This window comes from Oncorhynchus nerka, linkage group LG5, assembly GCF_034236695.1.
Source record: "Oncorhynchus nerka isolate Pitt River linkage group LG5, Oner_Uvic_2.0, whole genome shotgun sequence".
NCBI lineage: Eukaryota > Metazoa > Chordata > Actinopteri > Salmoniformes > Salmonidae > Oncorhynchus > Oncorhynchus nerka.
In genome coordinates, this window is record NC_088400.1 from 39,025,301 (window position 1) to 39,097,389 (window position 72,089).

General features: G+C 43.6%; 1 protein-coding gene across 1 annotated transcript; it reads right to left on the reverse strand.

Moving 5' to 3' along the window:
* Nucleotides 1-38,325: 38,325 nt before the first annotated feature.
* Nucleotides 38,326-39,438, reverse strand: LOC135571692 (uncharacterized). Its single transcript, XM_065018189.1, has one exon. It carries the CDS (start codon nt 39,436-39,438, stop codon nt 38,326-38,328), a length of 1,113 nt encoding a protein of 370 aa, XP_064874261.1.
* Between the last annotated feature and the right edge of the window lie 32,651 nt (nt 39,439-72,089).

The following is a 72,089-nucleotide window of genomic DNA, read 5'->3' on the forward strand; positions in this document are numbered from 1 at the left end:
GAGGACAAGTACATTAGTGTCTAGATTGAGAAAGACGCATTACAAGTCCTCAACTGGCAGCTTCATTAAATAGTTCCCACAAAACACCAGTCTCAACGTCAACAGTGAAGAGACGACTCCGGGATGCTGTCCTTCTAGACAGAGTTCCTCTGTCCAGTGTCTGTTCTTTTGCCCATCTTAATCTTTTCTTTTTATTGGCCAGTCTGAGATATTAATTTTTCTTTGCAACTCTGCCTAGAAGGCCAGCATCCCGGAGTCGCCTCTTCACTGTTGACGTTGAGACTGGTGTTTTGCTGGTACTATTTAATGAAGCTGCCAGTTGAGGACCTGTGAGGCATCTGATATTCCATAAAAATCTGCCGTTTCCAGCTACAATAGCCATTTACAACATTAACAATGTCTACACTGTATTTCTGATCAATTTGATGTTATTTTAACGGACAAAAAAGTGTGCCTTTCTTTCAAAAACAAGGACATTTCTAAGTGACCCCAAACTTTTGAACGGTGGTGTATATGTAAACCATAATGTATGTGCACTATAATCCAACAGTGCATTGTGAGGTAAGGGTACATATTGATGGATGACTCCAGGTTATATATCCCTATTGAGGCAAAATGCTGAGTGGACTGAATTAATCTGGTGCTATAGACTCATCCATCACTGGTCTTCAGAGGGGGATGGAGGGGACCATCAAGGCCTTTATTTTAATGGAACTCCCACTGAACACATGGAGAGTGTAAGTTTGTTCTGATCCCACCTAAACCTTTTATCAAACAAATACAAAGCAAACATGGCAAATCTGTTTTTTGGTGGTGTCAACATTGAGTGTAGCCTGTTTGTAATTTGTATCTACAGTATGTATACCAAATAAACATTTCATACATACTTTGTGAGTGGCAGTTATCTCAGTAGCTGAATTGCTACAGATGTCTGCTCTTTATTTGATCACTCTTTTGTTGCTGAGAATTTTTCTGCGCCGCAGGAAATCCAGATGAGCTTCGTGATTTACATGAATTCACTGAAAACCCACACTAACAAACAGTTGTATTGACAGTATTCCACTTTTCTTGTAGCCTCATTTTGACCAGCTAATAGCCTAACCGCAGATCAAGCAACATTACGGACTAAAAGTTCAAATCCTGTTGCTGCAGGATAATTTTTCTGCCACAATACTGTTCAAATTACGATCTTCTTCTACAATCTGTAGAACACTTAAGAATTAAGGTCCAATGAAATGAGCATTAAGAAAGGCCTTTCATTGTCATCTGTCTGGATGACTGAGCCGGTGGCAGTGACGTGAAGTGGCCGGTGACAAGCGTTTCACCGTTCCCGAGTACTGCCGTCCCCACGCCAGGTCTGAGTAGCGTGGCCTGCCTCGCCAACATGGTACGGTAGCGGTGCCCCGCACCATATGGCATGGCATGCGGTTCAGTCCCCAGGATTGATTGGATCAGAGTGGAGATAGAGAACGTGAGGGATCCTAATTGGGGTGTTTTCTCGACCAGATGCGCAATAAATTCGCTGTAGGACGAGATTATCATCAGGATCAGACAGTAAGGAAGGGAAGGCGAGCAGACTTCTGGAGGGAGGCTTGAACTCTCTATCTTGGGGCAGAGGAACGAGAGGAGCGAGCGCCTCAGCAACAGATTCACAGGCCTGTCTGTACGTACGTGTGTTTGGGGGTATGCGAGACAATTATTGGCAACGTGTGGAGATTCTCTGCCAAGCTCAGTGTAATAGTGTATTGTACTAGTTACTATAGTGTATTATAGCAGCACTGTAGCTAAAGCAGAAAAAGATATACAGTAGTAGCATGTGGCAGTCACAGCCGCAGTAACAGCCACTCCCAACCTCTGATAGGAACCTAGGTATATCATCAATCCATATGGGACTTTTTGGAATCTTCATGTGTAGCACACAGACATGTGGAATATAGAATAAAGATGTAGCCTTGTCGGATGTACCCCTCTGGAGCAGGGCCCTGGGTGAATTAGCATAGCCTCTGATCTGGGGACAGCTCTGCATGGAGTGTGGGATTAGACTGGGGGGGGGGGGGGCGTTAAGGGGATGAGTGTGACAGTGACAGCCTCTGATCCAGGACCAGCCTATAATAACTGATTGGATTAGACCATGTTCCATACAGTTTATGGCTTCGAGTCCCACCGCCAACCGCCTAGCTCCTGCGTTAAAACCTACGTTGTGGTTGAAACAACCCCTCGCTGTGCTGCGCCGTGCGTCTCCTAAAAACACGACCCACCAAGAACATCCTGCTGTCTGAGAGATGCTGTGCTGGGGGGCCTCCTGTGCTTTGACTGCTGTTGCTGCTGGGGGGCCTCCTGTGCTTTGACTGCTGCTGCGGGGCCTCTATGTTAAATACACCTCATAATATGTAATAGATGTCATGGGAAAGAGATCACAAGCTGGAGTATCAGGTGTAATGCAAACAGTAGCATACCTACAGTATTTCCCAAGGGCACACACTGGTTGAATCAATGTTTTTCCCACGCCATTTCAATGACGTGAAACCAACGTGGAACAAATGTTGAATTGACATCTCTTCCCAGTGGGTTGATGTGCTGTACAGTATGTTGGGAATATTCACTCACTTGGTGAAAATTCTATTCTTTTTTTATGGTTATCCTGAGCGTTTTACCCATACAATTCTTCAGACAGGCTGCGTAAATGTCTATACACATTATGAATGTATTAATGTTCGATTATTATAGGAATTTTTTAAAGTGCTGTTTAATCAGAGAAAACAACAATTAGACAACCAACTCATGCTCCCATAAAGCCACAGGGTCTCGATAGAGTAGACTATTTGAGTGAAATATGCAGCCCATAATATTCATATCAGAGCCTTGTCTGGGGAAATTGACTCGGCAACCTTTCGCTGGGATTCGTAATTAATGATCCATAAATAATTCAGTCCTTTAAAAGCAATTATCAGGCTGAGAGTGTGATGGAAAATACTCACTACTTTAAATGGAGTCTGAAAATTAGGATAAACTATTTACTCCGGAAGCGAGCACGGTACAGTGCCGAGCCGAGACACGTGGCCTCAAACAATAGCTGATTGACGAAGAAGCTCTAAATCAGAGTTTAGATCAAGATTAGCTGTCTTCATCTTAGTATGGACCTTGCAGTGAAATGTCGTAAAGGAGAGCGTCAGAGTAACTGTAGGATGTTTATGCCCAGATACTTTCAAACAACCTTTATCTAAGGTTCTAAATAGGCTTTATTTAAATTAATTCTGAAGGGGAAAAGACTGCGTTTATCTCCTTTTCTGTCCCCGAGTCTACACTTTGCTTCCTGTGCACTTAGCAAATGAATAAATGACAGAACGGGTAAGAGAGAGAAAAGAGAAAACGAGGAGAGAAATTCCATCTGTCCACAACATTCAAATGAGGCTGCTCCACGGGCTGCGTCTGGCTGTACCTTTCACAACTCTAAAGGTGAAACTCTCTCTCTCCCTCCCAGAGTTATGCCTCGACACCACCAGGGATGTGTCATTGGGAATTGTTTTTACTTCTACCACCTAGAGGGAGGGAGTGAGGAGAGAGCGAGAAAGTGGGGAGACAGAGAGAGAATGGTGGGGGAGAGAGGGGAGATAGAACTGATAACACAATAATACTTCATTCTGTGCGCCCACCTGTACAGTGGGATGAAGCCATGACTGCTGGTGCTGGGGCTGGTGGGAAGAGAACAAGAACAGACTGTGTTGTTTATGAAGCCAAATCAGGGAGAAAATAATACCCAGCAGCAGATGCCCCATTGACGTGGCTGGCGTACCCAGTCTGTAATATTGATAGAGGTCACAGGTCAAGTGGATGTGACAATTCCAGCTCAGCTGCTTCCTGTCAGAAGGAATTTAATTTCCTGGTCCCCGGCAGATGTTGGAAATGTCGGAACGTGGCGTGTGGTGGGGGACAGAATTCCACAGTTAATTTGAATATTCCCATGACTCCAAATGGCCAATAAGGATAAGATTTTTTTTCCAGTTATTAGTTTTGTCCTGACAAAATGCTATTAGGATGTAATACAATTAAATGAGGGCAGGCATTGAAGTGCTGTGCAATGTCTATTTCTAAGTTTCTGATGGGGTATGCCTTTCTAGATATTTTACATTCAAGTATGTTTGTGAATCTCAGTTTCCAAGAGGATGAAAATATGCCCTATCATTTTGTGTCCTTCCGCGTTTTACAGAGCTTTATCCCCACCAACAACAGTCCTGTGTGTATTTGGAAGACTTTAATAACTTTGGACTAACAGCAGGATCCACCTTGCTGGAAGGGAGTGTTCTTGTGGCTGTTCAAGCCCATAGCATCTCAATCAATGATTTACAGCAGGACACTATGGAGCCAGTCAACCAGTCCAACGCTCCCATCCATCCATCAGAGCATTGAGCATTCCAGAAATCAATTAAGCAATCAGGGAGAAACAAAGCTCCCTTTTCGGAGATCCACTCTGTTCCAGAACCACTAGAATATGGAATATTACTCCCTGAGCCAGGCAGGAGTCAGGATGTTCAGACAGTACACACATCTGTTCATCTGTTCACAAATGGCATTTATATTTGCATACACATTTGTGTGAACTCTTTCCCACCTACACACACACACACACACACACACACACACACACACACACACACACACACACACACACACACACACACACACACACACACACACACACACACACACAGATGAACAGACTCCCCCTAACAATTACACATACACACACCCTCCGTCCCTCTCTTCTGCTGTACCCCAGGTGACCTCAGCGTGCGGGGCCAGAGCGATACAGAACGGTCCAGCAGGGCATTGTGTTTCTGCTCTCCACCACATCACTCTGGCTGTGTTTATTCAGAAGGCACTCAGTCGTGACGCAGGCACCTGCTTGGAGTACAAAGAGGCCCTGTTTGAGTTTAATGATTCCTAATGTATGATTATCCAGGTGCCAAAGAACATAATCGGAACTAAAAACATTACCTCTCCATAAGTACAGGGCTCATCCATGCAGAAAGCTGCAGTGTAGTACTGGTTAGTAGGCTCCCCATTCGCCAACAGAAGCAGAGGTCAAAAACTATACTGGCCAAAAAGTGGAGAGAGCAACAGTACACTAAAGATCAACACAGTACAAAACTTGTGTTAATAAAGATTCAAGCAGGTGTGATGAACAAGAAGCTGAAAAAACGACATCCAGCCTTGAACATTCATCAAGTATGCACATACATTACAGACAGTCATTCATGGATTGCAGTGTTCGTGTTTTGTTTAGACTTGAAAAGCATTTCAAGACTTTGGCATGCACTTGACATGGGTTTGGTCTTCTACATTATTTTAATAGAGAAAGAAAATCCAAAGAAAATCTCTCTCCCTCTCTCTCCATTTATACACAGATACATACAGTACCAGTCAAAAGTTTGGACCACCTATTTTTACTATTTTCTACATTGTAGAATAGTAGTGAAGACATCAAAACTATGAAATAACACATATGGGATCATGTAGTAACCCAAAAAAGTGTTAAACAAATCAAAATCTATGTTTTATTTGAGATTCTTCAAAGTAGCCACCCTTTGCCTTGATGACAGCTTTCAACACTCTTGGCACACCTGGAATGCGTTTCAACTAACAGCTGTGCCTTGTTAATGCGCTTGAGCCAATCAGTTGTGTTGTGACAAGGTAGGGGTGGTATACAGAAGATCGCACTATTTGGTAAAAGACCATGTTCAAACAGAAACGACAGTCCATCATTACTTTAAAACATGAAGGTCAGTCAATGTGGAAAAATTCAAGAACTTTGAAAACCATCCAGCGCTGTGATGAAACTGGCTCTCATAAGGACCGCCACAGGAAATGAAGACCCAGAGTTACCTCTGCTCCAGTGGATAAGTTCATTAGAGTTACCAGCCTCAGATTGCAGCCCAAATAAATGCTTCACAGAGTTCAAGTAACAGACTCATTTCAACCTCAACTGTCAGAGGACACTGTGTGAATCAAACCTTCATGGTTGAATTGCTGCAAAGAAACCACTACTAAATGACACCAATAAGAAGAAGAGACTTGTTTGGGCCAAGAAACACGAGCAATGGACATGAAACCAGTGGAAATCCGTCCTTTGGTCTGAGTCCAAATGTGAGATTTTTGGTTCCAACGATTGTGTCTTTGTGAGACGCAAAGTAGGTAAACGGATGATCTACTGTACTCATGTGTGGTTCCCACCGTGAAGCATGGAGGAGGAGGTGTGATGTTGTTGGGGTACTTTACTGGTGACACTGTCTGATTTATTTAGAATTCAAGGCAAACTTAACCGGCATGGTTACCAAAACATTCTGCAAAACACACCTCCAGACTGTATAAGGGCTATTTGACCAAGAAGGAGAGTGATGGAGTGCTGCATCAGATGAGCTGGCCTCCACAATCACCCAACCTCAACCAAGTTGAGATGGTTTGGGATGAGTTGGACCGCAGAGTGAAGGGAAAGCAGCCAACAAATGCTCAGCATATGTGGGAACTCCTTCAAGACTGTTGGAAAAGCATTCCAGGTGAAGCTGTTTGACAGCTTTGCGCATTTTGGGCATTTTCTCAAAGGGTGGCTACTTTGACGAATCTCAAATATAAAATATTTGTGTTAGTTCATAGTTTTGCTGTCTTCACTACTATTCTGCAATGTAGAAAATAGTAAAAAAAAATTAAAAAGTACTTCACTTTTGACTGGTACTATATAATTATGTGTACTCTTTGCATCAGTATGGCATCAGCGCCTGTTCTCTTTGTATAGCTGTCAGATGGGTGTTGCTCTCTGAACTCAACATATAACTCATTACTTTGTGTGTGTGTGTGTGTGTGTGTGGGTGGGGAGGACCAACACTGCTACAACAGACTGGGGCTCCAGCATCAAAAGGCACAAGTCTGAAGGAAGGACAGAGGAGGTTTTGGACAGCTTGCCTTAAAGCTAGTTTCCTTAAAAGAAACAATAACAAAGCGTCCATCCCGTCTGTGTTTTGGTATAAAAAAGCTGAGGGATGGGCCTGGAAAAATGTAACCACTCTCAAATTCATATACAGAGCTATCAGGACTGACCACCCATGACATCACGATAGTTTTAACCATGTTTTGAGGTTTTACAGTGTGTTTACATTTATATTGTTTACAAACATTGGAATAAAACAAACTTACATTTTGGGTTTTGACTGGGTACAACAGTTGAACTAAGCTCATGAGAAATGTGTATGTTATATTTTTCAAGAATCAATGAGTATATACAGTGGGGCAAAAAAGTATTTAGTCGGCCACCAATTGTGCAAGTTCTCCCACTTAAAAAGATGAGAGAGGCCTGTAATTTTCAACATAGGTACACTTCAACTATGACAGACAAAATGGGGGAAAAAATCCAGAAAATCACATTGTAGGGTTTGTAATGAATTTATTTGCAAATTATGGTGGAAAATAAGTATTTGGTCAATAACAAAAGTTTATCTCAATACTTTGTTATATACCCTTTGTTGGCAATGACAGAGGTCAAATGTTTTCTGTAAGTCTTCACAAGGTTTTCACACACTGTTGCTGGTATTTTGGCCCATTCCTCCATGCAGATCTCCTCTAAGTCAGTGATGTTTTGGGGCTGTTGCTGGGCAACACGGACTTTCAACTCCCTCCAAAGATTTTCTATGGGGTTGAGATCTGGAGACTGGCTAGGCCACTCCAGGACCTTGAAATGCTTCTTACGAAGCCACTCCTTCATTGCCCAGGCGGTGTGTTTGGGATCATTGTCATGCTGAAAGACCCAGCCACGTTTCATCTTCAATGCCCTTGCTGATGGAAGGAGGTTTTCACTCTCAAAATCTCACGATACATGGCCCCATTCATTCTTTCCTTTACAGTCGTCCTGGTCCCTTTGCAGAAAAACAGCCCCAAAGCATGATGTTTCCACCCCCATGCTTCACAGTAGGTATGGTGTACTTTGGATGCAACTCAGTATTCTTTGTCCTCCAAACACGACGAGTTGAGTTTTTACCAAAAAGTTCTATTTTGGTTTCATCTGACCATATGACATTCTCCCAATCTTCTTCTGGATCATCCAAATGCTCTCTAGCAAACTTCAGACGGGCCTGGACATGTACTGGCTTAAGCAGGGGGACACGTCTGGCACTGCAGGATTTGAGTCCCTGGCGGCGTAGTGTGTTACTGATGGTAGGCTTTGTTACTTTGGTCCCAGCTCTCTGCAGGTCATTCACTAGGTCCCCCCGTGTGGTTCTGGGATTTTTGCTCACCGTTCTTGTGATCATTTTGACCCCACGGGGTGAGATCTTGCGTGGAGCCCCAGATCGAGGGAGATTATCAGAAGTCTTGTATGTCTTCCATTTCCTAATAATTGCTCCCACAGTTGATTTCTTCAAACCAAGCTGCTTACCTATTGCAGATTCAGTTTTCCCAGCCTGGTGCAGGTCTACAATTTTGTTTCTGGTGTCCTTTGACAGCTCTTTGGTCTTGGCCATAGTGGAGTTTGGAGTGTGACTGTTTGAGGTTGTGGACAGGTGTCTTTTATACTGATAACAAGTTCAAACAGGTGCCATTAATAGAGGTAATGAGTGGAGGACAGAGGAGCCTCTTTACAGGTCTGTGAGAGCCAGAAATCTTGCTTGTTTGTAGGTGACCAAATACTTATTTTCCACCATAATTTGCAAATAAATTCATAAAAAATCCTACAATGTGATTTTCTGGATTTTTTTCTTCTCATTTTGTCTGTCATAGTTGAAGTGTACCTTTGATGAAAATTACAGGCCTCTCTCATCTTTTTAAGTGGGAGAACTTGCACAATTGGTGGCTGACTAAATACTTTTTTGCCCCACTGTATCATTAATTGAATAGTCCAGAAATGGATGTAGCAACTAACGATTAGAGCTTTAAGTGGGTTACATGTGATCAATAAAACGAAGCCTTGTACTACGAAACAGAGGGGTTACTACGAAGGTCAATGTCTCGGTAAATGTCTATGGCAACACATAATTCAGAACTAACACGCTCAGGGGAGGCTCTCATGGACCAATGAAATCGGATTCCCTCCCTCTTGCAAAGATTGTGTGGTCACCCCCTTCATTTTGACTTATTCAATATTTGATTCATCTTTGTCTGTCTTCTTCAAAACAGTAATATTAAAATACCTATCGCATTGCGCATTTAGTAACGTCAGGATGCATTTGAAAGTGTACGCTCAGTAAAACGTTTGCCTGACTTTAGAACATGATTTAATCATAGGTGGGGGGGGGGGGGGGGGTTTCTGTGCATTGATAAGCTCACCAAAGATGACATTAACGATATGGGGGTTTTTTTAAGAAAAAAAAAGAACATAACTTCTAAAAGCCTGTTTCACAGCATAGCCTGCTGAATTTGCAACTTTTCTTTCATGTTGATTTCAGGCCCCAAAGGGAAAATGTGGCCCTGACTCGCCCACGGATTGATGGTTCAGCATCGTCTCAATGAAGAGTTTGGCGTTTGACTAGCCATGTGCGACATGCACACACAGTTCCAGCATGCTAGAGTTAGCAGCAGCTGCATGATCAATATCAATGGATGAAGCCTGAGCTGGAATGTGAAGCTAACTGAAGCTAGCTCGCTTTAGTAAAGCCTGAGTAGGTATAGCTTCAATTGTAGTATTCCCCTCCTCTGTTGTGGTGTTAAGCTCAAGGTGATGTCATAAAGCCAATGCTGACGTTGAAACATTTCTAGTGGAGAGGCTGGATGAGTACATCCGGATGGAATTGTATTCCTTATATGATGAACATTTCAGGTATTACAAGTCATTCAATATTACCTGTGGGTACAAAGAATCCTTTTCAGGTCAGAGTCTGTTTGAGTGACGTTCGTGCCATACCTGAGCATCACAACAGTACAATTCTGATTGGTTGAAAAACTCCAGCTCATTACATCAACAAGCAGAGGTATACCCATCATTATTCTGCTCCACTGTCAGTGCCCAGACCCCTAGAGGTCTTAAGTGAATTATATTTAATGCATTAATGAGAAGGTGTCATTCATCCTCCAACCTCAGCTCTTTTGTAAAGCTCAGAGCCCCGAAAACAGGTTGGTTGATTCAATTATGTACACTGTTTGTTCTAAAGGGAACACAATTATTCACACCACTTCTCCACTGCCTATTAGTGTTCCTGAACTAACTTGTGGTCGATCAGTCAGTCAGCCAGAGCTCCAGCTCATCCTGCTACTGCTGCCAGTCTAATCTAAAGGGAACGAGAGAGACACCGCTAATGGAATTTTATATCAGTCAGAAACAAACAAGGGGAAAGAGGTGTGTGTGTGGTGGTGGGAGGGAGGGGGGGGGGGGGGTAATGCATTGTGTGTGTGTGTGGACGTGTTAAGTGTGGATGTTTACACTGTTACAGCTCTATGCAAAGGCACATCTCGTGCTAATAGGTTTTTCTAAATGCTATTTTCAGTCAAATTTAATGGGAATAAAATGACAATGTGTTCATTTTATGCTTTCAGATAATAATTTTTCCAGTAGGCAAGCATCAAAACTCAATTTCTGCTGTTGATAACCATGTCAGAGGAAACCTGAACCCATCAGGTGGTAGAAATTTCAAAGCCACAGTCAACAGAAGACATTCAAATTTCACTAGTATACCCTGGTAAGTGTACATTTGTTTGATTATTTTTTGTATCAATTCCCTGTACTTTAAAAAGTTGCCGCAGGCAATTTAAGGAGGTTGGCTTTACTCCGTGTTTCTCCGTTAGCTCTAGGCTGGAACCCACATCACACATTCAGATTGACACTCCTGTCTGCCTCCCCCGAAGAATACTGTCACACACACACACACACACGGGAGACGGCGAGAGAGAGCGATTTAAATGTGATTTACACCATTGCACTCTGCAAATTGTATCGTGTGAAAAGCTTGAGCCCTTAAGCCAAGTCGATTATATTTCACCAGCTTTGGCTGTCAATCTTTCCACTGTTTACCAACAGGGCTGATTAGTAAATACTCAGAGCTGCCATTCCCCCCCACACGATTCCCCACTCGTCCCAAACCTCCAAATCAATTTCCTTCTGGAAACACAATCCATGGCCTCTCGCCGTGGTGTTATTTGGCTTTGTGGAGACACCCCTAGAGTCCACTCATCCCATCTTTCTCCGCACTCATCCTGTCTTCCTCTTCATCCTTCCCCCTCTTCCCAGGTCACCCCATTGCGCTGGGGGAGTGATAAGGTGTTCCATGTCAATCAGGCCTGTCTGATTAAGATCAAGCTGCGTGGTCCCTCTGCTCCATTCTGTTTACCTGTATCTCTCCTGTGTTTCCTCCTCCTTCACAACAGCCCTGGTGGATGTGTGTTCTGACGCTGTTGACATCACTGCTTTGGTATTTGGAGAGTGTTGCCATCTGGGTAAGATGCATCAAGCCCATTGGGTGAACCATTTACCTATGATGAATTGCGGTTTGATCCTCTTGAACACAACCACTGTGTAGAGTGACACACACACAGCGTTTGATTTGATTTTAGCTGTCGGTGATGGACTCGCAGGAGGTATGTTTGTAAATTAATTTGATCAAGCTATGTAGTCTATTGATTCCTTCTTATTTGATAAATTAAATGAAAATGCCTTGTTGTTTCCCTGCAATTTTGTGAAGTTGGCTTTAGCTAGCCAGCTAGATATAAGTTCCCAAACTCCCAACCCCATAACTTGCTAACAAGCCATTTCAGGCAATCAATCAAGTTAGAGTAGCTAGCTTGTCTAAATATCTTAGATGGCAGCCTCCTGGCAAGGTTTCTAAACTTTCAAAAACAATAAATTACTCAATTGTAAGGGTTTTCTGGTGAAAGAGAAGCGGACCAAAAAGCAGCATGGTGGTTATTCATGTTCTTTAATTTATAAAGAAACTACACATGAGATAACTAACAAAAACAACAAACGTGAGAAAACCTAAAACAGTCCTATCTGGTGCAAACACAGAGACAGGAACAATCACCCACAAACACACAGTGAAACCCAGGCTACCTAAGTATGATTCTCAATCAGAGACAACTAATGACACCTGCCTCTGATTGAGAACCATACTAGGCCGAAAACATAGAAATACCCAAAACCTAAAAAAAAAAAACATAGACTGCCCACCCAACTCACGCCCTGACCATACTAACTAAATACAAAACACAGGAAATAAAGGTCAGAACGTGACATAAATATACTGAATAAAACTCGTACTCCTTTCAATCTTTTATCCAGATTTGAACAGGGATGCAGAGAAGCATATTTCATTTATTTTATAAAGAACCACCAGTCAGGAGGATACAGACAGCTCAAAAGGTATGCTTAGATGTGCAGAAGAATACTTGGTTGAAATGACAATGTTATCAAGTGCTTGTCAAATTGTGAATGAGAGACTGATGAAGTGTGTGCGGCCCGCACAAGGAACAAAGCAGAACTCATGCCTTTCATGAAACTTTTTTTCAAATCATCAATAGAGTCGCATCATGCAGCCTTAGAATGTATTACAAATCTAAAGATATAGCCCAGATGTTTGTATCACAACTAAAGTTGCATAAATTACTCTAAATGAAGCATATAGGAGGTCCTGTTTCTTTGTTAACCTCTCAACATAGAATAGCCGTATGTGTGCTCTCCCTCAGAAATCGTTTGGTCTAGCATAAGGACAACTCCGAGCATGCTATACTATTTTTCTGAAATAGACTACATTTTCTTCATATCATGTTTCTTTAGACCTGTCTAAAATAAATAATGGTGTAGGCTATATTACATTGACTTATTAGACTTTTTTAAATGTAGATGTTCCAAATGTCTGCATCAGTGGCTTGTAGGCTGTGTGGAAGCCAGGAGATGTTAAACATGTTTATGTTAATTAACGGTTAATTACCGTCAGACTGGCAGTTATTTGCTTGACAATCACCGGCTGCCAATGTCATGACCACCACAGCCCTAGTTAGTGCAGTATATTGAGAAGTGTGACTAACAACAGTCAAAATGACAACTGAACAGAAATAGAGGTATGCTTAGATATCCTGTGCAGAAAAAATACATTTAAAACATTTTTTTTTTTTTTTTTTTTTACATAATGCCATAATGATTATTGCTCTAGATTGCAGGGGGAAAAAGCTGTTTCGGGTGTTTGAAAAATGTAGCCTCCCTTCGGACCACTCAGCCTCCATCCTCAAGTTGATCTTGGTAACAGTATTTTAAACCTCTGTTTGTTTGTGATCTCTGCTTCAACTCTGGCCTTTCACATTGCATCCACTACTACCTACCTGGCATTCAATGCAACACATGTATCTCTCCAACTAATAACATGAGAGGGAGTTTGTGTAGCCAACACCACAGTATACATTCATCACAATCATTTTCACCACAAATGTCCTCCCTCATATGGACCGCCGACCAGTTAAACATGCTTGGACAACATGCTCAAATTGTAGGCATTATTGAAACAGGAGGCACATCGTTGACTTCCTAATAAGTAGAATTCCAATCCAGTCCCAGCTGTCTCTCCCCAACCCAACGGCTCCAAACTCTGAGCTCTGGTGCTTGTAGTTTGTTGACAGAGAGAGCGATGCCCCTCTGTTGTGGGATACTGTTGCCGTGTCGTGGTGGTGAGAGGAAGTGAACAGTGTTAATAGAGAAGTATTGTTAATAAGTATTGTTGTTGTCCTGACAAAGCCCTGCACATGGCTCTCTGGCTCTCTGCTGGCCTAGCTGGCCATGCTGCAAGGCATTCAGGGAAGGGGCATCTGCGGCCAGATCACTCCACGCACGGCGGGCCGCGGGGCAGTGACACAGGCAGAGACTGCAGGCTGGCGCTGAGCTTTCCAACTGAGGGACAGACTGCTCTGGAACCCCAGATGACTACCCAGTGGTGGGGAATAGTACCCAATTATCATACTTGAGTAAAGGTAAAGATACCTCAATAGAAAATGACTCAAGTTTTTTTTTTTTTTACCTTTATTTTACTAGGCAAGTCAGTTAAGAACAAATTCTTATTTTCAATGACGGCCTAGGAACAGTGGGTTACCTGCCTATTCAGGGGCAGAACAACAGATTTGTACCTTGTCAGCTCGGGGATTCGAACTTGCAACCTTTCAGGTTACTAGTCCAACGCTCTAACCACTAGGCTACCCTGCCGCCCCCAAGTAAAAGTGTGACACACAATAAAATACTACTTGCTAATATATACTTAAGTATCAAAAGTCAAATTATATATTAAGCAAACCAGACAGCCCGGTTTTCTTGTTTTGAAATGTACGGATAGCCAGGGGCACACTCCAACACTCAGACATCCTTTACAAACAAAGCATTTGTGTTTAGTGAGTCTGTCAGATCAGAGGCAGTAGGGATGACCAGGGGTGTTCTCTTGATAAGTGAGAATTGGACCATTTTCCTGTCCTGCTAAGCATTCGAAATGTAACAAGTACTTTTGGGGTTCATGGAAAATGTATGGAGTAAAAATAGATACTTTTCTTTTGGAATGTAGTGAAGTAAAAGTTGTCAAAAATGTAAATAGTAAGGTACAGATACCCCCAAAAATGACTTAAGTAGTACTTTAAAGTACTTAAAGTACTTTGCATCACTGTGAGTACCCCACTGTGGAATTGATCACCACCACCCCTCTCCGGCTGGCTAGCGTTTCGCTGGCTTTCTCTCTCCGCTGAGTTCTCATTGTCTTTCTCACTTCGTTGTTTGTATATTTTGTCTATGGTTCTGCCTTCTCTGTTGTCTAACTAATACATATTTCCTTTTTCTCTTTCAGTATCACATTCCTCTTCCCAATTCTTTATATCTCGCGTATCCTTTTTCTAAAGATATCACCATCTTTTCTCTCTCTGTCTACTCTGGCCGTCTCTTTCCTCTCGGTATCCCCCTGGCCGCCTCTTCCCTCTTGGTCTCCCCCTGGCCGTCTCTTCCCTCTCGGTCTCCCCCTGGTCGTCTCTCGGTCTCCCCCTGGCCGCCTCTTCCCTCTCGGTCTCCCCCTGACCGTCTCTTCCCTCTCGGTCTCCCCCTGGTCGTCTCTCGGTCTCCCCCTGGCCGTCTCTTCCCTCTCGGTCTCCCCCTGGCCGTCTTTTCCCTCTCGGTCTCCCCCTGGCCGTCTCTTCCCTCTCGGTCTCCCCCTGACCGTCTCTTCCGTCTCGGTCTCCCCCTGGCCGTCTCTTCTCTCTCTGTCTCTCGGTCTCTCCCTGGCCGTCTCTTCTCTCTCTGTCTCTCGGTATCCCTCTGGCCGTCTCTTCCCTCTCAGTCTCACCCTGGCCGTTTCCTCCCTCTCTGTCTCTCGGTCTCCCCCTGGCCGTCTCTTCTCTCTCGGTCTCCCCCTGGCCGTCTCTTCCCTCTCGGTCTCCCCCTGACCGTCTCTTCTCTCTCTGTCTCTCAGTCTCCCCCTGGCCGTCTCTTCTCTCTCTGTCTCTCGGTCTCCCCCTGGCCGTCTCGTCCCTCTCTGTCTCTCGGTCTCCCCTTGGCCGTCTCTTCCCTCTCGGTCTCCCCCTGGCCGTCTCTTCCCTCTCTGTCTCTCAGTCTCCCCCTGGCCGAATCTTCCCTCTCAGTCTCCCCCTGGCCGTCTCTTCCCTCTCTGTCTCTCGGTCTCCCCCTGGCTGTCTCTTCCCACTCTGTCTCTCAGTCTCCCCTGGCCATCTCTTCCCTCTCTGTCTCTCGGTCTCCCCCTGGCAGTCTCTTCTCTCTCTGTCTCTCGGTCTCCCCCTGGCCGTCTCTTCTCTCTCGGTCTCCCCCTGGCCGTCTCTTCCCTCTCTGTCTCTCGGGCTCCCCCTGGCCGTCTCTTCCCTCTCTGTCTCTCGGTCTCCCCCTGGCAGTCTCTTCTCTCTCTGTCTCTCGGTCTCCCCCTGGCCGTCTCTTCTCTCTCGGTCTCCTCCTGGCCGTCTCTTCCCTCTCTGTCTCTCGGGCTCCCCTTGGCCGTCTCTTCCCTCTCTGTCTCTCAGTCTCCCCCTGGCCGTCTCTTCTCTCTCTGTCTCTCAGTCTCCCCCTGGCCGTCTCTTCTCTCTCTGTCTCTCGGTCTCCCCCTGGCAATCTCTTCCCTCTCGGTCTCCCCCTGGCCGTCTCTTCCCACTCTGTCTCTCAGTCTCCCCTGGCCATCTCTTCCCTCTCTGTCTCTCAGTCTCCCCCTGGCCGTCTCTTCTCTCTCTGTCTCTCGGTCTCCCCCTGGCAATCTCTTCCCTCTCGGTCTCCCCCTGGCCGTCTCTTCCCACTCTGTCTCTCAGTCTCCCCTGGCCATCTCTTCCCTCTCTGTTTCTCGGTCTCCCCCTGGCCGTCTCTTCTCTCTCTGTCTCTCGGTCTCCCCCTGGCCGTCTCTTCTCTCTCGGTCTCCCCCTGGCCGTCTCTTCCCTCTCTGTCTCTCGGGCTCCCCCTGGCCGTCTCTTCCCTCTCTGTCTCTCAGTCTCCCCCTGGCCGTTTCTTCTCTCTCTGTCTCTCCATCTCCAGAAGTGTGTTTATTCTGGTGTGATTGATGCAGGAGGGTTATGAAACTAGATCAGAACTTTCTATGTGATGTGTGTGTTTCTGCATGCAAAGCTCCACCGTGTCTAGTTGTCCTGTTCCTTGTGGTTGTCCAGCACGCTCTCTATCTCTGTCCACGACAACCGTCCCAGAGTCTGTCACCCTCCGCTTTGGCCACAGCCACAGTCTGGACACCCATCTGCGCTGCCATCGCCATGGTTACAGACATAATCCGCCACCGGACAACCAACTGAAAGCAAGGAGGCTTTTAGAATTTGACATGAAATCACCACACACTGTTTTCCACAACACACACACAACAACAACTCATATCTTTGGGAGTTCCTCTCTAGGGGAGGGATAATAACATGCTGTATCTCTGTTGTGGCAGGAAATAACATCAACTGTGGCAGTTTATAGCAGTTTTATCGTCATGGTGACTCTGAGCCCCACCTGTCAGTTTTGGCAGAGGCCCTAACATGACAGCTTTCCGTCTGCCATCTGATTCACACACAAACATACACATTTTTAAGGCCAGAAATTGGACAAAGAGTTTTCACACCAATCCAAACGTCCAGTGACACAAATGTTCAACGACACAGTCCATGACTCATTTAAACATTCCTTTTTCTATACCTTTCCAAAAATTCATGAATTATGTTAACGAGATATTGCAATGCATTCACTTTATTGCTGACAATAGTACATTTCATAACCAGGCGACGTTATGGTTCTGGGTTTATTCCTGGCCGTCAATAATAATGACAAATCATCCCCGTAGCGACGACTGTAGCAGAGATGTGAAGATGTTAGAGACGGCTTCTTATCTTTGCTTGCTGTGTTAATCCCACAACATGTCAAGCAGAACATTACTACATCACAGGTCCCGTGCTGAAGCAGAGCTGTTTGTTTTGAGCTCTATCAGGATTACCAAGGTAATTATCATGTGTAAACTCTGTAGCATGTGGCGTAGTAATGCTCAGAGAAGTTATTAATTTAATAGGAGTCTATTGACGCACCTGTGTGTCAATCTAAGTAAGAGATATTCACAGCATCCGCCGATGTCGGCCTTCCGCATCTGCAGTGGAGGTTGGCCAAGCTAGAGCCGTGTTTGTCAGACCAGGAGACATCCCATCTGCAGTGGAGGTTGGCCAAGCTAGAGCCGTGTTTGTCAGACCAGGAGACAACCCATCTGCAGTGGAGGTTGGCCAAGCTAGAGCCGTGTTTGTCAGACCAGGAGACATCCCATCTGCAATGGAGGTAGGCCAAGCTAGAGCCGTGTTTGTCAGACCAGGAGACCATCCCATCTGCCGTGGAGGTTGGCCAAGCTAGAGCCGTGTTTGTCAGACCAGGAGACATCCCATCTGCAGTGGAGGTTGGCCAAGCTAGATCCGTGTTTGTCAGACCAGGAGACATCCCATCTGCAGTGGAGATGGGCCAAGCTAGAGCCGTGTTTGTCAGACCAGGAGACCTCCCATCTGCAGTGGAGGTTGGCCAAGCTAGAGCCGTGTTTGTCAGACCAGGAGACATCCCATCTGCAGTGGAGATGGGCCAAGCTAGAGCCGTGTTTGTCAGACCAGGAGACATTCCATCTGCAGTGGAGGTTGGCCAAGCTAGAGCCGTGTTTGTCAGACCAGGAGACAACCCATCTGCAGTGGAGGTTGGCCAAGCTAGAGCCGTGTTTGTCAGACCAGGAGACATCCCATCTGCAGTGGAGATGGGCCAAGCTAGAGCCGTGTTTGTCAGACCAGGAGACCTCCCATCTGCAGTGGAGGTTGGCCAAGCTAGAGCCGTGTTTGTCAGACCAGGAGACATCCCATCTGCAGTGGAGGTTGGCCAAGCTAGAGCCGTGTTTGTCAGACCATGAAACATCCCAAAATATGTATCTTCTTACGAAAACGTCTGTAGCGTCTGAACAACTCTGTGGAGAGATGAGACTAACGAACTCGATGGTGTTTTCCGTTTTTGCACTACCCTCACAACTGTCACGGGACTCGTCAGAGGGTAACCAATACAAATGAATGGGCGTATGGAGGTAGTTTTGTGCCCACAAAAATAAAGGGTTAAATATGTGTCCAAAAAAACAAAGATATTTACTGAATTTTCTTATATCTCCTAGATATAGGACATACACTTCAAAACCTTATTCCTTATGTTTTATTTTTATAGCTAAAGGGTCCCAAAAATGAAAATCAAAGAGCTAAATGATCCCTGGAATTAACATCTTAGAACAATTCCTTACGTTAGCTCCTCCCAACAGCTTAGACTGATGGAAGTTCTATCGTCAGACTCCTGGGGCCTCATTTATCAAGGTACTTGCGCACAAAACAAAAAAACACAGTAAACCTTGTATAAGCCAGTTTTCCCACAAAGGTTGGTATTTATCCATTTTGAACATGATGGAATTGCACGCAAAAATACATATTTTGGGGGGACAAGGGAGGTGATTGATGAGCAGATATTATAATAATGGTAGGCTAATAAAAACATTAAAACGTTAAAATGATAAAACGGATGCATTTGCCTTTGGTAAGAAGATCGTATATGGAGTTGGTCACCCCTTTGCTGCAATAACAGTCTCCACTCATCTAGGAAGGCTTTCCACTAGATGTTGGAACATCGCTGTGGGGACTCTCTTCCATTCAGCCACAGGAGGATTAGTGAGGTTGGGGGCTGATGTTGGACGATTAGGCCTGGCTCGCAGTCGGTGTTGCAATTCATCCCAAAGGTGTTCGAAGGGGTTGAGGTCGGGGCTCTGTGCAGGCCAGTCAAGTTCTTCCACACAGATCTCAACAAACTATTTCTGTATGGACCTTGCTTGGTGCATGGGGGCTTTGTCATGCTGAAACCGCAAAGGGCCTTCCCCAAACAAAGTTGGAAGCACAGAATCATCTAGAATGTAATTGCATGCTGTAGCTTCTCAATTTCTCTTCATTGGAATTAAAGGGCCTAGGCCAAACCATGAAAAACAACCCCAGACCATTAGTCATCCTCCACCAAACTTTACAGTTGGCACTATGCATTCGGGTAGGTAGTGTTCTCCTGGCATCCGCCAAACCCAGATTCATCTGTTCTCGACACCTGACACCTGTCAGCAACAGATGTGGCTGAAATAGCCAAATGCACTAATTTGAAGGGGTATCCACATTCTTTTGGCCATGTAGTGGGCCTAAATCATAATCATTTTGCAGGGCATGTCCTTTTCTGACATGACTGGTTTATTGCCACTATATAACAAATGTCCGGCTACCATTTGTCCATCGCTCATCTAATAGTCAACTATGCTCAAAAGTAAATATGGGTAGGCTACAGTATTGCTGAAAGATAGGACCGAGACATAATAGCCTGTGTAGGGAGATTTTTTTACAAGCATTTCACTACCATTTATAGAGTGTTGAAGGTTTTCAAGAGCACACTGGTCTCCATCACTGGGAAATTGAAAAAAATATGGAAATACCCAGACTCTGCCTAGAGCTGGCCGTCCAACCAAACTGAGCAACTGGGCAAGAAGGACCTTGGTCAGGGAGGGGACCAAGAACCTAATGACCACACTGACAGTACTACAGATTTCCTTAGCTGAGATGGACAACCGTCTCCACAGCACTTCACCATTCTGGGCTTTATGGGAGAGTCGTCAGATGGAAGCCACTCCTGAGGAAAAGCAACATCACAGCACACCTGGAGTTTGCAAAACGTCACTTGAAAGACTGAAAGCATAGGGCAAAATATTCTGTGGTCTGATGAGACAAAAATTGTACTCTTTGGCCTGAATGCAAAGCGCTATGTCTGGAGAAAATCAGGCGCAGCTCATCACCCGTCCCCACTGTGAAGCAAAGTGGTGGCAGTATCATGCTATGGGGATGCTTTTCATCGGCAGGGACTGGAAGACTGGTAAGGGTAGAGGGGGAAAAATGAATGTAGTCAAATACAGGCAAATCCTTGATGAGAACCTGCTTCAGAGTGCAAACAACCTCAGACGGTGGTAGAAGTAGGAAAATGGCATCGACAGATAGGGCTGCCGTGCTTCTAGCTCTAAGGAAACTTTGCAGTATTTTTGTTGTTTTCTATGTTATTTCTTACATTATTAGCCCATAAATGTTACATACAGACAGGAAGAAATATTGGATATCAGAGCGACAGTAACTCACCAGCATTACGACCACGAAAATTACTTTCCCTAATCGGATCCTTTGTTCGTACCCCCCAGGGCAATTGAACTGATTCCAGAGGCCGAACCAAAATAATGCCGGCGGAGAAGAGGTACTAGGAGTGGTCTTCTAGTCCGACTTAGGAGGCGCGCACACCACCCACTGGTTCCGAGTATATTACTTGCTAATGTTCAGTCTCTAGATAATAAAGTTGACAAGCTCAGGGCAAGGATTTCTTTCCAGAAAGACATCAGGGATTGTAACATACTCTGTTTCACGGAAACACGGCTCTCTCGGGATGTACTGTCAGTGACCGTCCAGCCAATTGGGTTCTTAGTTCATCGCTCATACATGAATAAATATTTTTCTGGGAAGAAGTGCCCGGGGATGTATGATTAATGACTCATGGTGTGATTGTGATAACATACAGGAACTCAAGTCCTTTTGTTCACCTTTTACAAGCATTTCGCTACACCCGCAATAACATCTACTAAGCACGTGTATTTGGCAAATAACGATTTGATTTTAAGATTTACATTCCAACAGGACAATGACCTCAAGCATACAGCCAAAGCAACACTGGAATGGCTTCAGAACAAGAACGTGAAAATCATTGAGTGGCCCAGCCAAAGCCCAGACTTGAATCCCATTGTAAATCTGTGGAAAGAATTGAAGATTGCTGTTCACCACTGCTCCCCATCTAACTTAACAGAACTGGTGAAAATCTGCATGGATGAATGGGAGAAAATCCCAAAATCCAGATGTGCAAAGCTGATACAGACATACCCAAGATGACTCAAAGTTGTAATCAAGGTGTTTCTACAAAGTATTGACTCAGAGATATGGAAATGAGATATTTCTGTATTTCATTTTCAATAAATTTGCAAGTATTTCTAAAAACACGTTTTCACTTTGTCATTATGGGGTATTGTGAGTAGATGGTTGAGGAAAAAATGTATTTGATCCATTTTGAATTCAGGGTGTAACAACAACATGTAGAATAAGTTGGTCACTACAAAATATTAAAACATTGTGTCCACACCACTATGGAAATGTGCTCAAATGTGCTATTTTTTAAAGAAATGTTTTAATAACATAAGTCAATGGAGGGCTTTTTCCAGCCGTTCACAAACCCACAAATATAGTATGCCTCTGATTTATCAATGAAAATGTGTATATTGCGTGCGACAGTTTGAACACCAACAATTTGTTGTGCTTGCAAATCCTAAAATCTCCACGTACGCCATAATTTTGTAAGAGATATACGCACGGTTACGAACGGTTGATAAATGAGGCCCCTGGAGAGGTGGTTGACTGACATTGTTCTCAGACAGAAGCACCCCTGGGATGGACTTTGGTCCTACCTTAATAAAGACATGCTTTGGTACTTTGGTGACTAAATGTATTTTTGCTTTAGGCTGGATGTGTCAATGTGTAGTTCATACATGCAGAATCTATGAGCAGAATTACTGTCTCACCTAAATTAGCCACGAAATCCCTAGTTTGAAAGTGATTGTTTTCTGGAAGCTGTGCTGAGCATTTTCCCTACATTTCCCCCCACGTGGGTCAGCCCCCAAGCAATTTGAGTTCCGGCCAATGAGATTCAGCCCCTCGCCATTTGAACTACAGCTACAAAGAATCATGCACAGCAGAGCGAGAGAGAAAAAGAGAAAGCAATGATGTTGTGCACATATATCCTAGTATGCAATTTTCGGGGGCCATATTTCGTTTAGCTCGTGGACGCTACTTTCAGAACTTTTGGCAGAAAAGTAGGGATGTAACAATCACCGATAGGCGTCGGTTCACGATTGAAAGAGTTTAAGATGCAAGTGCATCAGTCTGATCCAAATGTAGCATGCCTCAGTCAGAAAATCGTTCAAATGTTCTGAATCGTCTGGTTCACTAAAATGTTGTGCTCATATTACATTCTATCTACCTTCAGAAAATACCTCATCTTTTGTGACAACTGATGCATCCTCTCCTTCAGTGTCAAACTGCATGTAACCGTGTTGACAGTCATTGATCTACAAGTCCTTTTGGATGCCGGACAACCCCAGGTAATATCAGTAGCCTAGTAAAACTGCGCACTTGTGCCCAGCTTCGCACAATACCTGCTGAACGAGGCTTACTATTTTATTTAGATTGTTCAGGTTTCCCATCAGTAATAGTTTTGGTAGTTTTGCTTTAAACAATCAGTGTATATGGTAAAGTTGATCACTTCATAACGAGGACAGCAATCACTTTTGCGAGGCACACTGCATGGCCAAAGTGAGAGGAAAAGAGTAGATCACTCCCTACCTTCCAAACAGTCAAAACCATTTGATTTTGAGATGGAGTGAAACAAAAAGTTGTGGCTATTTCATAGCTAATTTGTAAACGATACATATTGATATATTACTAGCTAAAACACTTAATCGGCAAGAATTACAAGTTAATTAGTGGGTGTTGGTGATTTCAGAACCAAAACACGTAGGCTACATTGCCCTCCCTAATCTGATAGTGGTAGTGGGGTAGATTCCTAGTCCCTTTATGGCTGAGATCAGGTGCCTACATAGTACATAGTACTGTACATACACCATAGACAAACATCATTTATACTCACTCACACACACACGTCACCTCAGACAGATCCAGGGATTTTTTATTTTAGATGGGAATATTTACATTTACATTTTACATTTAAGTCATTTAGCAGACGCTCTTATCCAGAGCGACTTACAAATTGGTGCGTTCACCTTATGACATCCAGTGGAGCAGCCACTTTACAATAGTGCATCTAAATCTTTTAAGGGGGGTGAGAAGGATTACTTTATCCTATCCTAGGTATTCCTTAAAGAGGTGGGGTTTCAGGTGTCTCCGGAAGGTGGTGATTGACTCCGCTGTCCTGGCGTCGTGAGGGAGTTTGTTCCACCATTGGGGGGCCAGAGCAGCGAACAGTTTTGACTGGGCTGAGCGGGAACTGTACTTCCTCAGTGGTAGGGAGGCGAGCAGGCCAGAGGTGGATGAACGCAGTGCCCTTGTTTGGGTGTAGGGCCTGATCAGAGCCTGGAGGTACTGAGGTGCCGTTCCCCTCACAGCTCCGTAGGCAAGCACCATGGTCTTGTAGCGGATGCGAGCTTCAACTGGAAGCCAGTGGAGAGAGCGGAGGAGCGGGGTGACGTGAGAGAACTTGGGAAGGTTGAACACCAGACGGGCTGCGGCGTTCTGGATGAGTTGTAGGGGTTTAATGGCACAGGCAGGGAGCCCAGCCAACAGCGAGTTGCAGTAATCCAGACGGGAGATGACAAGTGCCTGGATTAGGACCTGCGCCGCTTCCTGTGTGAGGCAGGGTCGTACTCTGCGGATGTTGTAGAGCATGAACCTACAGGATAATATTAATGTTTATGCAACAAATGTTAGAGCATCGTATGGAATTGAACAGAATAACATCAATTCGTTCTTTAATCGAACTGAATCGCACCCAATCGTTTCAAACAAAAACGTATCATTCTTGTGTAGTTCCGGAGCACATGTATCTAAATGCGTATCGAATTGTCTTGAAAGGGAAAGATGCACATCCCTACTGAAAAGTATTACAAAAGGTTGAGCAGAGAAAGTTTTTGTCTCTTTCAGTTGCATTCTATTTGTATAGCATATCACTGTTCAAAAGTGATCTGTTACTACAGTGGACATTTCAGCAGATCAATCAATCACTTTATGCCTAGATTCCTTGACACTAAACAAGCTGCCTATGAAGCATTTTTTGAGCCACACAAGGCATGATATACCTCCTCAAGGACAAAACTTGCCAGCTATCGTAAAGACAAATACCTATTAATAATGGAAAGATATGAATTATTTAGACAGAATTTGCAACTCGGAGAAAGTTGTTTGGCATGCACCCATCCATGGCTTATGTTCTGATTCTTGTCTTATGTTGTATTGATTTGTGTTTTTGAGAGGGAGAGAGATATTTACTTATTCTAAAAATATTGTGTTACTGCTTGAATTTAAAATGGATTAAATTGAAATTTTGTGTCACTGGCACAATATCCCATAATGTCAAAGTGGATTTTGGGGGGGGGGGGATTGATTAAAAATGAACAGCTGAAATGTATTGAGTCAAATAAGTATTCAACCCCTTTGTTATGGCAAGCCTAAATAAGTTCAGGAGTAAATATTTGCTTAACAACTCAAATAATAAGTTGCATGGACTCACTTTGTGTGCAATAATAGTGTTTAACATGATTTCTGAATAACTTCTGTACCCCACACATACAATTATCTGTAAGGTTCCTCAGTCAAGCAGTGAATTTCAAACACAGATTCAACCATAAAGACCAGGGCGGTTGTCCAATGCTTCGCAAAGAAGGGCACCTATTGGTAGATGAGTGTGAATACAAAAAGACGACATTGAATATCCCTTTGAGCATGGAGAAGTTATTAATTACACTTTGGATGGTGTATCAATACACACATTCACTACAAAGATAGTACCTTCCTAACTCAGTTGCCGGAGAGGAAGGAAACCGCCCAGGGATTTCACCATGAGGCCAATTGTGACTTTAAAACAGTTACAGAGTTTAATGGCTCTGAAGGTGTGTAAAATGTGTGTAGAATGTACATGTAACAACAAATTAAACATATGTCAAAAAGTGTATTTTTGTCCTCTGAAGAGGGAGGGTGGTGGATGGGCCCCCAAAAATAAATAAACACTTGGCAAACAAATTAACTTTATGTCCTGAATACACATTTTATGTTTGGGGCAAATCGAACACAACACATCATTGAGTACAACTATTTTCAAGCATGGTGGTGGCTGCATCATGTTATGTGTATGCTTGTCATTGGCAAGGACTATGGAGCTTTTTTATATAAAAAGAATCTGAATAGAAGTAAGTGCAGACACTGGGAGACAAATTCACCTTTCAGCAGAACAATAACCTAAAACACAAGGCCAAATATACACTGGAGTTGCTTACCAAGATGACGTTGAATGTTCCTGAGTGACCTAGTTATAGTACTGACTTAAATCGGCATGAAAATCTAAGTGTAATGTATTGTCATGTTATGTCTTGTTCCTGTTCTTTCTCTTCACTTCGTTTCCCCCTGCTGGTCGTATTAGGTTACCTTCTCTCCCTTTCCTTCCCCCAGCTGTTCCTCATCTCCTCTAACTACCTCGTTTACTCTCTCCCACCTGTTCCCTTTTTTCCCTCTGATTAGGTCTCTATTTCTCTCTCTGTTTCTGCTTCTGTCTTTGTCAGATTCTCGTTTGCTTCACCCTTGTCCCGTCCTGTCGTAATCTGCCTCTTCATCAGATGCTACGTGTGATCAGGTACCTCTGTCCTCTACAACCCGCGCCTACCCGGAGAGACCAGCAGTCTGTTGCCGCTAACCCTGCTATTCTCCTCTGCTGCTAGAAGGGGACTCTCCTGTAAAGATCAGAGGACTTTATGATTTATTTGTCGCCCTCTCTGCGGGTTGTCTATTTTGTCAACCGATACATCTGAAGAGGATTTATGTCTTCCCTGTGTTTGGACATTAAAAGACTCTGTTTCTGTTAAAACGCTTTTGGGTCCTCACTCACCTGCATAACACTAAGGCAAGACATGAAAATGGCTGTCTAGCAATGATCAACAACCGACTTAACAGAGTTTGAATACGTTTTTAAATAATAATATTGTACAATCCAGGTGTGCAAAGCTCTTAAGCCATGCTCACACTGCAATACATTTGCAAACATTTCTAAAAATATGCTTTTGAATTCAGGCTGTAACCAGGGGTGAAAGTAAAGTTAATTTCTTACAAGTACGGGACACCCAAGTGCCCAATTTTTTTATTTATTATTCTACAAAAATTATAGGGTAGCCTGCTCTGCTGAGACTGACAAACAGATCAATAAAAACGATGTTGTCTGATCCAAATAATCTGGGAGGTGGGGACTCAAGTACAATTTGACGTCTGTCTAACCTGGAGGAGGAAACTATATTGTCCAGAAACAAACAAAAGTGGCACTGAACTGACCCAATGATAAAGACGTGAATATGTACACATCCACTGTTGTCCACGGGCACCTCGGTCTCGGCCACTCATCCTCGCGCTGTCCTCAATCGTCTCCGCCACGACAAAATGTAAGCGTTCTCCTCAAACGACAATTCAATTCCCAGTCAATTCACTCATTTGTCAAGTGGCTGATATGCAGTAATGTAAAACAGTGGTGTGAAAGCCTATGGTTTTCCTGGGGGCATGTTGTATGAATTGTGATAGGCTGACGTTTTACCGGACTGTACCGCCTTACTTTCACCCCTGGCTGTAACATAATTACATGTGAAATAAGTCAAGGGGTATGAATACTTTCTGGAGACTACAACTAGGGAAACCGCAGTTCCCTCTAAAGTGTAAATGACCTTTATATTCCAATAGAACAACCCACTGTACCACGGCCACATTGTGCCACAAGGTGAGGTAGATAATGATATCTTCCAGATTACCTTGCTGTGTCCTGTCCAGCATTGATTGGCTGTGGGTCCATTGAGGTAAGGGATGGGGAAGGGGGCTGAACTACCTGGGTGCAATCCTCAGGGAGATCTATTTGGATGATTGACCTATAATCATGTAGTAGATATTGTACTATTGCCCATCCTCCCCATGGCCAGGCTGCCTTTATAACTGTTCATAAAGATTCCACGTGTTGGTCACAATGTAACTTCTGCTGTTGTGTGTTCAAGTAGTGTCTTATTGATTGTCCTTTCCTAAACAGGGAGGTAGAGAACATGAGTCAGATTTGAATCGATCTCGATTGGATGTTCTGTTGTCGCTGTTGAGAAGTGTGGAAATCCACGTGCGTGTGAGTGTGTATCAAACAGATTGTTTTGAGAGAAAATGCTAGGAGCTTCACAGAAGTAAAACAAACAAAAAAAAGTATAAAGTAATAAAAGACTGCAACAATGACCATGATCCTTGGTGTTTGTGTTCCTGGAACTAAAGTGCTGTTCGTGTGTGTCTGATTACACATGTTCTCTCTCAGCACTCTCCCATTATGAGATATACTCTGACCCAACCTGTTCTCTATTTTCTATACTGTCTGGCTGTGCTAACAGCCACATTATCACAGCTTTATTCACTGCATATTTGTCCTGTCTGCAGCAAACCCGAGGAGAAAAAGTGATTTTAGGTATCAGAAAAGACATGGGAAACAGAGAGGAAGTGAAAAAAAACTGTCTAAAGTGCTTAAAAGAGAAATGTATGTGACTTTCACTTCACAGCAGTTCCCTCCCTTTTTTTGTTTGGCTTTGCGGAGTGTTATCTCCACCCCCACCCCACCCCACCCCACCCCTGACCATATGGTTCAGATGCCTCTTCAAGTGCAGAAGAAGAAGACCGGGGATAGAAAAAAGAAACGAGAGAGTTGTCACAAACTGAACATTACAGAGGATGTGCTAATGTACCTATGCTAAAGTATTTGCACTACCACGTGAACTGCATTAGCATAATGCTAAACCTCTCAACGCAATGTCTCTGTCTACTGTAGCTTTTACCGGTAGACTTATAGGTCGTTATCAAATAAACGTCACAATAAGATGCACATCGTTCTATTTGGCTGCTAGGGGACAAGGAGACCCCCAGCTCCGCTAAACCATTGACAGCTATGTGCAGTTTTTCAAAGGATTGTTAAATAAATGGTTTGGTTTTAATATAATCACCTCTTAAATAGCATAGTTAGAACGACACATAACGATTACTCCACATTTAGCTCTATCATCAGAAATGTACATCAAGTAACTACTTGCTTTTCATGATCAGTAAATATAAATTGATCATGTCATTTCAGATATGTGAGAGTAGCCTATTCACTTGGAATGTAGCTAGCTAGCTAAGCAAACAACATGTGTCATTAATCATCAGTGATTAGGCTTTTGGAAAGAGCTTGACATCGGCAAGTCCTCCTCCTGGTAAAGTTTTCAGCTGGGCTACTGTCATCACCACTAAAGAGAAGCAAATCAAACAATATATGGATATAGCCATCTAGTTTATCCCCTGAAAGTTAGCTTGTTAACTAGCCATATTGATGTGATCTGTTGTTAGCTAGCAAGCCATATTGACATGATCTGTTGTTAGCTAGCAAGCCATATTGACATGATCTGTTATTAGTTGGCTAGCCATATTGATGTGATCTGTTAGCTAGCAAGCCATATTGATGTGATCTGTTGTTAGCTACCAAGCCATATTGACGTGATCAGTTGTTAGCTAGCAAGCCATATTGACATGATCTGTTATTAGTTGGCTAGCTATATTGATGTGATCTGTTGTTAGCTAGCAAGCCATATTGACGTGATCTGTTGTTAGCAACAAGCCATATTGAAGTGATCTGTTGTTAGCTAGCAAGCCATATTGACGTGATCTGTTGTTAGCTAGCAAGCCATATTGACGTGATCTGTTGTTAGCTAGCAAGCCATAATGACGTGATCTGTTGTTAGCTAGCTAGCCATAATGACGTGATCTGTTATTAGCTAGCAAGCCATATTGACGTGATCTGTTGTTAGCTAGCAAGCCATATTGAAGTGATCTGTTGTTAGCTAGCTAGCCATAATGACGTGATCTGTTATTAGCAAGCTAGCCGTGGTCCATCAATCAATGTCTGTCAGCAGCAATCGTGATTAAACACACTTAAAAACAATGTTGAAACAAGTACATTAGGTCTACTTACCACTACATGTTTAGCTGTACAAAGTTTATACCGGAAACATTATCAGCTAACTGTACATCGTCAAATGTGCCCTTCTGCTGCTTGACAGGCAGAGCTGGGAAATGAACCTAAACCACTCATACGTGTCAGGTATAGTTCACTTTTATTTTATATCACTCAAACATCCAATTAATGGTGGCCAATACCAATATTGAGAGATATTGTGAGGCTACCCTCATGTATCTGAAACTACATGACTGATGTTTACTGATCCTGAAAAGCATGTTGCTGTGTAATTCTGATAATAGAGCTAAATGTGAGCAATTGTTTTGCATGGAATAATCTGAAATGTGTAGTCTACAGAGGTGACGATATCACAACCAAATAGCTAACATTTATTTGACCATTCCTTGAAAACAGCATGCAGTTTTCATTGGTTTTAGTGGGCCAACCCTCTTCTGTTAGTTTGACCAATATCATTTTTTTATTGGTAATGTCCATGTACCACCCTGTTAAAGTCTTCCCTCTGTCCCCTCTCTCTCTTGGGGGATAACTCTGGGGCTACTCCTGGATGCTCCTAAGTCTTTGGGGAGACTGTGACCAGACCTGATCCTGCTCTATTCCAGTGGATTAGGTACCATCCCCCTGGAGGGAGGGAGGGAGGGAGGGAGGGAGGGAGGGAGGGAGGGAGGGAGGGAGGGAGGGAGTGTGTGTGTGAGAGAGATTTAGAGATATTCAGAGATTTAGCAAGTCATTGTCTGGTGTGTTGGGTCCTGTCGGTGTCTTGTTAGCCCGTGCTGTGACTGGCTCTTAGGGGCTTTATGGGGTGTCTAACTGTCTAAGGCTTTCCACAGCTCCGCTGATCTCTGACCTCTTAAATCTCCTGTGCGCTACACCTTAACCTGAAGACACCTCAGTGTAAATTCTATATATATGGTGACAGACACCAGGTGTGTGTGGGTCTCTCTCTCTGAAGGCCCTGGTCAGAATCACAGAGAACACTCAGCACTCTTAACAGAGAACAATCTCTGCGCTCTACCACAAACACCCACGACACTTACCTAGCTAGCACTAACACACCTGCTGTTCCTCTGTTCTTCAGCCTAGCTGAACACAGGTCTACTCTCCTTTCATCTGCTAGTGTCACTACACACACACATCTGTTCCCTGTGGCCCTCTCATCCGGGGCCAGCTTGGCCCACAGCCAGACACACACACATGGACCTTCTCCAAAAGGAGAACTCAGAGATCACAGGCGTGGCTGGACCACAGGGTGACACCCAGATACACACTGACACACTAACAAACAAACACACTGACAAACACACACACACACGTACATATACATACATCATCTAACTCCACCTGTCCCCGTTATACTTTACCACTATTCCCAACCCAATGAACAAGCTAGTAGTTACCTGAGAGAGGGTGCCAGCTCTATGACCCCCAGACAAAGACATTGCCCTAAGCTATAGAGTTAAATCAGCCACCAATCCTTGCTACTGACACCACGTACTGTGCTGACTAATAGCTTCTGATTCCCGGAACTGTTATATGACTGAATGAAAAATAAAGCAGGTCACATTCTATTATACTCTCAGACATCTTTGGAATGAATCAATCACTGAAGCAGCATGCATTGCCTACGTCAGATGTGAATGGAGGAAATAGAGAGGTTGTACGCATGGCGCTGGTACAAACTGTACAGTGTGAACTGTCACCCATATCTTCCTGTTCATATTACACTGAACAACAACAACGGTTTTGCTGAGTATTTGGCACCGGAACATGCTGAACTGTATACCATGAAAACAACATTTTGTCGTTAGGACGTCCCCGGACCGTCACAAAATGGTCGCCTGGAGTTGTCAGGTCGTTCTGTCATGGTCCCTTCTAGTTTTTGTCTAGTTCCCAGTTTGTCCCAGGGCAGTTTTTAAGACCTTCTTCGGACGTTGTGTTATGGTCCCTGGGCGGTTTTGCCTAGACCCCGGGTTGTACCAGAGAAGTTTTTAAGACGCTCTTGAGACGTTGCATCATGGTCCCTTGGAGGTTTTTGTCTACTACTCAGCTTGTTCCTGAGCAAGAAAAGTGCCAGGGCAACCTAATTTCATTACACTTCCCCCTTGTTACTGTTGTCAAGTCCATTAAAGCCCTGATTGGTGCACCGTTGATCCATTCACAGCGCTTTGTCTTTTGGCAATGTCAGGGACACCCACACAAACAGTACTATAAACAGTGTTTTCAACATACATATTTGACACACTGTGACATTCTGTGCATTATTATATTGTGTATATTTATTCATCCAGTAATTATTATTCACTTGGGATTCCCATTTTCCTGCTATGCCACCATGTCTGTGTCAATGACTGATATCACCTCTATTCCTTACTAAATCTCGGCTCTGTTAATTAAAAATACACTCCCGAAAAACTATTATGACAATAAAACTTGTTTTTTTATATACAGTACCAGTCAACAGTTTGGACACACCTACTCATTCAAGGGTTTTTCTTTATTTTTACTATTTTCTACATAGTAGAATAATAGTGAAGACATCAAAACTATTAAATAACACATGGAATTACAGTGGGGCAAAAAAGTATTTAGTCAGCCACCAATTGTGCAAGTTCTCCCACTTAAAAAGGTGAGAGGCCTGTAATTTTCATCATAGGTACCCTTCAACTATGACAGAGAAAATGAGAAATTGTAGGATTTTTAATTAATTTATATGCAAATTATGGTGGAAAATAAGTATTTGGTCACCTACAAACAAGCAAGATTTCTGGCTCTCACAGACCTGTAACTTCTTCTTTAAGAGGCTCCTCTGTCCTCCACTCATTACCTGTATTAATGGCACCTGTTTGAACTTGTTATCAGTATAAAATACACCTGTCCACAACCTCAAACAGTCACACTCCAAACTCCACTATGGCCAAGACCAAAGAGCTCTCAAAGGACACCAGAAACAAAATTGTAGACCTGCACCAGGCTGGGAAGACTGAATCTGCAATAGGTACGCAGCTTGGTTTGAAGAAATCAACTGTGGGAGCAATTATTAGGAAATGGAAGAGATACAAGACCACTGATAATCTCCCTCGATCTGGGGCTCCACGCAAGATCTCACCCCGTGGGGTCAAAATGATCACAAGGTGAGCAAAAATCCCAGAACCACACGGGGGGACCAAAGCTCTCCTGCAGAGAGCTGGGGCCAAAGTAACAAAGCCTACCATCAGTAACACACTACGCCGCCAGGTACTCAAATCCTGCAGTGCCAGACGTGTCCCCCTGCTTAAGCCAGTACATGTCCAGGCCCGTCTGAAGTTTGCTAGAGAGCATTTGGATGATCCAGAAGAAGATTGGGAGAATGTCATATGGTCAGATGAAACCAAAATAGAACTTGTTGGTAAAAACTCAACTCGTCGTGTTTGGAAGACAAAGAATGCTGAGTTGCATCCAAAGTACACCATACCTACTGTGAAGCATGGGGGTGGAAACATCATGCTTTGGGGCTGTTTTTCTGCAAAGGGACCAGGACGACTGATCTGTGTAAAGGAAAGAATGAATGTGGCCATGTATCGTGAGATTTTGAGTAAAAACCTCCTTCCATCAGCAAGGGCATTGAAGATGAAACGTGGCTGGGTCTTTCAGCATGACAATGATCCCAAACACACTGCCTGGGCAACGAAGGAGTGGCTTCGTAAGAAGCATTTCAAGGTCCTGGAGTGGCCTAGCCAGTCTCCAGATCTCAACCCCATAGAACATTTTTGGAGGGAGTTGAAAGTCTGTGTTGCCCAGTAACAGCCCCAAAACATCACTGCTCTATAGGAGATCTGCATGGAGGAATGGGCCAAAATACCAGCAACAGTGTGTGAAAACCTTGTGAAGACTTACAGAAAACGTTTGACCTCTGTCATTGCCAACAAAGGGTATATAACAAAGTATTGAGATAAACTTTTGTAATTGACTTATTTTATTTAAATACTTATTTTCCACCATAATTTGCAAATAAATTCATAAAAAATCCTACAATGTGATTTTCTGTATTTTTTTCTAATTTTGTCTGTCATAGTTGAAGTGTACCTATGATGAAAATTACAGGCGTCTCTCATCTTTTTAAGTGGGAGAACTTGCACAATTGGTGGCTGACTAAATACTTTTTTGACCCACTGTATGAAGTAATCAAAACAGTGTTAAACAAATCAAAATCATGTTATATTTTAGATTCTTCAAAGTACCACCCTCTGCCTTGATGACAGCTTTGCACAGTCTTGGCATTCTCTCAACCAGCTTCACCTGGAATTCTTTCTAACAGTATTGAAGTGTTCCCACATATGCTGAGCACTTGTTGGCTGCTTTTCCTTCACTCTGTGGTCTAACTCATCCCAAACCATCTCAATTGGGTTGAGGTCAGGTGATTGTGGAGGCCTGGTCATCTGATGCAGCACACCATCACTCTCCTTCTTGGTCAAATAGCCCTTACACAGCCTGGAGGTGTGTTGAGTCATTGTCCTGTTGATAAACAAATGATAGTCCCACTAAGGGAAAACCAGATGGGATGGCGTATCACTGCAGAATGCTGTGGTAGCCATGCTGGTTAAGTCTGCTTTGAATTCCAAATAAATCACAGACAGTGTCACCAGCAAATCCCAACTCCTCCTCCATGATTCACGGTGGGAACCACACATGCAGACATCATCCATTCACCTACTCTGCGTCTCACAAAGACACGACGTTGGAACCAAAAATCTCTAATTTGGACTCATCAGACCAAAGGACAGATTTGCACCGGTCTAATGTTCATTGCTCGTGTTTCTTGGCCCAAGCAAGTCTCTTATTATTATTGATGTGGTTACTTTGCAGCAATTCGACCATGAAGGCCTGATTCACGCGGTCTCCTCTGAACAGTTGATGTTGAGATGTGTCTGTTACTTGAACTCTGTGAAGCACTAACTCTGAGATGCAGTTAACTCTAATGAACTTATCCTCTGCAGCAGGGGTAACTCTGGGTCTTTCTTTCCTGTGGCAGTCCTCATGAGAGCTAGTTTCATCATAGCGCTTGATTGTTTTTTGACTGCACTTGAAGAAACTTTCAAAGTTCTTGAAATGTTCTGTATTGACTAACCTTCATGTCTTAAAGTAATGATGGACTGTCGTTTCTCTTTGCTTATTTGAGCTGTTCATGCCATAATATGGACTGGCTACTTTGAAGAATCTCAAATATAATATATATTTTGATTTGTTTAACACTTTTTGCGTTACTACACGATTCATAGTGTTATTTCATACTTTTGATGTCTTGATGTCACTATTATTTTACATTCAAACTTTTGACTGGTACTGTACATATTTATCATAGAGTAACATTAAAACATAATAATATGCCCTACCAACATTAGATAACTATACTGAAAACCCAAACTCAAATAGATGAAATAAGTAAATGAAATCAATGATAACGGATAAATAAAATAGCAGTGCAAAAAATGTATTATAGATAATGAATCTGTTGGGAACTTCTGGATTTCTACAGACTTTGTGGGGCATCAGAAAGAATACCCCAAATCCAGAGGTTGTGAGTTCAAATCCCAGGTGGGGTCATGTTGAAAAGTCAGTACTAGGTGATTAAAGCAAATTTTCATTGATTCAATATTTTACACCATATTAGCTAGACAGCGTACCACTTACCCTAAAATCACCTTCATTACTTTACTTATAATGGTTTGGGACCATCTGACAAAAACCTACAGGGGACCATGACACAACGTCTCAAGAACATCCCAAAAATGTCCTGACATGGTCCTCAGTGACACTCTGGGAACGTACCGGGAACTAGACAAAGGTCCCCCAGAGAACGTTCCCTTGGGGCCATCATGCCAAGTCACCTTGACCACCATGAAACATTCCCCTTGTGGGTCACTGAATGTTCCACGGATAACTTCTCGCCAAAATCCTTTTAAGGGACCTAATGGGAACGTTGCGAATGTCCTTAGGACATCACCTGTTTGGGGGGTATTACCAGCAGTAGTGGACAGTGTTGAACTCCCACCCAGCTACTCCTATCGCCTTTGATCCAGGTCCGGATTCAGGGTCGGCATTAACAAAAGTCTGTACGCCCTCTCTCTACTTTCTCTTTCTTTCGCTCACTCCCTCTATCTCTATCAGTGGAGGCTGCTGAGGGGAGGATGGCTCATAGTAATGGTCGGAACGGCGCTAATGGAATGGCATCAAACACATGGAAACCACGTGTTTGATGTATGTGATACCCTTCCACTAATTCCACACCAGCCTTTACCACGAGCGTGTCCTCCCCAATTAAGGTGACACCAACCTCCTGTGGTCTCGATCTGTATCTTACACTCCCTCTCGCTTTCTCTCCTCACCCCCGCCCCTCTCTCTCTCTCTCTATTGTCTCAACTCTAAAGCAAAGTCCCCTCTCTGATCTCAGCTCCATGGCAACCACAGTCCCTCTGGTTATGTTAGTCACCTCTCCAGACAGACAGACGGACAGACAGACGGACAGACGAATATGAGATTCAAGGACAATAAAACAGGTATTTGTGTATGCCTAAATACATGCACCCCATCCACTAACACACACATGTAGGTATGCTATAGTATGCGGTGTGTGTGTGTGTGGACCTGCTCTTTTTCATGAATATTTGAGTTTTCTCTGACCTGTGCGTGTGTTCTCCTCTCACCTCGTGTGGGATTGGATGACACAACAGGTCCATTAAGAGGCTGCTTAGGGTTCCTCTCCTCTTGTTCCTTTCCTCTCCTCCTCCTAGGAGAGGGGTTATGGCTTTTGTTGTTGTTTGCTGCTGTCACCTCTCCTTGACCTGTGTTGATCTCTAGGTGGCTTGGTGTAGATCAATGTGGTGTGGTGGTGTGGTGCAGAGTGGTGTGGGTTGGTCTGGTGTAGATCAATGTGGTGTGGTGGTGTGGTGCAGAGTGGTGTGGGTTGGTCTGGTGTAGAGTGGTGTGGTGTGGGTTGGTCTGGTGTAGATCAATGTGGTGTGGTGGTGTGGTGCAGAGTGGTGTGGGTTGGTCTGGTGTAGAGTGGTGTGGTGTGGGTTGGTCTGGTGTAGATCAATGTGGTGTGGTGGTGTGGTGCAGAGTGGTGTGGGTTGGTCTGGTGTAGATCAATGTGGTGTGGTGGTGTGGTACAGAGTGGTGTGGGTTGGTCTGGTGTAGAGTGGTGTGGTGTGGGTTGGTCTGGTGTAGATCAATGTGGTGTGGTGGTGTGGTGCAGAGTGGTGTGGGTTGGTCTGGTGTAGAGTGGTGTGGTGGGTTGGTCTGGTGTAGATCAATGTGGTGTGGTGGTGTGGTGCAGAGTGGTGTGGGTTGGTCTGGTGTAGATCAATGTGGTGTGGTGGTGTGGTGCAGAGTGGTGTGGGTTGGTCTGGTGTAGAGTGGTGTGGTGTGGGTTGGTCTGGTGTAGATCAATGTGGTGTGGTGTGGTGGTGTGGTGCAGAGTGGTGTGGGTTGGTCTGGTGTAGATCAATGTGGTGTGGTGGTGTGGTGCAGAGTGGTGTGGGTTGGTCTGGTGTAGAGTGGTGTGGTGTGGGTTGGTCTGGTCTGGTGTAGATCAATGTGGTGTGGTGGTGTGGTGCAGAGTGGTGTGGGTTGGTCTGGTGTAGATCAATGTGGTGTGGTGGTGTGGTGCAGAGTGGTGTGGGTTGGTCTGGTGTAGAGTGGTGTGGTGTGGGTTGGTCTGGTGTAGATCAATGTGGTGTGGTGGTGTGGTGCAGAGTGGTGTGGGTTGGTCTGGTGTAGATCAATGTGGTGTGGTGGTGTGGTGCAGAGTGGTGTGGGTTGGTCTGGTGTAGAGTGGTGTGGTGTGGGTTGGTATGGTGTAGAGTGGTGTGGGTTGGTACGGTGTAAAGTGGTGTGGGTTGGTATGGTGTAGAGTGGTGTGGTGTAGATCAATGTGGTGTGGTGGTGTGGTGCAGAGTGGTGTGGGTTGGTCTGGTGCAGAGTGGTGTGGGTTGGTCTGGTGTAGATCAATGTGGTGTGGTGGTGTGGTGCAGAGTGGTGTGGGTTGGTCTGGTGTAGATCAATGTGGTGTGGTGGTGTGGTGTAGAGTGGTGTGGTTTGGTGCGGTGCGGGTTGGTATGGTGTTGAGTGATGTGGGTTGGTGTGGTGTGGGTTGGGTTGGTGTAGTGTAGAATGGTGTGGTGTGGGTTGGTATAGTGTAGAGTGGTGTGGGTTGGTGTAGTGTAGAATGGTGGGGGTTGGTGTGGTATAGAGTGGTGTTGGTTGGTCTGGTGTAGATCAATGTGGTGTGGTGGTGTGGTGCAGAGTGGTGTGGGTTGGTCTGGTGTAGATCAATGTGGTGTGGTGGTGTGGTGCAGAGTGGTGTGGGTTGGTCTGGTGTAGATCAATGTGGTGTGGTGGTGTGGTGCAGAGTGGTGTGGGTTGGTCTGGTGTAGAGTGGTGTGGTGTGGGTTGGTCTGGTGTAGATCAATGTGGTGTGGTGGTGTGGTGCAGAGTGGTGTGGGTTGGTCTGGTGTAGATCAATGTGGTGTGGTGGTGTGGTGCAGAGTGGTGTGGGTTGGTCTGGTGTAGAGTGGTGTGGTGTGGGTTGGTATGGTGTAGAGTGGTGTGGGTTGGTACGGTGTAAAGTGGTGTGGGTTGGTATGGTGTAGAGTGGTGTGGTGTAGATCAATGTGGTGTGGTGGTGTGGTGCAGAGTGGTGTGGGTTGGTCTGGTGCAGAGTGGTGTGGGTTGGTCTGGTGTAGATCAATGTGGTGTGGTGGTGTGGTGCAGAGTGGTGTGGGTTGGTCTGGTGTAGATCAATGTGGTGTGGTGGTGTGGTGCAGAGTGGTGTGGGTTGGTATGGTGTAGAGTGGTGTGGTTTGGTGCGGTGCGGGTTGGTATGGTGTTGAGTGATGTGGGTTGGTGTGGTGTGGGTTGGGTTGGTGTAGTGTAGAATGGTGTGGTGTGGGTTGGTATAGTGTAGAGTGGTGTGGGTTGGTGTAGTGTAGAATGGTGGGGGTTGGTGTGGTATAGAGTGGTGTTGGTTGGTCTGGTGTAGATCAATGTGGTGTGGTGGTGTGGTGCAGAGTGGTGTGGGTTGGTCTGGTGTAGATCAATGTGGTGTGGTGGTGTGGTGCAGAGTGGTGTGGGTTGGTCTGGTGTAGATCAATGTGGTGTGGTGGTGTGGTGCAGAGTGGTGTGGGTTGGTCTGGTGTAGAGTGGTGTGGTGTGGGTTGGTATGGTGTAGAGTGGTGTGGGTTGGTACGGTGTAGAGTGGTGTGGGTTGGTATGGTGTAGAGTGGTGTGGTGTAGATCAATGTGGTGTGGTGGTGTGGTGCAGAGTGGTGTGGGTTGGTCTGGTGCAGAGTGGTGTGGGTTGGTCTGGTGTAGATCAATGTGGTGTGGTGGTGTGGTGCAGAGTGGTGTGGGTTGGTCTGGTGTAGATCAATGTGGTGTGGTGGTGTGGTGCAGAGTGGTGTGGGTTGGTATGGTGTAGAGTGGTGTGGGTTGGTATGGTGTAGAGTGGTGTGGTTTGGTGCGGTGCGGGTTGGTATGGTGTTGAGTGATGTGGGTTGGTGTGGTGTGGGTTGGGTTGGTGTAGTGTAGAATGGTGTGGTGTGGGCTGGTATAGTGTAGAGTGGTGTGGGTTGGTGTAGTGTAGAATGGTGGGGGTTGGTGTGGTATAGAGTGGTGTTGGTGTAGTGTAGAATGGTGTGGGTTGGTGTGATGTGGTATAGAGTGATGTGGGTTGGTGCTGTGTGGGTTGGTGTGGTGTGGTATAAAGTGGTGTGGTGTAGAGTTCTGTATAATGGTGTGGGTTGGTGTGGTGTAGAATGGTGTGGTGTAAAGTGGTGTAGGATGGTGTGGTTTAGAGTGGTGTGGTGTAGGTTGGTGTAGTGTAGAGTGGTATGGGTTGGTGTGGTATGGAGTGGTGTAGGTTGGTGTGGTGTAGAGTGGTATGGGTTGGTGTGGTGTGGTGTAGGTTGGTGTGGTGTAGGTTGGAGTAGTGTGGTGTAGGCTGGTGTGGTGTGGTGTAGAATGGTGTGGTGTAGGTTGGTGTGGGGTGGGGTGGTGTAGGTTGGGGTTGTGTAGAGCGGTGTGGGTTGGTGTGGTGTAGAGCAGAGCAGAGTGGGAGGAACTGACAGGAGAGCACTGGGAAGTGGGGCTAACATCAGAAGAAAGGATGAAGAGGGGATCACATCAGAAGAAATGATGAAGATGGGTTCACATCAGAAGAAAGGATGAAGAGGGGCTAACATCAGAAGAAAGGATGAAGAGGGGCTCAGATCAGAAGAAATGATGAAGAGGGGCTCACATCAGAAGAAAGGATGAAGAGGGCCTCACATCAGAAGAAAGGATGAAGAGGGCCTCACATCAGAAGAAAGGATGGAGAAACATGCACATTCTCAGTTTAATATTTGTTGTACTGTATTGAGAGAAAAATAGATTGTTTCAATGTAACACCAGGGTAAAATAATGAGGCAAAGCCTGATTCCTATCTCATTTAATCAGCAAATAGAAGGTGTGAATTTAACTACGCTCTATAAACAGCAGCACATACAGAGCGTTTCATTACAGTTTTGAAGCCTGAGTATGTGGGCAAAATGAGTATTTGTTCTAATATAATCCTGTTTCACTGAAGAAGGTTTAAGAACGTAGAAATTGTCAAAATAATTGAGATTCTGAAGCAAGAGAGTAAAAAGAGGGAAAGAGGGAGAAAGGTGGAGAGAGATAATTATAGAGCCAAATTTATCATCTGTATTACGGTGCCACTGAGTTGTGTAGCAGGCAGTCAGGCGGAGAGACAGGCAGGCAAATAGGCGGGCGGGCAGGCAGACACACAGGCTAGTGGACTGGGAGATGAGTTTGGAGTGACACTGGTCCAACGGATTTGCTGCTTGCCTTCGGTGCCTAGTCTGGGCAGACCAATCGCCCCCGAGTTTGCCCAACCAAGCTATCTATCTTTTTTCTCTCCTTCTCTCCCTCTCTATATATCTCTCTCTCTATATATATATATCTCTCTCTCCCACTCTCTACATCTCTCTATAAATATATCTCTCTCTATATATATATATATATATATATATATATCCCATTATCTATATCTCTCCTTCTATCTATATCTCTCTCTATCTCTCTTTAAATATCTCTCATATATATATACAGTGGGGGCAAAAAAAGTATTTAGTCAGCCATCAATTGTGCAAGTTCTCCCACTTAAAAAGATGAGAGACGCCTGTAATTTTCATCATAGGTACACTTCAACTATGACAAAAAAATACAGAAAATCATTTTTAATGAATTTATTTGCAAATTATGGTGGAAAATAAGTATTTGGTCAATAACAAAAGTTTATCTCAATACTTTGTTATATACCCTTTGTTGGCAATGAAAGAGGTCAAACGTTTTCTGTAAGTCTTCACAAGGTTTTCACACACTGTTGCTGGTATTTTAGCCCATTCCTCCATGCAGATCTCCTCTAGAGCAGTGATGTTTTGGGGCTGTTGCTGGGCAACACAGACTTTCAACTCCATCCAAAGATTTTATATGGGGTTGAGATCTGGAGACTGGCTAGGCCACTCCAGGACCTTGTGTTTGGGATTATTGTCATGCTGAAAGACCCAGCCACGTTTCATCTTCAATGCCCTTGCTGATGGAAGGAGGCTTTCACTCAAAATCACACGATACATGGCCCCATTCATTCATTCCTTTACACAGATCAGTCGTCCTGGTCCCTTTGCAGATAAACAGCCCCAAAGCATGATGTTTCCACCCAAATGCTTCACAGTAGGTATGTTGTTCATTGGATGCAACTCAGCATTATTTGTCCTCCAAACACGACGAGTTGAGTTTTTACCAACAAGTTCTATTTTGGTTTCATCTGACATTCTCCCAATCTTCTTCTGGATCATCCAAATGCTCTCTAGCAAACTTCAAATGGGCCTGGACATGTACTGGCTTAAGCAGGGGGACACGTCTGGCACTGCAGGATTTGAGTCCCTGGCGGCGTAGTGTGTTACTGATGCTAGGCTTTGTTACTTTGGTCCCAGCTCTCTGCAGGTCATTCACTAGGTCCGCCCATGTGATTCTGGGATTTTTGCTCACCGTTCTTGTGATAATTTTGACCCCACGGGGTGAGATCTTGCGTGGAGCCCCAGATCGAGGGAGATTATCAGTGGTCTTGTATGTCTTCCATTTCCTAATAATTGCTCCCACAGTTGAATTCTTCAAACAAAGCTGCTTACCTATTGCAGATTCAGTCTTCCCAGCCTGAAGAGCCAGAAATCTTGCTTGTTTGTAGGTGACCAAATACTTATTTTCCACCATAATTTGCAAATAAATTCATTAAAAATCCTACAATGTGATTTTCTGGATTTGTTTTCTCTAATTTTGTCTGTCATAGTTGAAGTGTACCTATGATGAAATTACAGGCCTCTCTCATCTTTTTAAGTGGGAGAACTTGCACAATTGGTGGCTGACTAAATACTTTTTTGCCCCACTGTATATATATATCCCTTTATCCCACTCTCTCTCCCTCTCTCTCTTCCCCTTGCTCTTTATATATCCCACTCTCTATATCAATTCAAGGGGCTTTATTGGCATGGGAACATATCTTAATATTGCCAAAGCAAGTGAGGTAGATAATATACAAAAGTGAAATAAACAGTCAAATTGAACAGGAAACATTACACTCACAGAAGTTCCAAAATAATAAAGACATTACAAATGTCATATTATGTATATATACAGTGTTGTAACAATGTACAAATATATATCTCTCTAATACTTTGACTTTGCTGTCCTTAAGCCATTTTGCCACAACTTTGGAAGTTTGCTTGGGGTCATTGTCCATTTGAAAGACCCATTTGTGACCAAGCTTTAACTTCCTGACTGATGTCATGAGATGATGATTCAATATATCCACGTAATTTTCCTTTCTCATGGCGACATCTATTTTGTGAAGTGCACCAGTCCCTCCTGCAGCAAAGCAACCCCACAACATGATGCTGCCACACCCATGCTTCACGGTTGGGATGGTGTTCTTCGGCTTGCAAGCCTCCCCCTTTTTTCTCCAAACATAACGATGGTCATTATGGCCAAACAGTTATATTTTTGTTTCATCAGAACAGAGGACATTTGTCCAAAAAGTACGATCTTTGTCCCCATGTGCAGTTGCAAACCGTAGTCTGGCTTTTTAATGGCGATTTTGGAGCAGTGGCTTCTTCCTTGCTGAGCGGCCTTTCAGGTTAGGTCGATATAGGACTCGTTTTACTGTGGATATAGATACTTTTGTGTCTGTTTCCTCAAGCACCTTCACAAGGTCCTTTGCTGTTGTTCTCAGATTGATTTGCACTTTTCGCACCAAAGTACGTTCATCTCTAGGTGACTGAACGTGTCTCCTTCCTGAGCGGTATGACGGCTTTGTGGTCCCATGGTGTTTACACTTGGGTACTATTGTTTGTACAGATGAACGTGGTACCTTCAGGCATTTGGAAATTGATCCCATGGATGAACCAGACTTGTGGAGGTCTACAATTATTATTCTGAGGTCTTGGGTGATTTCTTTGGATGTTCTCATAATGTCAAGCAAAGAGGCACTGAGTTTGAAGGTAGGCCTTGAAATACATCCACAGGTACACGTCCAATTGACTCAAATGATGTCAATTATCCTATCAGAAGCTTCTAAAGCCATGACATAATTTTCTGGAATTTCCAAGCTATTTAAAGGCACTGTCAACTTAGTGTATGTAAACGTCTGACCCACAGGAATTGTGATACAGTGAATTATGTTAAATAATCTGTCTATAAACTATTGTTGAAAAAATTACTTGTGTCATGCACAAAGTAGATGTCCTAACGGACTTGACAAAACTATAGTATGTTAACAAGAAAGGTGTGGAGTGGTTGAAAAACAAGTTTTAATGACTCCAACCTAAGTGTATGTAAACTTCCGACTTCAACTGTACTAATTGAGTGTATGTACACTTCTGACCCTCTGGGAATGTGATGAAAGAAATAAAAGCTGAAATAAATAATTCTCTCTACTATTATTGTGACAAATGTTAAATGTATTTGGATAAGGTGTATATAAACTTCCGACTTCAACTGTATATATCTCTATATCTCTCTCGCTCACTCTATATCTCTCTATATATATATCTCTCTATATATCCCATTATCTATGTCCCACTGAAATGCCAGTGCTTTTGGAACGATCCTTGTTTGATACTAAACCTACAGAAACTGAGTAGGGCAGTAATAATGTACATAACAACCCACTGAAAACAGAGAGAGAGAACCTAAAAAGACAGATGAACAGGGAGGGGCACAGAGAATGATAGACAATGACAGAATAGGAGAGAGTGATAGGGAGAGAGACAGAGAGTGCCTTGTATTTAGCTCCCTGACTGATAAGTGAGGTGGACCCTGTACCCAATGTGCCTCAGTCCTGCTACAGGTCCATTACCCATCATCTTTATCTCCCAGGGATCATCTGCACCCCCCACAACTGCCCCTTCCCTCTTATGATGGAGCGGCTGATAAGGCCATATTGTGATAGTGACGAAACTGAAGCGGGCACCACATCTCCCACAGACATGCCTACTGCCACCCATAGCTACAAGCGGTTAACACTGAAAGAACAGTTCAGAGAGACAGACAGAGACAGACAGATATATATATATATATTATTTATATATATATAAATAAATAATGTGGGCTGTTCAGGCTGTGGCTCTGGAAACATAAGGTGGACCGTTGATCCGTGGAACACATGTTGTTGATACTCTCACGCACTGGTGTGGCTACTGACCGTGCAGATGGGTGAGCCGTCGCCGAGTGTGGTGACCGTGGAGATGAATGTTCACGCTCCGTGAACGCGTTCCCTCTGTAAGGGTCTCGTTTCCCTCCCCGGGCTGCCAAGCTGTGATCAGTGTCACTAAGATCAGTGACTACAGTAGCAAAGTGTGCCGCCCCACATCATCACACAAAATGCCGCAGGACACACAACCACCACACAACCATCGACCATTTGCTTCCTAAGATTTGACCAAACAGAAAGAAGCGAAGCAATGAGACTTTTCCCACCTCCAGGCCTTTTCAGATCTCATTTGACATGCAGTGTCATAATCAATGTGCTCCTTCACCTCAATAACATAATGGGAACATAAAGGCAGTCACTCCTGTACTTCGGTTGTGCTGTTTGAGGCTGTTTAATAATGCTCTGCCTATTACGATACATGTGTTTCATCCAACCATCCCGTTCTCCATCACGCCGACATAGTGATTTCCCCGAGTGAAGGATATGAAGTCAGACGGCGTGAGGTCAAATCCTGTTGGCGATGCATCTTCCGGGAAACGGCACCTTGTGTAGATTGTGCTGTTAGCGTGTGTTTAAAGGGACTCATAAACACACCGACTACAGTAATCAGACTATGTTGAGAAGTAACATTGGATCACAATAATTGGACTATGACAAAGACATGTTATCCCAGGGCGTGTAAGCCGTGCACTTCAGCTTGGACTCTGTCCACCGAGATGTGAAGACATTTCACTCACAACCGGTTCAACATCCAGACAAAATCACTGAGAATTACACTAAACACAATTAGCTTCAACGGTCTAGTGTCCCCATAAGGCTGAAGAGTCCTAATCAGATCAGTTAGACTGGACTAGGTAGGTGTTAGATTCATGCTGCTAGTGTGTTCTGTTCTGTGCTATGTGTGTGAAGGGTCTTGCCTTTAACTTAATTTGTTGCTGTGTGCTGACGATTTGCTACAGATTGAGATGGCTTTGACTAAATTCCACTCCTAGAGAGTGGAGGGCTGACGATTTGCTACAGATTGAGATGGCTTTGACTAAATTCCACTCCTAGAGAGTGGAGGGCTGACGATTTGCTACAGATTGAGATGGCTTTGACTAAATTCCACTCCTAGAGAGTGGAGGGCTGATGATTTGGCAGAGACATTTAATTTAGCAGCTCCGACATTTAACGGAGGACACACATAAGCATGCATGCCAACACACACATAAATAAATGGCAGTATTCCCTCTCTTTCCCTCTCTCCTTTCCTCAGTCCTCGTCCCTTGCTTTCTTCATTCCTCTTCTCCCTCTCTGCTCCTCTCCTCCCCCTCTTCCTCTTTTGTTTTCATCATATTGTGTCTTCTCTCCTCCCCTTCTCTCCTGCTCCTTGAGAGAAAGATAGTTAGAGAAAGAAAGAGCATAGAAACATGAAGGAAGGAAAATGACAATATTCTATCCCCCCTGGGGTTCCTGCTTCAGCCCCTTTGCCCCCCCACCCAAATGCCCCTCACTGTCCCTCAGCCCCTGCGTTTCCTGCTTCGGCCCCCTAGCCCCCCAACTGCCTAGTTAAGTCCATCTTCCCTAAGCTTGCTTCATTAGTGAGCGTCCAGGGGGAGGAAGAGTAACAGTAACAACAGGACATGTAAATAACATATTTAAACACGGCCATTTCTTCTCCGCTTGTGGATGAACAGGCACAAAGGGAGGAGTCTCTCCCTCTGTCGTTCTTCATCTCCTCCTTTCATCTTTCCTTCTCATCTCTCCACATTTAAGCAAAAGGGCTTTGATTTGCTTTAAGGGGGATTTTTTTTCTGTCTGTTTTGTGTTTTTGGCACCACAGTTGTGCTGGCACTGTGTGGATAGGGGCTCATTAGTTGCATGAAGTGTACATATGTTGTAGTCTAGGTCTAGAGTACACCTATGGCACTGTTGATGGTTAAAACGATAAACACACCGAGTCAGCATGATTTAAAGTGATGAAAGTAAGAGTTTTTAATATGCTAATTTCCGCCATTCAGAACACATGCACACAAAGGCTTCATGCCCATAAGGGGTAAAGGGCACATGCCGCCTCAGATTTGTCCAGTTTACAAAAATAAATAAATACAAAATTGTTGTTGTTTCTCTGTAGTACTCTTAGTCATCTAGAAATTGAATGAAGTTGGCTTTAGCTAGCCCAGATAGGTTCCCAATCTCCCAACATCACAACTAGCAACCAAGAAGCCATTCTCCTTCTTGGTCGAATAGCCCTTAAATCAAATCAAATTGTATTGGTCGCATACACATATTTAGCAGATGTTATTGTGGGTGTAGCAAAATGCGTGTGTTCCGAGCTCCAACGGTGCAGTAACATCTAACAATCCGCAACAATGGACACAAATCTAAAAGTAAAAGAATGTAACTGATTGGCTCAAACGCATTAAATGGAAGGAAAGACATTCCACAAAGTAACATTTAACAAGGCACATCTGTTAATTGAAATGCATTTGAGGTGGCTACCTCATGAAGCTGGTTGAGAGAATGCCAAGAGTGTGCAGAGCTTGGCATTGTGAATAATCACAAATCTAAAATATATTTGGATTTGTTTAATTAACACTGTTTTGGTTACTACATGATTCCATATGTGTTATTTCATAGTGTTGAAATGTAGAAAATAGTCCAAATAAAGAAATACCCTGGGATGAGTAGGTGTGTCCAAACTTTTAACTGGTACTGTATATATATATATATATATATATATATATATATATATATATATGTATGATAAGATGTATAGACATTATTGGACAGTACGTTGGTAGTATTTACAGTGCATTTGGAAAGAATTCAGACCCCTTGACATTTTCCACATTTTGTTACGTTACAGCCTTATTCTAAAGAGATTGAATCAAATGTTTCCTCATCAATCTACACACAATAATGACAAAGCGTAAACAGGTTTTTTGAAATGTTTGCAAATGCATAAAATAAAAAAAGAGAAATATTACATTTACATAAGTATTCAGACCCTTTACTATGAGACGCACATATCTGGGGAAGGGTACCAAAACATTTCTGCAGCATTGAAGTTCCCCAAGAACACAGTGGCCTCCATCATTCTTAAATGGAAGTAGTTTGGAACCACCAAGACTCTTCTTAGAGCTAGCCACCCGGCCAAACTGCGCAATTGAGGAATAAGGGCCTTGGTCAGGGAGGTGACCAAGATCCTGATGGTCACTCTGAAAGAGCTACAGAGTTCCTCTGGGGAGATGGGAGAACCTTCTAGAAGGACAACCACCTCTGCAGCACTCCACCAATCAGGCCTTTATTGTAGAGTGGCCAGAAGGAAGCCACTCCTCAGTAAAAGGAACATGACAAACCGCTGGAGTTTTCCAAAAGACACCTAAAAGGGGTCTGAATATATCCCGAACGTACTGTATCTGAAAACTACATAGGATAGAATATGTACAGCAATAGTTGAATGGGATCGCCTTGACTAGAATAAAGTTCAAATTAGAGTTTTGATTTTGATTTGGTCGAGTTGCCAACTAATGTGAATTCAATGTGAAATCAACAAAACATTTTACCATGTCATTGGATTTAGGTTAAAAGTTGGGTGAAAAAAAGGCTAAATTCCCTGACGTTGATGATTTTATTTTAAATCCAATTAGTTTCCCACGTTGATTCATTGTCATCACAGTACATTTGTTGGTTGAAATGACATGGAAACAACTCTGATTGAACCAGTTTTTGCCCAGTGGGAAGTTAGTTGGACAAGCTAGCTACTCTATCTTAGCTGGCATTCCTGCTGGCAAAGTTGGTAGACTTTAGAAAAGAAGGCACTAAGTAAAAGTACTGAATAAGACATACATTCCTTTCTCTGCATAGATGCAGAGAAGCATATTTAGCTTCTTAAAAAAAAAAAACACCAGTCAGGGGGGTCCAACTCAAGGTGTCATTAAAAAAGATGCGCCCCCCCAAGGGCTTGGCTTGACAATCTCCTAATGTCATTAAACGTTTTGGTGTTTTGTAACAGATCTCTCTTTCCTCTTTCATGGCCGCTGCACAATTTGGATTGATTGATAGATTCTATTTGTCAAAGAGTTGTGAAAGTCAGGGACTAATTTCCATTGCGGTCCCTATTTTTTCTTTACGTAAATACATACACACATTCAGAGATAAAGACACATTACAGAGATACAGACTAAAAAAAGGTTATACTGTACACACGTTAGCCAGCTTTTGACATTCTTTTTAAAAGTGGATATGGTTGGTACAGCTTTCAGTTGCTGTGGTAGTTTGTTCCACTCAACAGCACCGGTAGACTATACAAAAACGTGTTCTTTCCAGATAGAATATACAGAGATTGGAGTCTCTGGCTCTGGTACTATGCTGGTGAACATGTCTAACAAATTACAGATAGCTGGATACAGTGGGGCAAAAAATGATTTAGTCAGCCACCAATTGTGCAAGTTCAATCATCAAATTGACTTGTTACATAGTGCACATAAAATTACTTTTGCAGTTAAATTCCCATGTACCGAATACAAAACCGAACAAAAACAAGTACAACTTTCCATGGCATTTTCAACTCAAGGCCTACTGATGGTTTTGTCACAAAAAAAATGTTGAGAAGGTACAGCGAATGTGCCCACTCTGGTTTTGGCACGTGTACTCTAGCTAACAGCTTGCAGTTACCGTGCAGTATGACCTACATGATGAGATTATTATGCACAAAAGTGCAAGATTATCTTTATCTGTCAAACGGCAGCCAAGCATCGATCATCATGTCACCAGAATCAGACCTCAGTGTATACTGAAAGGAGCATCAAGCTTACCAACGTGCAGTTTCACCACCCCGTTAAGTTCATCGTAACTTCATCTGTCGCCTACTAAACTGCATGCTTTCCCATGATGCCGCCATTGTTTTACCCGCATGAAAAGGTTTGATGGAAAACCTGGTTAATATTAAGCCATTTTGAAGACGCTGGAATTATATTTCAGACAAATGTGCACATTCCTACAGGAGACTTTTGAAGCAGCCTAATCCGATGAAAACATTGTGACTGGTTGTTTTTATGCCGCATATAAAGGACAACACATTTGAATATTTCAATGACAAATAATGAAGCTATATTGAAGCTACTGCTACTGTGCCTTTCTAGACCTTATAAACCGTCGAGGGTAGACCCACAACTGATCCATATCAAATGAAACGTTCAAATCACTGGGCTTTTGCGTCGTTATTCAAATGACATTTTAATTGCAGACTAGAGTAGAATTCTGTCCTCACTTGATAACAATACCATTTTTCATTGCATTGTGGTGTTGGGTAGGATAATTGTATCGTCCCTAAACAAGATCAAAAGGGGAGCTTTCTTAGATGCGTGTCTCATGTCTTCCCTGTTCTTTCATGTGTAATGATGCACCTGGTCTCTCCGCTGTCTATCAGCTCTTCCTATGTGTTCTTGTGGATTCATATTTAACATCGACGCAGCTTTGAATGCTTTTATGTGTGGTATAATTGCTAGTTAGCCTGTTGCAGAGCTGGACTAATGTCACCATAAATGGTGGATAGAGGGCAGGATAGACCGTTAGACTGGTAGACTATATTGACCTGTGGTACAGTAGCACATGAAAAGCGTAGTGCATAAGGGAAGTACCAAAACACCTTGATATAGGTGAGGTGCATGCAAGCGGATGAGGACATTTGGCTAGAATGGAAGACATTATATAGCAAAACCTGCAAAAGAGCAAAAGTTAACCAGGAGAATAATTCACTACCTTCCCCTGTGCCGGGTTGGCAGGTAGTCTAGCTGTTAAGAACGTTAGGTTCGAATCCCTGAGCCAGCAAGTTGGGAAAATCTGCTGTTCTGCCCTTGAGCAAGGCAGTTAACCCCCAACAACAACTGCTCCTCGGGCGCAGTAGATGTTGATTAAGGCAGCCTGCACCTCTCTGATACAGAGGGGTTGGGTTAAATGTGGAAGACACATTTCAGTTGAATACATTCAGTTGTGCAACTAACTAGCTTTTCCCTTCCCCAATAAAAAAAACACACAACCCTCCCCAAAATAAAACAGTACATTTCGGGCTGTCCCTTAGAGAAAAACAGACATGTTATTTACATAGAATTAAGCATAATGATTTTGGCTCTGGATTGCAGGTAAAAGCAACTTCCGAACAGGGGCTATGCCCCCAGCCATCCTCACGTACTTTGCCCCCTCAGTTGTTTATGGGTGCATGACGCCCCTGCACGCACATACACACAAACCAGATCACAAGCACTCCTCGCCAGAATGAAGTGGACCATAACACGAAGGTGCTGAAGGCTGATTAGACTGTATCGTATCGGGAAGCCAGAAATATCTCTCTTTCTTTTTTCTCTTTCATTTCTGTTTGATGACAGTGGGGAGAGAGCACAGAACACTTGTAACGACTGGAGTATCATCTAAAACTTTTACCAAAACGCCCACACTTCAATTACCAGGAAGCCTTCTCTCACCGTGTGCTTGTGTGTATGTGCTCATGTGTGTATCATCCACTATTTTAGAAATATTTTCAGTGACCTGGTCAATGAGTGTTTCCATGGCGACTCTATCAGGGATGTCGTCGGGGGGGTGTATCACAGCAGCTCGTCACCTCGTTGACTCATTTGGCCTTGGAGCTCGCAGCATTCGTCATGTCAGACAAAGGCAGTTCTCTCTCAAGCACCGGTCACGGCCCAATACAACAGAGGCCATCACGCTCTGTGGGTGTAGCAACTTCATGGTAAAGGACCTGAGGTCAAAACCCTATTTGAATAATGTTTTTTAAACCTCCATCTCTCCCTCTCTACAACAAAATAATGAGTGGTGCACCTGGAAGGTTGAGTGTTCTTTGGTGAATGAAAGCTCCCACTCAGAGATTTGTCACACGCATTACACATTTTATGGAAATGAGTGATTTTAACTGGAGTCTTTTTGTGATTTATGCTCTTTGAAGCGGGTCTGTGGGAATGTTAGAAAATACTGTACACCCCACTACAGCCTTCAAACCACCAGGGAGAGATTTTGCAGTTACAACTGTATCACAAAACTTCTTTCGACCCAACATGCAGTGCAGTGCGTGCGTTTAACAAGAAAGAGAGACATTTTCGTTCAAGTCCAATTCTTCTCGAGTCTCCCCAGAAAGTAGAACAAATTGTTACATTCTTGGAAGTTGCGTTCTTAGCTTGGCCTTTGTTTCTTGTACCTTGGAAGAACTGAGAGGTTCAGAAAGATGACTCTCTCTTTTCTCGTTCAGTCTATCATTCACAAAGGTACATGGACAAGCTTACATCCAAGACCCTCATCCTAGACCTTGATCATTTCAGATCTCTACGTAAGCAATCCCCCCAAAAACGGGCTATATTTGACTTCTCCGTACTTTGTGAAAATCTCAGTCTGACAACCTCTAACACTCTGTTTTGCACCTCCTCCCAAAGATTGCAGCGTAGCTAACAGTTGGTATTATTGTTGAGTTTATTGTTAGCAACTCTGTGACTCTAGACACATTTACATTTGACATTCCAACAACACATGATACTTCCCAGGTTGGCATTTTTTTGAGATGACTCATGTACTGGAGGCAGCACTGTAGAGTGATCACTAGCTGGCAGAACCACAAAGAATTCAAATCGGATTTTTAAAACGTAACCCTAACCAAACTACTAACCCAAATGTCTAACCTTAAATTAAGTCCAAAATCTATTATTTGTTTTCATGAATTTTAACGATATAGCCAACTATGACTTTGCAGCTAGCCCATCTAGCAGAAACTGCTCAGTTCTGCCTCCAGGGCAAGACTCATGACAATAAATGTCAACCTGCTGATATTTCAGCAAAACACCAGACCAAACTCTCCAGTGGACGCATGAAGGTCCCGACTCTGGACATAAAGCTAATCTTTTCACAGGCTCAACCATCGAGCTCTCCACCTCCCCAACTCTCCTCTGCCCACTCTCAAATTAATCACTTTTTAAATAGATCACTGGAGAAAAGATAAGAGTGCAAATGCTATTCCGCGTAACAGGTAAGTTATGACTTTCTGTCACGATTTTAGGAGAAAATTATTAAAACCCAAGACAGATGGCTACTTTCATGTAAAAATATGCAGATAAATGTATTTTTATGTTACCATATATTAAGGTGCCAGAGATTACGTCAGAGAGAGCGTTTCTCAGAGGCTAGCCTAGCTCGGGCTCCGGCTCTGACGCTGGCTGGGTTTGTCGGCATGCCTTAATAAAATAATTACCTGTCCTGTAGCCAACAAATAATTAGGTGGCTACCACCACTCCGACAGAGGGAGGGGGAGAGAGAAGGGGGAGAGGGAAAGAGGTAGAGAGAAGATGCCAGGGTAAAGGACTCAATCCACACCTATGAGTCAGACCATCTCCAGTCTCTCACTTTCTTTCTCCATGTCTGTCTGCAAAAAGGGAAGGGTCAATATGGTCGCTGTAATCAGATCATCTTCATTTACTGAAATGTAATCGTTAGCCTGGAACCCGATGGCAAAATGAAGTCCTTTCCCCTCTTAAAGAGTCCTGTAATTAGGTACCGATGAATTACGGATGGCACCGGGGTGGTATTACCTTTTTTTCCAGAGATTGTTGTGTGTATGTGTGGGAGTGTGTGTGTGTGTGTGTGTGTGTGTGTGCATTTCGAAATCCCCAAGCCGACTACGTGAAAAAAAGTCTGTCATGTTGCCCTTGAGCAAGGCACTTAACCCCAATTGCTCTGGATAAGTATATCTGCTAAATTAAATGTCAATGTAAATCTGTGTGTGTTTGCTCACTTGTGTCCGTCCTCAAGGCAGTCTATCACAAACATTGCGTAGACACTCACAAACATGCACCTGTTTCCGTTCACTACTCAACTAAAACAATACTGTTGAAAGAGTCAGACTTTCCACTAATTCCTTCATCAGTTCATATTTTACGATCTACAGTGTCTAGCTATCGAAACCATTTTCTTCATCTAATAATTGTGTTCTTTTTGTTACTATAATTTGAGAACACACACACACACACAGCCCAGGTGAGAGTAAGATGACTAGTGAGGGAGCCGCATTCCTCACTCTGTTTTCATTAAGCTGTTCAACTCAAACACTCCAAAGACTGAGAGAGAAAACGTCAGATACAACTCAAGGATCCCAATTAAGACCTACACCCATGCACGCCCTCACACTCGCACACGCACACTGACGGAATGGCAGAGTCGTAAACTCTGAGTTTTTGCAATGGGAACATGTTCAAAGTGGGACTGTGCAGCCTGACTCTTTTTTTAAAGAGGCATTGCTCGGTCGGAGCTGAACACCAAGCAGGCTCTTTCAGGGAGTTGTGTCATCCTGCTCCTTCACATTCAGCCACACAGGCCATGAGTCAGGAGAACAAAGAGGTAGAGACAGAGGGAGAAATGGAAAGAAGAGCAGGATTTAAAGGAAGACAGACAGATAGTGTGTTGGGAAGGATGGGGTGTGTGTGTGTGTGTGTGTGTGTGTGTGTGTGTGTGTGTGTGTGTGTGTGTGTGTGTGTGTGTGTGTGTGTGTGTGTGTGTGTCTGATAGAAAATAGATAATGACAGTTGCATTAATTAGGCGCTACTTTAGGGAGAGGGAAAGAAATTAACCGAATAAAAAGAGGAGAGAAATAAAAATTATTTTTAAACGAGGGCACCTCATGCCTTTGAGAGGAGCGTCGCAACAAGGGCACACTAAAATTACCCCACACAAAAACGGACTCCAAGGAGAACATTTCAAACAACCTTTCAACTAGCTCTCACAGTCTCACGTCAGAATTAGACGTTCATCCATATTTGTTTAAGTGTTTAAGTTCAGGCATTAACTCTGAATTCTTAAGGTTAGGGTTAAGTTTAAGCATTAACTCCAAAATCCTAAGGTTTGGGATAGGCTTAAGACAAAAATATCAAAAACATTATTATCTCAATTTCGTAATATCCAATTGCAATCTTGTCTCATCGCTGCAACTCCCCAATGGGCTCGGTAGAGGCAAAGGTCGAGCCATGCGTCCTACGAACCATGACCCGCCAAACCGCGCTTCTTAACCTCTTACCTCTACCTGGGACGCTTGCGTCCCAACTAGAGCTCTGGAAATGCAAATGCGCTACGCTAAATGCTAATAGTATTAGTTAAAACTCAAAAGTTCATTAAAATACACATGCAGGGTATCAAATTAAAGCTACACTCGTTGTGAATCCAGGCAACAAGTCAGATTTTTAAAATGCTTTTCGGCGACAGCATGAGAAGCTATTATCTGATAGCATGCACCAATACACTACAACAGAAAAGCACAGCAGGGGACGTAAACAAAATAATTAGCATTTCGGCGTTACACAAACTGCACAATAAAATAGAAAACAGTCATTACCTTTCACCATCTTCTTTGTTGGCACTCCTAGATGTCCCATAAACACTATTGGGTCTTTATTTAGATTAAATCGGGCCATATAAAGCCAAGATATCGTTATATGTAGACTGTGTGATAAACGAAAAAAAACAGCGATTTCACAACGTAACGTCATTTTTTAAAATTCAAAAAGTAGACGATAAACTTTCACAAAACACTTCGAAATACGTTTGTAATGCTACTTTAGGTATTAGTAAACGTTAATAAGCGATAAATTCATCCGTAGGCGATGTACATATCATTAGCTGTCGTCTTGGAAAAAAATTCAGGAGAGAGCTCTTCCGGAATGATCTGGGCGGAGACCGGAGGTACGTCGTGCCCCTCTTTCGGTTCAACCAAGAATCAAAGAGGATTAAATTCACAAGATACTCGACTGCATGGGGATGCTGTGGGAGTTGAATGCTCGGTCTTATCTAATTCGGCTCACTGTTAACAATTGCTGGAAGTGGCGCAAGGATATTTATTTCCATTTTCTGTGATCAGGTTTTCCTGCGCTTTCCGATGTAACGCACGTTATGTAATAGCCACAGTCGTGATTTAACCAGTTTTAAAAACGTCCGAGGGTTTCCTATACACACATTCTAACCATATGAACGTACTATATTCCTGGCATGAGTAGCAGGGCGCTGAAATGTTGCGCGATTTTTAACAAAATGTTCAAAAAAGTAGAGGGTAGGAGCAACTAGTTAACACCCGCCCGCTTAACACCATTCAACTGACGACCGAAGTCAGCCTGCAGGCACCCGGCCCACCACAAGGAGTTGCTGGAGAGCACAATGAGCCAAGTAAAGCCCCCTCCGTGGATATGTACTTCTCCCTCCAAAGACACACACAGTTCATACCCAACATTAACATAGTATCTACTCTTGAGTATATAAAACATTATGAACACTTGCTCTTTCCATGACATACACTGACCAGGTGAATCCAGGTGAAAGCTATGATACCTTATCAAGGTCACTTGTTAAATCCACTTCAGATCGGGGTAGATGAAGGGAGGGAGACCGGTTAAGAAATGTTTAAGCCTTGAGACAAATTGAGACATGAATTGTGTATGTGTGACATTCATGAGAATAAATGGGCAAAACAAAAAATGTAGGTGCCTTTGAATAGGGTATGGTAGGGGCCAGGCTCCTACCTGTGTCAAGAACTGCACCGCTGCTGGGTTTTTCACGCTCAACAATTTCCTATGTGTATCAAGAATGGTCCACCAGCCAAAGAACATCCAGCCAACTTGACACAACTGTGGGAAGCATTGGAGGCAATATGGCCCAGCATTCCTGTGGAACGCTTTCGACACCTTGTAGAATCCATGCCCTGACTAATTGAGGCTGTTCTGAGGGCAAAAATGGGTGGGGGGCGGTTCCTAATGTTTGACACTATATTAGGAAGGTGTTCATAATGTTTGGTATACTCAGTGTATAGCTTCAAGGTTGCACATTCAGATGTATGGTGTCTATCAGAAACCCATTCAAATAAGATCCCTTGTTCTAGTGGAAAGATAAGAGAACGAACTGATTGCAGCGGCATCTCTCGCTCTCTATTTCTCGTTCACTCTCTTTCATCCCCCTGTATTTCTCCCTCTCTTTTCATCCTTCACCCTCTCTCTCTCATTCTACTATCAGCCATTTCATGCATGAGACCAGATAGGGATATTAATTGCTATCCGTTAGCTTTGGCAGAGTGCACAGTTTAACGTTTAAATGTAATAATTTTCCCAACAGACCCGGAGAAGACAGCGAGCAACCCGTTTGCATATTTCTGCTTCTTCATTTCCCGGGGGGGGGGGGGGGACAAAAGGACAGGCAAAGGGTCAAAGGTGGGTCAAGGGTCAAAGGTGAGGCTGCATAAAAGGAAGACAAATGAACCACCTGACTCTGTGTTCTAAACGACACGCCAGGGCTTCCCTACGTGACACGTACACACTCCTGAAAAACAGCCGTATGTATGGAACGTTTAAAAAGAGCTATTTGTACTGCGTTAGGTCGAACAACATTAAGAGGTTGTCACTCACGTTGCGCTTGAAGCATAGCAGTTAGCTAGCCTTCGACCTCAAGAAGAACCCTACTATCGAAAGTGATGTTCGGAAGGTGTAAATCAAAATCAAATCAAAATCAATGTGTAATGTGTTAACTGCTGATTGACATCCCGTGAGGTCATGCACATACAGTAGGCAGAGCATTTAGCTGTGCACTGTGCTGTGCTGTTTACTGAATTACAATTCAATTGGTGCGTGCCGCACTGTCTGCTAACTGCTCCGGTGCTATCCTGGAAAATAACTTTGTTTTATTATGACGAGAGCTCTCTCTCTCTCTCTCTCTCTCTCTCTCTCTTCTCTCTCTCTCTCTAACGCACAGGTTCATTTGTGTCTTCTGACAGTTCACCTCTGTAAACAACTCCGTTTTGTTTCTCTGTCATCTAGTAATCGCATGGAAGCTCCTGTAGTTTGATGTTTTATTCTCAGAGAGAATGAGAAATCAATGGCCCCCTTAAGCAGACCCGCACGTGCATACTGGTAAATATACAAACACACTCCTGTGTAGTTAAAGGTAGATTCCTGTAGATCATGGGATTAATCCCATAATCTGAACACCATGTCTCCTGGATTTAGCTAGAGGATTATCAATTAACTATCTGTGTGTACTCGTGTGTGTGTGTGTGTGTGTGTGTGTGTGTGTGTGTGTGTGTGTGTGTGTGTGTGTGTGTGTGTGTGTGTGTGTTCGTTTACCCCATTATTGCTCGCCTCATTACAGCCCTACATTAGCCAGGTCTTAGGCGATCCCAACAGTATCCCACGCCCCCCAGACACACCACCATCAAATTAGCCAGTGTGTGTTAGCTAATGGGCTAGAGATGGCTGGTTGGGTAGGGAGGGAAGGAGTGCCGCTGATAATCACTTCTAGGGGGTGAAACACTTTGTACACCTTGCCTGTTGGCACCCTCCCAGTACTCTATGAAAATGTGCCCTCCTCAACTCAGCCATCCATTTGACTTTACCTCCACCTGAGAGGTCCAGGGGGTCCGGTCATAAAACACTCTGATCCATATCTGGAATGAGCCTGCTGTAAAGTTAGCTTGTTGTCTGATATCAGTACATGTGCTGGGTGCTTTAAAAGCGTTTTCTATTCTGTGCGAACGTGTGTGGAGGGTCATTTTGGGTCACTCTCCTCAGGCAAGATAATACGTTTGGCAGAGAACCAGAGAAAGACTCAGCCCATATGTAATCGCTGAGACGGTTCTGTATTGTTTCGCTGTGTTCTCCCTCAGAGAAGGAGATGTTTTGAGGATTTAAAAAGTCACGAAGGGAATGGAAAAGATCATCCTTCTGTCATCCACATCTGCAAATATCGTCTGAGCGTTAGGTGTCCTGAAGATGTTTATGATCCAGAAAGCAGTGTGACTGGCTCTTGAGTATTGTGCGTAAACAAACAACACGCACACATATAGATCGCCCCCTCCCACCCCCCATTTCCCTGTACCGCAAATCAAATCTAATTATATTTTGTCACATGCGCTGAATACAACAGGTGTAGTAGACTTTACAGGGAAATGCTTACTTTCAAGCCCTTAACCACCTATGCAGTAAATAACAATAGTGGGGCTATATACAGGGGGTACCAGTACAGAGTCAATTTCAATGTGCAGGGGCACTGGTGTCGAGGTAATTGAGGTAATATGTACATGTAGCTAGAGTTATTAAAGTGACTATGCGTAGATACTAACAGATAGTAGCAGCAGTGTATCCAGAGGGGGGGGGGGGGAAGCTATTTAGGAGCCTCTTGGAACTAGACTTGGCGCTCCAGTACTGCTTGCCATGAGGACTTGTGAGGACTTGTGAGGCATCTTGCCATGCTACCGCTAGACGCCTCACAAGTTCTCAACTGGCAGCTTCATTAAATAGTACCCGCAAAATACCAGTCTCAACGTCAACAATGAAGAGGCGACTCCGGGATGCTGGCCTTCTAGGCAGAGTTCCTCTGTCCAGTGTCTGTATTATTTTGCCCATCATAATCTTTTCTTTTTATTGGCCAGTCTGAGATATGGCCAGCATCCCGGAGTGGCCTCTTCACTGTTGACGTTGAGGCTGGTGTTTTGCGGGTACTATTTAATGAAGCTGCCAGTTGAGAACTTGTGAGGCGTCTGTTTCTCAAACTAGACACTGTAATGTACTTGTCCTCTCGTTCAGTTGTGCACCGGGGTCTCCCACTCCTCTTTCTATTCTGGTTAGAGACAGTTTGCTCTGTTCTGGATGTAGACAGCTATGAAGAATACAGATGAAAACTCTCTAGGTAGATAGTGTGGTCTACAGCTTATCGTGAGATATTCTACACAGCGTTGTACGAGATCTTCAGTTTCTTGGCAATTTCACACATGGATTAGCCTTCATTTCTCAGAACAAGAATAAACTGACAAGTTTCAGAAGAAAGTTATTTGTTTCTGGCCATTTTGACCCTGTAATCAAACCCACAAATGCTGATACTCCAGATACTCAACTTGTCTAAAGAAGGTCAGTTGTATTGTTTCTTTAATCAGAACAACAATTTTCAGTTGTGCTAACATAATTGCAAAGGGTTTTCTAATGATCAATTAGCCTTTTAAAGATGATAAACTTGGATTAGCTAACACAACGTGCCATTTGAACACAGGAGCGATGGTTGCTGATAATGGGCCTCTACGCCTATGTAGATATTCCATTAAAAATCATCAGTTTTCAGCTACAATAGTCATTTACATTTATTAATTTAAATGTTATTTTAATGGACCAAAAATTTATTTTCTTTCAAAAACAAGGACATTTCTAAGTGACCAGAAACTGTTGAACGGTACTGTATTCCAGTCTTCGCCAGCAAAGCAGTCCTGTAGTTAGGCATCTACTTCATCTGACCACTTTTTTTATAGGCCGCGTCACTGGTGTTTCCTGCTTTAATTCTTGCTTGTTAGCATGAATCAGAAGAATAGAATTATGGTCAGATTTACCAAATGAAGGGTGAGGGAGAGCTTTGTACGTGTCTCTGTGTGTGGAGTAAAGGTGGTCTAGAATTTATTTTCTTCTGGTTGCACATTTAACATGCTGATAGAAATTAGGTAAAACTGATTTAAGTTTCCCTGCATTAAAGTCCCCGGCCACTAGGAGCACCGCCTCTGGATGAGCGTTTTCCTGTTTGCTTATGGCGGTATACAGCTCATTGATGGCAGTTTTGGTGCCAGCATCTGTCTGTGGTGGATGTAGACAGCTACGAAAAATACAGATGAAAACTCTCTAGGTAGATAGTGTGGTCTACAGTTTATCATGAGATATTCTACCTCAGGTAAGCAAAACCTTGAGACTTCCTTAGACCTCATGCACCAGCTGTTGTTCACAAATATGCATAGGCCTCCGCCCGTGTCTTACCAGAGGCTGCTGTTCTGTCTTGCCGATGGAGTGTATAACCTGCCAGCTGTATGTTCTTAATGTCGTCGTTCAGCCACGACTCGGTGAAACATAAGATATTGCCGTTTTGAATGTCCTGTTGGTAGGATATACGTGCTTTCAGCTCGTCCCATTTATTTTCCAGCGATTGAACATTAGCTAGCAGGATGGAAGGCAAGGGCAGATTAGCCACTCTCCACCTGATCCTCGCAATGCATCCTGATATTTTTTCACAAAATCTCAGTTTCCTTCTCCAGCGAATCACGGGCATCTGGGCCTGGTCTGGTGTCCTGTAGTATATTCCTCTCGTCCGACTCATTGAAGAATAACAATTTGTCCAATTTGAGGTGAGCAATCGCAGTTCTGATGTCCAGAATCTCTTTTCGGTCATAAGAGACGCTAGTAGCAACATTATGTACTAAACAAGTTACGAACAAAATAGCATGGATGCTTAAGAGCCGATAAGAGAGCAGCCCTCCCCTCCAGCGCCATCGAGAGCATCCTGAGCACCCCCTGTTGGTGCGTCTGACTGACTGTTTTATCTCTGTGTCGTCTGGTTGGGCGTTTTTTGTTGATGTTTTAATTTGTTTTGTTTGTTTATCTGTCTGATTTCAACTTCTTATGTTGAAAAGTGAAGACAAGTGCTCAGTTCAGATGGGAGTGACTTGTTCATCAATGTTTCACTAGCTGGGTCTTTGACTATGGGGACCATGGTTGGGCCATGGACACAAAGCTGTAAAACTACACCATCTTGGGAGAACATATTATCTTCCTGTCTTACACTCCATTACATTCAACACTATCTGACTGAGAATGCCATTATTAGCAAACACAGCCAATTCAGAATTCCATCATGCTTTGCATGGTGGTAATAAGCCTGATTAGGAATGTCACATAATCTGCCTGTGTTAGCTTAATAACGACTAAGTGACTTCTATTTCCTCCCGGTCCATACCCCAACACCACAACCTCAGCCCTATACCCCCGTCCCCATCCCCAGCCTCAGGTCCCCTCAGTCCCAGCAGAGAGAAATCAACACTTAACTAAATGAACTTCCATTTCCCGCCAGCACTATTACACAGAGCAGAGCAGGGTGGGTTAAGCTAATTGGTTTTACTAGCTAACATTCTTTAAATTGCTTCAGCTGATGTCCGACAAAATTAGCAAGGCCAATTTGGAGATACACTCACTTGCTCAATTCAATTCAATTCAAAAGGGCTTTTTTGGCATGGGAAACATACACTTACTGTTCTTTTGAACTATAGAATGGGCAAAATGAGTGACCTAACGTGGAGCGTGGTATGACCGTCAGTTCCAGTATCTCAGAAACGTCCTGCCTCCTGGGATTTTCACGCATGACCGTGTCTAGGGTTTACCGAGAATGGTGCGACAAACAAAAAACATCCAGTCAATGCCATTCCTGTGGGCAAAAACCACTTGTTGATGAGAGGTCAAAGAAGAGTGGCAAGAATCGTGCAAACTGACATGGAAATAACGCCGCAGTACAACAGCGGTGTGCAGAACGGCATCTCAGAAGGCATCTCAGAAGGTTCCACTTCTATCAGCTAAAAACAAGAAGAAGCAGCTCCAGTGGGTACGTGATCACCAACACTGGACAATTTCGGAGTGGAAAAACATTGCCTGATCCGACGAACCCAGGTTCCCTGTTGCGTCATGCTGATGAAAGAGTCAGGGTTTGGCGTAAGCAGCGTGGCTCCATCCTGCCTGGTGTCAACGGTACAGAATGGTGGTGGCTGTGGTATAATGGTGTGGGGAATGTTTTCCTGGCACACATTAGGTCCCTTGATATCAATTGATCAATGTTTCCGTGCCCCGAAGAATTCAGTCTGTTCTGGAGGCAAACGGGGGGTACTAGATGGGTGTAACTAATAAACTGTGTACCTAATAAACTGTGTATATACATTGACAAAGCAAGTAAACATCTCTCCCTCATTCATACCAGCTGTATTTCTACCTGCTTGAATGGCAATAGCTTAGATACACATGAAACATGAAATGACCCCAGGAATCGATAGAACATCGCTAAGGGATACACAATATAACATTCAAAATGGGTTAATCTTTCCTTTCAGGTTAACCCTGTTATTTGAACTGAACTATGGTTTTAATATGGTGAAACCATTTTTTATTTTCTTTTTTTCTAAAGAAACATTTAACGTCTAACAGTCAAATCATTGTGTAAAGGCGGGAGCTGGTTCTACTCATTTTGGCCATTTTCTGCTGTTTTGTGCTGGGAAAAAAGGTGGGTTCGAGCATTACACGTCAACCTTGTTGCCCATAGATATACCGGCTAGATTTTATTTTACAATCTATGTTGTTTTTGTGAAGCTTGCATTCAATTGCCCCTCCCTGTTGCACACAATAAGCTTCCAGCTCCCCAGCCACAAGGGGATTTATGGCTGATTTAGGATCAAATCGTCAACCCTGTTACTGTAAACCCTGTTACCGTAAACCCTGTTACGGTCAACCCTGTTACTTTATTTGTCACTTAACATAGTCTTTATTTTTATTTTTTACCTCTTGAGATGGGAAAACATGTTCATTTACTATGTTGAACATGTGCTCTTTATGTTTTTTTATTTCACCTTTATTTAACCAGGGAGGCTAGTTGATTACAAGTTCTCATTTACAACTGTGACCTGGCCAAGATAAAGCAAAGCAGTGCGACAAACAACAACACAGAGTTACACATGGAATAAACAAAAAAACTGTCAATAACAAAATAGAGGAAAAAGTCTATATACAGTGTGTGCAAATGAGGTCAGATAAGGGAGGTATGCAATAAATAGGCCATAGTGGCAAAATAATTACAATGTAGCAATTAAACACTGGAGAGATCGATGTGCAAAAGATGAATGTGCAAGTAGAGATACTGGGGTGCAAAGGAGCAAAACATAAAATAAATAACAGTATGGGGATGAGGTAGTTGGATGGGCTATTTACAGATGGGCTATGTACAGGTGCAGTGATCTGTGAGCTGCTCTGACAGCTGGTGCTTGAAGTTAGTGAGGGAGATATGGGTCTCCAGCTTCAGTGATTTTTGCAATTCGTTCCAGTCATTGGCAGCAGAGAACTGGAAGGAAAGGCGGTCAAAGGAGGAATTGGCTTTGGGGGCGACCAGTGAAATATACCTGCTGGAGCATGTGCTACGGGTGGGTGCTGCTATGGTGACCAGTGAGCTGAGATAAGATGGGGCTTTCCCTAGCAAAGTCTTATAGATGACCTGGAGCCAGTGGGTTTGCAATGAATATGAAGCGAGGGCCAGCCAATGACAGGTCGAAGTGCTGTGTACAGGTCGAAGTGGTGTGTAGTATATGGAGCTTTGGTGACAAAAAGGATGGCACTGTGATAGACTGCATCCAATTTGCTGAGTAGAGTGTTGGAGGCTATTTTGTAAATGACATCGCCGAAATCAAGGATCGGAAGGATAGTCAGTTTTACGAGGGTATGTTTGGCAGCATCATTGAAGGATATTTTGTTGCGAAATAGGAAGCCGATTCTAAATTTAATTTTGGTTTGGAGATGCTTAATGTGAGTCTGGAAGGAGAGTTTACTGTCTAACCAGACACCTAGGTATTTGTAGTTGTCCACATATTCTAAGTCAGAACCGTCCAGAGTAGTGATGCTGGACGGGCGGGCAGGTGCGGGCAGCGATTGGTTGAAGAGCATGCATTTAGTTTTACTTGCATTTAAGAGCAGTTGGAGGCCACGGAATGAGAGTTGTATGGCATTGAAGCTCGTCTGGAGATTAGTTAACACAGTGTCCAAAGAAGGGCCAGAAGTATACAGAATGGTGTCGTCTGCGTAGAGGTGGATCAGCGAATACAGAGAAAAGAGTCGGCCCGAGAATTTAACCCTGTGGCAAATCAAAAGAGACTGCCAGAGGTCCGGACAACAGGCCCTCCGATTTGACACACTGAACTCTGCCTGATAAGTAGTTGGTGAACCAGGCGAGGCAGTCATTGGAGAAACCAAGGCTGTTGAGTCTGCCGATAAGAATGTTGTGATTGACAGAGTCGAAAGCCTTGGCCAGGTCGAGGAATACAGCTGCACTGTATTGTCTCTTATCGATGGCGGTTATGATATCGTTTTGGACCTTGAGCGTGGCTGAGGTGCACCCAAGACCAGCTCGGAAACCAGATTGCATAGCGGAGAAGGTACGGTGGGATTCGAAATGGTCAGTGATCTGTTTCTTAACTTGGCTTTCGAAGACCTTAAAAAGGCAGGGCAGGATATATATAGGTCTGTAGCAGTTTGGGTCTAGAGTGTCTCCCCTTTTGAAGAGGGGGATGACCGCAGCTGCTTTCCAATCTTTGGGAATCTCAGATGACACGAAAGAGAAGTTGAACAGGCTAATAATAGGAGTTGCAACAATTTCGGCTGATAATTTTAGAAAGAGATGGTCCAGATTGTCTAGCCCGGCTGATTTGTAGGGGTCCAGATTTTGCAACTCTTTCAGAACATCAGCTACGGATTTGGGTGAAGGAGAAATGGGGAGGCTTGGGCAAGTTGCTGTGGGGGGTGAAGAGCTGTTGACCAGGGTAGGGGTGGCCAGGTGGAAAGCATGGCCAGCCGTAGAAAAATGCTTATTGAAATTCTCAATTATTTTGGATTTATTGGTGGTGACAGTGTTTCCTAGCCTCAGTGCAGTGGGCAGCTGGGAAGAGGTGCTCTTATTCTCCATGGACTTTACAGTGTCCCAGAGCTTTTTGGAGTTTGTGCTGCAGGATGCAAATTTCTGTTTGAAAAAGCTTGCCTTTGCTTTCCTAACTGCCTGTGTATATTGGTTCCTATCTTCCCTGATAAGTTGCATATCGCGGGGGCTATTTGATGCTAGTGCCCTTTGCCACAGGATGTGTTTGTGCTGGTCAAGGGCAGTGAGGTCTGGAGTGAACCATGGGCTATATCTGTTCCTGGTTCTACATTTTTTGAATGGGGAATGCTTATTTAAGATTGTGAGGAAAGCACTTTTAAAGAATAATCAGGCATCTTCTACTGACGGAATGAGGTCAATATCCTTCCAGGATACCCGGGCCAGGTCGATTAGAAAGTCTTGCTCGTTGAAGTGTTGACAGTGATGAGGGGTGGTCGTTTGACCGCAGAACAATTGCGGACACAAGCAATGAGGCAGTGATCGCTGAGATCCTGGTTGAAGACAGCAGAGGTGTATTTGGAGGGCAGGTTGGCTAGGATGATATCTATTAGGGTGCCTGTGTTTACGGATTTGGGGTTGTACCTGGTAGGTTCATTGATCATGTGTGTGAGATTGAGGGCATCAAGCTTTGATTGTAGGATGGCTGGGGTATTAAGCATGTCCCAGTTTAGGTCACCTAACAGCACAAGCTCTAAAGATAGATGGGGGCAATCAATTCACATATGGTGTTCAGGGCACAGCTGGGGGCAGAAAGTGGTCTATAGCAAGCCACAACGGTGGAAAGAATGGATTTTTAAAAGTAGAAGCTCAAACTGTTTGGGCACAGACCTGGATATTAAGACATAGCCTGCAGAGTTCTCTCTGCAGTAGATTGCAACTCATCCCCCTTTTGCAGTTCTATCTTGTTGGGAAATGTTATAGTTAGTCAACTCTGGGTTGAAACACGCTGTACTGACTGGCAGGAGTTGTCCTGGCTAAAGGTTAGCTGATGACCGCCAGCAGTGGCTAGCTGACTCGTAGTTAGTTAGCTGGCTAGCTTCTGTTGGGGGTTCCGGTTCTGAGGTAAGGAAAATAGCAGATCCATACCACATTGGGTGAGGCGGGTTGCAGGAGAGTATGTTGAAGTTGGGGTTAAAGAAAAAATATAGAAATATATAAAGATATATACACGGGACACGACAAGACGAAGACAAAAGACGTCTGACTGCTACGCCATGTTAGATTGGGCGTTGTTATGACAGAACATAAAAATGTGGTGAAAATAAACAGGGGGGGGTCACCAAGATACACATCCCAAAAGGCACCGAATTCGCAGAACGACCCATTTGACAGTAGCTATTCAGGGGTTTAGTACTAAGTAAATCAGGGAGGTTTTATCTCTGAAGGGAAAACACACATTTCTTTGACCAGGAGATAGGTCTGATCATTGGAATTAAATGAAAGAGAGCGGAGAGGAGATGCAAACTGTGGAATGGTATCTGTATCTGTTTTGTTTAACAAACTGTGGATAATGAAACATATCCTCTGTTATTGTTTGAACTGAGACTGCATCAAGGCCTTGTGGTCTAAAATGCTGAAATAAACTATTCAAAACAATTCAAATATATTTACTCTTTACCTGTGCAATGTTATCGGCAAACCACTTGTGTTTTGAGCTGCTATTCAAACTCGGGATAATCAAAACTAGAAGAGATAGACGGATATTATGAGAGAGACTATAATAATGGTGTTCTGTTTCCATATTCTCATAATTTCCTTCAATCTAGCAATCCATCAGTCTACTCAGTCCCCCCCCCCGCCCTCTTTAATCTCTATTTTCAACACCCTATCTCTGTCATCCTATCTCCATCTGCTCCTTTGTCTTTGTGTCCCTCCCAGCATTTTTATATTCAAATGTCTGTTTCCGTCTGTTGCTATAGAAGTTGCGTTCAAAAGCGCCGCTAATATAGAAGTTTCCAGACCGTTTGAAGATTTGCCCTTGTCATTACTGAAGGACCTCTATCGCTCTGTGAAGATTCCCTCCAGAAGCCTTTCTCTGATGTGATAGGAAGGCTCCTCTCTCGTTTAAGGTCGACTCCTTTGCCACACACCAAAGACTGAGGCTGTCACCCAAATGGCACCCTATTCCCTTTGTAGCGCACTACTTTTGACCAGAGCCCAATGTGCACTCGTCAAATCTAGTGCACTGTCAAGGGAATATGGTTCCATTTGGGAGACAGCCTGACTCTCAAGCTTTGTTCCCAGCTATCAGCCTCTCAACTACTGTGCCCATTCTCACCTGGATTGTTTTTAATGTGGTTACCTCCACAATCTATGAGAAAGAGAACGTATTTATGTGTAGAGTGTTTTTTGAGATGGTGGGTAGGGAGGGGTGTACATACTATAAAACACTTTTAATTAGATCCATTTTTTAAGCCAAAAGAGGTGGGAGAGATTGTCACCTCCCTTGTTGCTTTTTGAAAGCAGTTGTTTGTGTTGCAATAAAACGTAGTGTAATAATGTAACGACCTCATAAAGAGGCTGCCTCTGTCTGCTGGAGCTGTTTATAGTGCAAGATTTCCCACTGCTCCTCTCTCTCTCTCTCCCATTGTGGTGCCCCCTCTTTCTCTCTCCCTCCTTCCCTGCATTTTAATATTATCATTATTATCCCCCCCTCACCCCCTCCTCCCAGGGGAGTTGGCAATTTAATGGTAAGCACCAATTATACTCTCCAAGATTACAGGGCCAAAATGGTGCTCTTATAGCACCCTTAACGTGGTTAACATACACACACGCATGCGTGCACACACACACACACACACACACACACACACTTACTTACACAACCGGCTGCACTGCCCATTGAAGGCCAAAGCTTTCTCCAGAGAAACTGGATTGTGTTTTACTTATGTGCTTACAACGCTGATTTGGTATATTCAGGCCATGGGTTGACTGTCTGTTGGTGTGAAGCCGAATTCCATTGTTCACTCTGTATTCTGTTTACATGACAAAACAACCTCCAGTTCAAGCCCAGTTTTAAAGCTTGAGGTGGACAGAGAGGCTCTCTACAGTGTTAAAGGAGATCATTGGTTTTAGTTGTTGTGAATCTCAGAAAAGCGGCTCTCTGGTCCACCCCCTGGTTGAGAAACACACGTGTTGTGGCCCTCACAGCTACAACTGTGAAGGCCAACTGATACAGCCAGTGAACCAAGCCTTGCTTTAAGGAACTATAGTTAGCAAGCATTAAAATGGGTAATATTGTCCCCTTCACAGTGTCATGTTTACACGCTGAATGGTTGGCCAAATGATCACTGCAGCAGATTGCTGTGTTGAGAACATCACAACAACACGCTGCCTGAGGGGAAGGAGATACAGAAGCAATGTACCATCCATCCTTCTATTCCACAGTCTATCCATCCATCCCACTCCTCCGCAGTCTATCCATCCAGTCATCTATTCTTGAATTCCTAAATCCATCCGTACAGTCGCCCATTCCTTTCCTCCTACATGAACCCATTGCTTGACCATCCATCTATCAATACATCCATCCATTCATTTATAGGAATCCTAGCTCTCTCAAATCTCTCCAGGTCCAATATTATGCTGTTCATATCATTAACAAGACATCATTAACAAGATGCTGAAAGAATAGAATATTAGGTATCACTTATCCACACACAGGCACACACATTCATCTGTAATTCCCTCTCATCCCTGCACCCCAGTTCCTTTTAAAAATACATCGAATATTTTTGAATTTCTCTTATCTCCTTTTATTCTCAAATGAGGCCTTTTCTTTTTGGGTTATCATTAGATTTCATCACCACCACAGTTTCAGAAGAGCAGCCTTTTTGAGGTGCTACACTGCCCTCCTTTGGTCTGACTGAGAACTACACTTGTTTGTATGCGTAGGTGCAGGCCCATTGTAAAGTGGGTCTGTATGTGCAGGGCGATATGTGCAGAGATGTTCACTAATCTTTGAGGTAGACTCCCAGTAAAGTCTCAAGTCTTTTTGGGCCAAGTCTAAGTCAAGTCTCAAGTCCCTTTTGGCAATGTCTTTCTGCCTGCTGTGGTCTATAGGTCTATAGACCCTGTAAATGATTTGAAGAGACTCCCTTGTTCATTAGTCCGTATGTGTATTCAAGAAAGCACATCAGGCGCTATTTAAATCAAAATACATTTCCTTTTAAAATGTAGACTGTTTACATTAATAAAAGTAATTGTACCAGATGTGAAAAAAAGCAAACATAACATTTTAAAGTGCATGGTGGTTTGTGGAAGACATTGTCTATATTTCACATCATTCTGTCACACAAACTGAAAATCTGTAGGTGAGGGAAGATAAATGACAAGTATGAATGTAAGCCCCTAAATAAGATCTTGTGCAACCAATTACCTTCAGAAGTCACATAATTAGTTAAATAAAGCTCACTTGTGTGCCATATAAGTGTCAAATGATCTTTCGCATGATATCGGTATATATACACCTGTTCTGAATGGCCCCAGTGTCTGCAACAACACTAAGCAAGGGGCACCACCAAGCAAGCGGCACAATGAAGACCAAGGAGCTCTCCAAACAGGCCAGGGACAAAGTTGTGGAGAAGTACAGATCAGGGTTGGGTTATACAAAAATAGTTGAAACTTTGAACATCCCACCAAGCACCATTAAAACCATTGTTAAAAAATGGAAAGAATATGGCACCACAACAAACCTGCCAAGAGAGGCCTGGTCCTTGAGTTTTGGTGGGCGGCCAAGGTAGGGCATTAACCAGAGAGGCAACAAAGAGAACAAATATAACCATGAAGGAGCTGCAAAGCCTCACAGCGGAGATGGGAGAATCTGTCCATAGGACCACTTTAAGCCAAACACTCCACAGAGCTAGGCTTTATGGAAGAGTGGCCAGGAAAAAGCCATTGCTTAAAGAAACAAATAAGCAAACACGTTTGGTGTTCACTAAAAGGCATGAGGGAGACTCCCCGAACATAAGGAATAAGGTACTCTGGTCAGATGAGACTTTTTGGCCATCAAGGAAAACGCTATCTCTGGCGCAAACCAGACACCTCTCACCACGATGCTGATGCTGCCACCACCATGCTTCACTGTGGGGATGTTTTTTCGGCGGGGACTGGGAAACTGGTCAGAATTGGAGGAATGATGGATGGTGCTAAATACAGAGAAATTCTTGAGGGAAACCTCTCTCAGAGATTTGAGACTGGGACGGAGGTTCACCTTCCAGCAGGACAATGACCCTAAGCATACTGCTAAAGCAACACTCGAGTGGTTTAAGGGGAAACATTTAAATGTCTTGGAATGGCCTAGTCAAAGCCCAGACCTCAATCCAATTGAGAATCTGTGGTATGACTTAAAGATTGCTGTACACCAGCAGAACCCATCCAACTTGAAAGAGTTGGAGCAGTTTCGCCTTGAAGAATGGGCAAAAATCCCAGTGGCTAGATGTGCCAAGCTTATAGAGACATACCCCAAGAGACTTGCAGCTGTAATTTCTGCAAAAGGTGGCTCTACAAAGTATTGATTTTGGGGGGGTGAATAGTTATGCATGCTCAAGTTTTCCGTTCTTATTTCTTGTACGCTTCACAATAAAAAAAATATTTTGCATCTTCAAAGTGGTAGGCATGTTGTGTAAATCAAATGATACAACACAATAGGACAAATTCCAAGGGGGGTGAATACTTTCGCAAGCCACTGCAGCACTGTACACCCTCACAGGCAATTTCACAATATACACGCCTCACCTCGTAACGTTAGATTTCGCACCCCTGGTCGAAGCGGCCTTTCAGACGATGGACAAGAGTGCAGACACGGCCCCCCTATCTAGAGGTAGTACCGATCCCTGGTCCTCAATCCTATAATGTACTCAATCATGTCACTTGCCTCAGTCTTCATTCAGAAAAATTTTAGAATGTTCCCCCCCCCTTTTTAATAATGCCACCTAGACCAGTCCAATAACCTATTTTTAAAATAAGTAAAAACTTAATAGTTGCTCTTTAAGTTTACTAAGAAAGTTCACTAGGTCAACAGTCAATGTGAAACCATGTCCTCCAAAAAATAAACAGAAATGTCCTACATTTTTTGGGGACAATTTCATGATTTTAAAGTTAGTTGCCAAACTCGGTCATAATTATATAATTTACAGCATATTATTTAAATATGACATGATTTCACATACTGTGATAATAACTTGTGCTTATCTTAACAAGTTTAAGGTAAGATAAACTTAAGATAAACGATAGCTTAACTTTTGCTTGCGTTTTAATGTTCCAATTGATATAGAAATAGAATACACAATGTCCACTTAATCAAATAACGACAAAGTGCAAATAAATATGAGTAACCACGATCCTCCTATTGAAATAGATACGTCCTAGTCTGCATATTTTTCTCTAACACGCTTTTCAGCCCTCCGTACTAAGCTACTTTCTCTGTGTTACAACGCCGCCTGTTCCACGTTATCTGACAGAATGCACAACAAAACTTAGCCCAGTAGTGACTTGCATTGTTCACAAGTCTCTCATCTAGAGTCCAAGTCAAGTCTCAAGTCAATTGATCACGAGTCTAAGTCAAGTCGCAAGTCATTTTCTTTGCTTAAGTGCGACTCGAGTCCGAGTCTCAGACTCGAGTTTCCATCTCTGGATATGTGTGTGTTGATGCATCTGCGTTTGTCTCCAATCCCAAGATGTTGGAATTCTGCGATTTCGCACCAGCACTGAAGCACTTTGAAAAAGTAATGGCTGGACTACATTATGTACATGCATGAGCTTTTTTTTCCCATAGTCCTCTGGGGGTCAAAGGTCCAATGGATCCATTTCTATCTCAATATCAAATCATTTCTGGGTAACAATTAAGTACTTTACTGTGATTGTTTTCAATTAAAATATCAATAAATATATATCTTCCTAGCAAAGGGCAATTTCTCACCAGTCATTTTGCTAGCACTCTCTGGGAGTGGTCTGAGTTGGGAAGGGAAAACTGAAAGTTAGTTGTTATTGGCAGAGGTTTGGAACTCTGTTATTGGTCTATTAACTAATTTACCGTGAGGTCACCATGGAAGGGCAAAGTAGGTTAGGTCTTTTCAAACAGCTTACACTAAAAGGGCATTATTCCAATTTTCACAATTTCACAGTATTATTCTAACCTCATAGGGTGGAAATATATATAAAACACACGAAAATCACATTGTTGACTGCACTGGGCCGTTAACTGGGCCCCTGTGTTTATGTGATGACATTAGCAGCCGGTCATAAGGGAACTTGGCTGTCCTCTCTGTCCCTCTGTTTGATTTTCTTTCTCCCTCCCGATCCCATAGCTCCCTCTCTCTTTCCCTCTCCTCCACTCTCTCCCTCTTAATCTCTCTCTACCTCTACCTTCCTCCCATTCCTTCATGGATATGGTTGGCTCAGGTGACCTTGACGATGGGAAATTGCGCTGAAACCAGAGAACGGAAAAGTCACTTTTTTCCACCCAGAATTCTGCTGACAGTTCATCTGTGAATGGGCTGTGGAGTCTGAAGCAAGGAA

Bases quoted from the DNA above. Each gene is read 5' to 3' on its own strand.
- LOC135571692 (XM_065018189.1), bottom strand. From the start codon at position 39,438: ATGTTAGCCCCACTTCCCAGTGCTCTCCTGTCAGTTCCTCCCACTCTG.